Source organism: Nipponia nippon, unplaced genomic scaffold, assembly GCF_047370975.1.
Source record: "Nipponia nippon isolate SJK-2023a ecotype South Korea unplaced genomic scaffold, ASM4737097v1 scaffold_22, whole genome shotgun sequence".
In the NCBI taxonomy this organism is placed as follows: Eukaryota; Metazoa; Chordata; class Aves; order Pelecaniformes; family Threskiornithidae; genus Nipponia; species Nipponia nippon.
Genome location: NW_028262339.1, coordinates 6,448,146 through 6,520,234, shown reverse-complemented (window position 1 = coordinate 6,520,234; position 72,089 = coordinate 6,448,146). Strand labels below are relative to the sequence as shown.

Here is a 72,089-nt window from a genome sequence, read left to right as displayed (position 1 = left end):
ATAGTGAGGAGAAAGTGACCAAGCCAAAAATGACTCAAAGGGAAATGAAACCTCCAGAGAAAAGACTGCTTTGACAGCCTGCTAACACACTTAACTCTAGCAACAGCTGTACAGCTGTCAGTACAGTCAGTGATTTGGCTAACTTCATAATCACTGGGAAAGCAAATCTAAATATAGCAATAAATCTGGGACAATGGAGTCCTAAATAAAGCAGCTTCTACAACTTGCTGTCCAGCAGTTTTGTTGTAGAAATTTGAATGGTCAATGGTAAATCTTGCATGACTGGATATAGAGAATTTTAATAGGAGCTTAAAACACTAAAATTTCTGGTTGGGAAATGCATCTTTTAGGATGATGAGGTGCTGAGAAGGAGAAATCAGAGCACAAAGCTTTCTGAGTTCTTACATTTTTAATGGAAGTCTGCTGAGATGAACTGAGGACTCAACACTTCGAAAAAAATACACGAGAATACATGCAAAAAAAGCATGAGAAACCTGCTCAGCACTTTCACCTTGATGATGTATCTTAAAAGAAAGATGTCCCTAACTGCTGTGACTTCTTGAAGTATTCAGGAACTGGTTTAATCATAGAATCATAGAATCGTTAAGGTTGGAAAAGACCCTTAAGATCATCGAGTCCAACCATAACACTGCCAAGTTCACCACTAAACCATGTCCTCGAGCACCACGTGTACCCGTCTTTTAAATACCTCCAGGGATGGAGACTCAACCACTTCCCTGGGCAGCCTGTTCCAATGCCTGACCACCCTTTCGGTGAAGAAGTTTTTCCTAATATCCAACCTAAACCTCCCCTGGCACAGCTTGAGGCCATTTTCTCTCGTCCTATCACTCGTTACTAGGGAGAAGAGACCAACCCCCACCTAGCTACAACCTCCTTTCAGGGAGTTGTAGAGAGTGATAAGGTCTCCCCTCAGCCTCCTCTTCTCCAGACTAAACGACCCCAGCTCCCTCAGCCGCTCCTCATAAGACTTGTTCTCTAGACCCTTCACCAGCTTTGTTGCCCTCCTCTGGACACTCTCCAGCCCCTCGATATCCTTTTTGTAGTGAGGGGCCCAAAACTGAACACAGTACTCGAGGTGCGGCCTCACCAGTGCCGAGTACAGGGGCACTATCACCTCCCTGGTCCTGCTGGCCACACTATTGCTGATACAAGCCAGGATGCCATTGGCCCTCTTGGCCACCTGAGCACACTGCTGGCTCATGTTCAGGTGGCTGTCAAAGTGTCTTGGCGAGCTCCTTTGACAGCTCCCTCAGTATCCTCGGGTGGATCCCGTCTGGCCCCATAGGATGGAGATTCTCCTTGGTCCTCCTTTTTTCACTGATATATTTGTAAAAACATTTTTTGTTATCCTTCAGGGGGACTACAAGGATGTTGTGAAGTTATGCAGGGAGAAGATTAGAAAGGCGAAGGCTCAGCTGGAACTTAAATTGGCCACCGCTGTTAAAGATAACAAAAAGTGTTTTTATATCAGTGACAAAAGGAGGGTGTCCTGGTTTCAGCTGGGATAGAGTTAGTTTTCTTCTTAGTAGCTGGTAGAGCGCTGTGTTTTGGATTTAGGATGAGAATAATGTTGATAACGCACTGATGTTTTGGTTCTTGCTGAGCAGAGTTTACACTAGTCAAGGACTTTTCAGCTTCTTGTGCTCTGCCAGGTGCACAAGAAGCTGGGAGGGAGCATAGCTAGGACAGCTGACCCAGACTGGCCAAAGGGCTATTCCATACCATATGACGTCATGCTCAGTATATAAGCTGGGGGAAGAAGAAGGAAGGGGGGGACGTTCGGCATGATGGCGTTTGTCTTCCCAAGTAACCGTTACGCGTGATGGAGCCCTGCTTTCCTGAGGATGGCTGAACACCTGCCTGCCGATGGGAAGTAGTGAATGAATTCCTTGCTTTGCTTTGTTTGCGCGCGCGGCTTTTGCTTTACCCATTAAACTGTCTTTATCTCAACCCATGAGTTTTCTCCCTTTTACTCTTCCGATTCTCTCCCCCATCCCATTGTGGGGGAGTGAGCGAGCAGCTCTGTGGTGCTTAGTTGCTGGCTGGGGTTAAACCACAACAGTCCTTTTTGGCGCCCAACGTGGGGCTCGAAGGGTTCAAGACAACAACAGATTTAATTGGAATGTGCTAGATCGAAGTTATAGCAGGTATTGCTGTTTAGGTGTTAATCGGCAGGCTTCTTTACTTGCCACGGGGCTTTCTTGCCTTACTGTATATTAGAGTCTAGTGCTCGTTAGTGGCTGCTTTTTGCTTTTGCTGCTTGCTGAACTGCTTATCATCTTACTCTGCTGTGCCTGGGAACATTTTGATAACAACAGCAGCCATGCGCCTGGGCTGGTAGATGGCCAGGGCATCGCTGCTGTTTCTGTGCTGCTGTACTGAAGAGGCTGGAACTCCAGAGTGAACTCGAGTCGAAGGGACTGTGACCTGTGGATGAGTCCATGCGGGAGCAGGACACCCCGAAGCGTCTGTGGACGTGGATAAGCCCATGCCAGAGCAGGTATGTCTCGAAGCATCTGTGGCCATGGTTATGTCTGTGCCGCAGCAGATATAACTCTTGAAGGGATTGTGGCCCAAGGATAAGTCCATGCTGGAGAAGGTACACCTCGAAGCATCTGTGGCTGTGGATAAGTCCATGCTGCAGCAGGTACACCTTGAGGCATCAGTGGCTGTGCATGAGGTCATGCTGGAGCACCTCAAAGCGTGTGGCCATGTTTAAGGCCACGGTGGAGCAAGTTTACTTCTGAAGAGACTGTGGCTGTGGGCAAGGCCACGCTGGAGCAGGTATATCTCTGAAAGCATTGTGGCCCATGGAGAAGGCCATGTGGGAACAGGTGCACCTCAAAGCGACTGTGGCTGTGGATAAGTCTATGCTGCAGCAGGTATACCCCTGGAGAGACTGTGGCTCACAGAGAAGGCTCCACTTGGAGCAGGTAAACCCCTAAGGGACTGCAGTCTGTGGATAAGTCCAAGCCGGAGCAGGAGCAAGGGGAGGAGTCCATTGCAGTGTTAAGCCCAATGGTCTGGTCCAAAGGGGCCAGGGGTGGAGACTGTAATGGAAATACCTTTAAATTGTTGTAACCCAGGATCTGAGTTGCATGTTATGGGAATTACTATAGCAAGAACCCCTTATTGCTAGCCAGGCTAGGAGCAAGGGGAGGAGTTCCTTGCAATGTTAATCCTGGCCCAAAGGGGCCAGGGGTGGAGATTGTAATGGAAATACCTTTAAATTGTTGTAACCCATGATCTGAGTTGCATGTTATAGGAATTACCATACCAGGAACCACCTGAACCAATGGAGAAGAAGCCTTACAAGAAGCAGTGCAAGTGCAGCAGTGACCCAACCTGAGCTGGCTTTGGTGCCCAATAACTCCACGCAACACACCAGCTCTCCTGTCCTGAGCGACCACCATCACAGATGGAGCCCAAAGTCACGGACTAAATGAACTCAATGGGCGTTTTGTGGACATTTGTGGATGTTTATGGACATTTTACAGACATTTTACAGGGGTGGTCCATAAAATAAGTGGGGTGGTGGTTAATGAGGATGTATTGGATAATGTGGGACCTGAGCATGATGTAAATGGTATGGAATAAGGGGTGGATACTGTCCTGGTTTCAGCTGGGATAGAGTTAGTTTTCTTCTTAGTAGCTGGTAGAGCGCTGTGTTTTGGATTTAGGATGAGAATAATGTTGATAACACACTGATGTTTTGGTTCTTGCTGAGCAGAGTTTACACTAGTCAAGGACTTTTCAGCTTCTTGTGCTCTGCCAGGTGCATAAGAAGCTGGGAGGGAGCATAGCTAGGACAGCTGACCCAGACTGGCCAAAGGGCTATTCCATACCATATGACGTCATGCTCAGTATATAAGCTGGGGGAAGAAGAAGGAAGGGGGGGACGTTCGGCGTGATGGCGTTTGTCTTCCCAAGTAACCGTTACGCGTGATGGAGCCCTGCTTTCCTGAGGATGGCTGAACACCTGCCTGCCGATGGGAAGTAGTGAATGAATTCCTTGCTTTGCTTTGCTTGCGCGCGCGGCTTTTGCTTTACCCATTAAACTGTCTTTATCTCAACCCATGAGTTTTCTCACTTTTACTCTTCCGATTCTCTCCCCCATCCCACCAGGGGGGAGTGAGCGAGCGGCTGTGTGGTGCTTAGTTGCTGGCTGGGGTTAAACCGCAACAGAGGGCCAGGGAGAATCTCCCTCCTTTGTTGGATGCAGAAGGTAACTTTGCCACGAAGGATGAAGAGAAGGCTGAGGTACTTAATGCTTTCTTTGCCTCAGTCTTTAATAGTCAGACTGGTCATCCTCGGGGTTTTCAGGCCCCTGAGCTGGGAGATGGAGATGATAGGATGCAGAATGAAGCCCCAGTTATCGAAGAGGTAACAGTCAGCAACCTGCTCCTCCACCTGAATGCTCAGAAGTCTATGGGGCCAGATGGGATCCACCCGAAGATACTGAGGGAGCTGGCAGCGGAGCTTGCCACGCCACTCTCCATCATTTCTCAGCAGTCCTGGTCAACCGGGGAGGTCCCAGATGACTGGAAGCTAGCAAACGTGATGCCCCTCTACAAGAAGGGTCGGAAGGAGGATCTGGGGAACTACAGGCCTGTCAGCCTGACCTCAGTGCCAGGAAAGGTCACGGAGCAGATCATCTTGAGTGCCATTACGTGTCACGTGCGGGACAACTGGGGGGCTGGGCCCAGCCAGAATGGGTTTATGAAAGGGAGAGCCTGTTTCACTAACCTGGTCTCCTTCTATGACAAGGTGACCCGCTTGGTGGATGAGGGGAAGGCTGTGAATGTTGTCTACTTGGACTTTAGTAAGGCCTTTGACACTGTCTCCCACAGCATTTTCCTGGAGAAGCTGGCTGCTCACGGCTTGGATAAGGGCACTCTGTTCTGGATTAAAAACTGGCTGGACAGCCGAGCCCAGAGAGTGGTGGTGAATGGAGTCAAATCCAGTTGGCAGCCAGTCATGAGTGGTGTTCCCCAGGGCTCAGTACTGGGGCCGGTCCTGTTCAACATCTTCATTGATGATCTGGATGAGGGGATCGAGTGCACCCTCAGGAAGTTTGCAGATGACACCAAGCTGGGTGGAAGTGTCGATCTGCTGGAGGGTAGGAAGGCCCTACAGAGGGATCTGGACAGGCTGGATCGTTGGGCCGGGGTCAACTGTATGAGATTCAACAAGGCTAAGTGCTGGGTCCTGCACTTGGGTCACAACAACCCCATGCAATGCTACAGGCTTGGGGAAGAGTAGCTGGAGAGCTGCCTGGCAGAAAAGGACCTGGGGGTGTTGGTTGGCAGCTGCCTAAACATGAGCCAGCAGTGTGCTCAGGTGGCCAAGAGGGCCAATGGCATCCTGGCTTGTATCAAGAATAGTGTGGCCAGCAGGACCAGGGAGGTGATAGTGCCCCTGTACTCGGCACTGGTGAGGCCGCACCTCAAGTACTGTGTTCAGTTTTGGGCCCCTCACTACAAAAAGGATATCGAGGGGGTGGAGCGTGTCCAGAGGAGGGCAACGAAGTTGGTGAAGGGTCTAGAGCACAAGTCTTATGAGGAGAGGCTGAGGGAGCTGGGGTTGTTTAGTCTGGAGAAGAGGAGGCTGAGGGGAGACCTTATTGCTCTCTACAACTACCTGAAAGGAGGATGTAGTGAGGTGGGGGTCAGTCTCTTCTCCCTAGTAACGAGTGATAGGACGAGAGGAAACGGCCTCAAGCTGCACCAGGGAAGGTTTCGGTTGGACACTAGGAAAAACTTCTTCACCGAAAGGGTAGTCAGGCACTGGAACAGGCTGCCCAGAGAAGTGGTTGAGTCTCCATCCCTGGAGGTATTTAAAAGAAGGGTAGACATGGTGCTCGAGGACATGGTTTAGTGGTGGACTTGGCAGTGTTAGGTTAATGGTTGGACTCGATGATCTTAAGGGTCTTTTCCAACCTTAATGATTCTATGATTCTATGATTCACTGCAGTGACCAGTTGAAATTCTAGCTGGGCCCTTACTTCTCTAATTTTCTCCCTGCATAACCTAACAACATCCTTGTAATCCCCCTGAGTCGCCTGCCCCTTCTTCCAAAGGTCATAAACTCTCTTATTTTTTCCTGAGTTTCAGTCAAAGAGCTCTGTTCCTCCAGGCCGGTCTTCTTCCCCTCCTGCCCGTCTTTTGGCACATAGGGACAGTCTGCTCCTGCACCTTTAAGACTTCCTTCTTGAATAACATCCAGCCTTCCTGGACTCCTTTGCCCTTCAGGACTGCCTCCCAAGGGACTCTGCTAACCAGGCTCCTAAACAGGCCAAAGTCTGCCTTTCTAAAGTCCAGGGTAGTGGTTATGCTGACCCCCCTCCTTACTTCGCCAAGAATCGAAAACTCTATCATTTCATGGTCGCTGTGCCCAAGACAGCCTCTGACCACCACATCACCCACCAGGCCTTCTCTGTTCGTAAACAGCAGATCCAGCGGGGCACCTCCCCTGGTTGGCTCGCCTACCAGCTGCGTCAGGAAGTTATCTCCCACACACTCCAGGAACCTCCTAGACTGCTTCCTCTCTGCTGTGTTGTATTTCCAGCAGATATCTGGTAAGTTGAAGTCTCCCACGAGAACAAGGGCTAGAGATTGTGAGACTTCAGCCAACCGCTTGTAGAATACTTCATCTGTTTCCTCATCCTCGTTGGGTGGTCTATAACAGACTCCCACCAGGATATCTGCCTTATTAGCCTTCCCCCTGATCTTTACCCATAAGCACTCAACCTTATCGTCACCATCATTAAGCTCTAGACAGTCAAAACAGTCCCTAATGTACAAGGCTACCCCACCACCTCTCCTTCCTTGCCTATCCCTTCTGAAGAGTTTATAGCCGTCCATTGCAGCACTCCAGTTGTGTGAGTCATCCCACCATGTTTCCGTGATGGCAACTATATCATAGTTTTCCTGCTGCATAACAGCTTCCAGCTCCTCCTGTTTGTTGCCCATGCTGCATGCATTGGCGTAGATGCACTTCAGTTGGGCTATTGATCCTGCCACCTTTTTTGGGGGAGAAGCCCTAATTCCTACATGACCATTCTCAGGCGCTTCTGTGGTTTCTGACACATCCATAGCCCTTGCATCTTTGCTGCTGCATGGATCTCCATCTTCTATCCCCACTGAGATGGCAGACCAAAAGGCCTCGCTAGCACACTGTCCCTCAAACATTGGCATGCCGCACCCAGGCTTATCTCTAGCAAGCCTGGTTTTACCCCTTTCCCCCTTCAAATCTAGTTTAAAGCTCTTTTTCAATGAGCCCTGCTAACTCCTGTGCTAGGATCCCTTTCCCCCTTTGAGACAGGTGTACCCCATCTGTCACCAGCAGGCCTGCTGTTGTGTAAACTGACCCATGATCAAAAAACCCGAAATCTTGCCAGTGACACCAGGCTCAGAGACAGATATTGATCTGCTGGCTCTTCCTGCATCTTCCCTCGTCATTCCCTGCAGCTGGAAGGATAGAGGAGAACACTACTTGTGCTCCTGATCCCTTAACCAGTCATCCCAAGGCCCTGAAGCCTCTCTTGATTGCCCTTGGACTTCTAGTTGCAACTCACTGCCTGCCTGAAAAATCAATAATGGATAGTAATCTGAGGGCCGTACCAGGGTAGGAAGCTTTCTCTTCATATCTTTAACCCAGGCCCCAGGGAGGCAGCAGACTTCCCTAAGAAGTGGGTCTGGTCTGCATATTGGGCCTTCTGTTCCCCTCAGGAGAGAGTCTCCTATGACAATGACCCATCTTTTTTTCTTTGTGGAAGCAGTTTTGATGCAGGGCACAGGCCAACTTAACCTCAGCAACACCTCCGAGCTAGATGAACCATCGTCCTCGTCATTGTTCGGTTCCACTTGCAGAGCCTCATACCTGTTTTGCAAGGGCACCTGGGAAGGTGGGGTAGTCACAGAGGAGACGTGCCTGCTGCACTGGGTGGGAACTTGTCGCCATTGCCCCCTATCCCTTAAGTCACTGTGTTCAGCCTCTTCTGTGTCATGGGTCCTGTCTTAAGTTACATAAAGTAAATTTCCCAAGAATACAGTCATCTGTCTGGATAGATTCATGGGTTCAGCTTTGAACATATGCAATACAAATCTGAAACAGTGCTGTGCAAGCAGGATACTCTTTATATAAAACATCAGCTGTTGGGTCATATCTCTTCCTCTGGAATCAGCAGCTGGAAAATATTAGATGAGTCACAAGGAGTGAGAACTTTGAAAAGCAGCATGCACCAAGTGATACCTTTAAACTTACAAGGAAAACCACCAAATTGGAGCCTTCGGAGCAGGAATAGGGTTACAGACAGTGTCAAGTTGGTGTCACTAACATGCTCGGGCAATATCAGAAAAGGCAAGGTAGAAATGAATGCACAAAGAGTATGAGCACCCTTTTGCATTTTTTTTTAAGCAGCCCTGATTTTGCACTTATGCTACTTTCTGAGATAATTTACACCCGCCTACACAGAACTTTGAGCTATGGTCATACCCTGACAGACAGATAGCAGCTCAAAACTCTGAATACACTTACAAAACTGTTCAGATCACTCAGCGTAGGCAATAGGAATTGTCAGTATTTTAGTAGGTTACCTGAGGATTTTAGGTTATGTTTACACAGCAATCAAACTGTAAATGCAGGATGTAGCTTCTGCTTTATTTTGCAGCATATATAGGCTGTATTTGAGTATCCAAGTATTGGAGACTTTTTCTTCAGGAGGATGCAAACTACAGTATGTCTGTTCTAGAACTAAAGGCACAGGGTCATACAGTGACTGGCCATTGTGTGAATGTTGCCAGCCAGGTACATCTGTGGCCACAGGCAAAGACAGCATCATGAGGCCCAATCTGGTCTAAGCAGCACAGCTAAGGCAAGGTGTGCCCTTCCTCTTTCACACACAGCTAGTGAAGAGTCTCATGCTACACCTTCTCCCAGTGGGACTGCAGTACTCCAGCCCACCTCCCCTCCTGCAGCTCCCTGCTCCCTGGAAGAAAAGCTATCAGTGACTGTCCTCTAAGGTCAGGTTTGCTTTCTGGGTGTTTTCAGCAAGGTATTTCAGAGATCAGTGTCCAAAAAGGAAAGCATCTATTGTAAATTGCAGTGTAATACACTTTGGCTATGTTTCTGTCTCTACAAACCTTCCCTCTCTTGAGCTCTAACTCAGACAGGCACAATGTCTTCTGAATTCCTTGTTTCCCCTTAATTGTTTGCTACATTCTTTTCTCTCTTTTTTTTTTTTTCCTCATGGTCTTTCCTTTCTCTCAACTGGAGTGTAAGTTACATGCGTTTTCATCGCTGTAGCAGCAAAGCCCATCTAAGTTTCTATATTGCCTTATTTTACTTCACCAAAACTTGAATGAATCTTAGAAAATAAGGATGTGAGGGGACTACAAGAAGGGGTCTATGCTTTAGCACATAACTCGCAGCCCACTTAGACTCGGTCTACAGAATTTGCCAAAGGTGAGTGGGGAAAGTAAATCTTGTGTGGATGAGTTTAGTTATGTATGGGGCCACACATAAGGATAATTTTTAGAAAGTCATAAAGAGGCAGACATTCCTGCTTCTAGTCTATTATTACTTCATGATAGGATGTTAATATTTCAAGATGTGGCTCTGAGTAAAAGGTAATACAAATAATAACATATATTTGCCCATCTGTTCTGAAAGATCTCAAAAGATGAACATGCCACAGCCTCTTCCTTAGCAATCCACTCCACATTCCTATCCTTTCCCCTTAGAAAGTATTTCCCAAATTTCTAAGTATTACCTAAACAACTTTCATGACACTGAAGGCTACTTTATCTTGTTCTACCCCCATAAAGAGCAGCTCATTTTCTTCACTGAACAACCTCAATTCTTTCAGTCATTCCCTACCAAACATGTTTTCTGCAGTCGTTGTTTGCATCATATTTGTATCTTTTTTGAACTGGGATGCTCAAATAGGATGTCTTACACCAGCTGTAGTCTTGCCAATGCTGAGTATCACTAAACTATTACTTCACTTTGCTTCCTGGCCATATTTCATGTTATTACAGTATCATGTTTGCTTTTTTTTCCCCCCAAGAACATCAAGCTGTTGAGATAGATATGGGCTCATTTTCATTCTATTTAAATTAGCTTTTTGAGTTTGAACTTCTGATCTGGAATATTGATTTTTTTCTTTTTGTTGCTATTGACCAACTTGATAACTTTCTATGATGAAGTGACTGGCCTGGTAGATGAGAGGTGAACAGTGGCTATTGTCTACCTAGAGTTAAGTAAGGACATTGTCACTGTCTCCCATAAGATCCTCATAAAGGAGCTGTTGAAGTACAGGCTGGATGAGCAGATAGTGAGGTGGACTGAAAACTGGCTGCACGTCCAGGACCAGAAGGTGGTAATCAGTAGCATGAAGTCTAATTGCAGGCCAGTAACTAGCGGTGTACCCCAGGGGTCAAGGGTCAATACTGGGTCCAGTCCTGTTTAACATCTTCATTAATCATCTGGATGATGGGGCAGAGTGTACCCTCAGTAAGTTTGCTGACGACACAAAACGGGGAAGAGTGACTGATATACCAGAGGGTCATGCTTGCCATCCAGAGGGACGTCGATGGGCTGGAGAAATGGGCTGACAGGAACTTTATGCAGTTCAACAAGGGGAAGTGCAAAGTCCTGCACCTGGGGAGGAACAACCCCATGCACCAATATATTCTGGGGGCTGACTGGCTGTGTATTGGTTTAGGCTGGGATAGAGTTAATTTTCTTCTTAGTAGCTTGTATGGGGCTATGTTTTGGATTTAGGATGAGAATAATGTTGATAACACACTGATGTTTTAGTTGTTGCTAAGTAGTGCTTACACCAGTCAAGGACTTTTCAGCTTCCCATGCTCTGCCCGGCGCACAAGAAGCTGGGAGGGGGCACAGCCAGGACAGCTGACCCAGACTGGCCAAAGGGCTATTCCATACCATTTGACATCATGCTCAGTATATAACTGGGGCAAGTTGGCCAGGGGGAGAGCGATTGCTGCTCAGGAATGGGCTGGGCATTGGTCAGTGGGTGGTGAGCAATTGTGTCGTGTATCACTTGCTTTGTATATTATTATTGTATATTATTATTACTACTACTACTACTACTACTACTACTACTACTGCCACCATTCTATTTCATTTTACTTCAGTTATTAAACTGTTCTTGTCTCAACCCATGAGTTTTCTGACTTTCACCCTTCCAATTCTCTCCCCCACCCCACTGGGGGGGGAGTGAGCGAGCAGCTGTGTAGTGCATAGTTGCTGGCTGGGGTTAAACCACAACAGTCGTTTTTGGTGCCCAACGTGGGGCACAAAGGGTTTGAGATAATAACAGATTAATCAGAGTGTATCTGTTAACAGTTGCTGGTCATAATATTGATTCATCTGCTCTCGGTATTAGTCTACCTGATCTGCACCATGCTCTTGTTTTTGCAGTACGTGTTAAAGATTGGTGTTGGGTGTTGCAGTTTTCTGTGCTCTGCCGTGATTAGTGATGTTTTGCCTGGGAGATTTGTTATTAAAACACTGCCCTTGAGCGTTATCTGGTATTTGGGTTCTGTAGTGAAGCCATTACTGTACTTCGGGTACCACCTCATGGAGACAATTAGCAATTATACCTCTTCCTCTGAGAGGCTTTTTATGGAGGAAATACAGAATGGCACCTTTGCTGCCTTCTTCTATGATGGTTCCTCCTTCATTACAACAACTTTTCAGTATCTTGAACATCCTTGGGTAGTTAAAATACATCTATTGGTATTTCTTGGGTATATTGTTTCGGTTTTGTCTAGAGTTAATAAGCATTTTAAGAATATCATCCAGAGATCTGCCCCAAGGCTGGATACTTATGAGTGGCAGGGTGTGTGGGAGAGTATGGGCAAATGCCTAGGACGGTGGGCCCCTCCAGCGTTTTGGAATTTCACCCCTGAACAAGTGCATAATCCTGAAAAATTAGTAGAACATTTGGAAAAAGTATGCTGTCATCCTGACCATTCTAGGGAGACACAAATCACTGCAATGTGCTGGGGCCTGGCCCATGCCTACCGAGCCATATTATACACTATTCAGAACCCTCAAGGGGAAGAGAAGGTCTCTGGATCTGACAACAAAACAACTGGCGCTGCAGCTATGCCAGCCCCGGCAACAGACACTACGGCTACGCCAGCCCCTGTGACGAGCGCTGCCGATACGCCAGCCCCTGTAACAGGTGCTGTGGCTACACCAGAGAACCAACCCGTGCCAGTATCAGTCGCCCCTATACAGAAGAAAAAATACCCAAGGAAATCAACTCGTTTAGTAAGGGCTGATGAGGAACCAGGGCCATCACAAGAACAGGCGGAGGAAAAGGCGGAACCCATAAATGAGATGGTAACCACCTGATCCCTATCCCTGAGTGAGCTGCGAGATATGCGAAAAGATTTCAGCCGTCGTCCAGGTGAGCACATCATCACCTGGCTGCACCGATGCTGGGATAATGGGGCCAGTAGCCTGGAATTAGAGGGTAGGGAAGCCAAGCAGCTGGGATCCCTTTCTAGGGAAGGGGGCATTGACAAAGCGATTGGAAAAGGGGCAAAATTCCTCAGCCTCTGGAGGCGACTCCTGTCAGGTGTGAAGGAAAGATATCCCTTCAAGGAAGATGTTCTATGTCACCCAGGCAAGTGGACCACCATGGACAGAGGTATCCAGTACCTGAGGGAATTAGCTGTGCTGGAGGTGATGCATAATGACTTGAACAATGAGCAGTTATCCAAAGATCCAGATGAAGTCCAGTGCACATGACCCATGTGGTGGAAGTTTGTGCGGAGCGCACCATCATTGTATGCAAACTCTTTGGCAATAATGACCTGGAAAGATGAAGAGGGACCAACGTTGGATGAATTGGATGGCCAACTCCGACAATACGAAGAAAGTCTCTCTTCCTCCCGACGGGCCTGCATCTCGGCTGTGGAGAAACTGCCTGACGTGCTAGCTGAGAAATTATCCCGGGAGTTCCAGCGATTCAAAGAGGACATGTCCTACTCCTCACCTGTACGGACCAGTATCTCAGCCATCAGGAGTAAGCATCCCTCTCTTCAAGAGAGAAGATACAGTGAATACACACCATGGGCCACCCTGTGGTTTTATCTGCGTGACCATGGAGAAGACATGAGGAAGTGGGATGGAAAATCTACCTCGACCCTAGAGGCACGAGTACGTGAGTTGCAAGGAAAAACAACTACAAAAGGGGGTTCTCCCAGGAAAATTGCTGCACCAGTTTCCAGTGAGCAGTTCCCCAGAGAGAGCAGAAGGGCTGAATTTGCTTCCGATCTCAATAAAGGGGTTTTTGATTCACATTTACAAGTAGTGAGTAACGAATGCTATGACCAGGACTAGAGGGGCCCTGCGTCCAGCCAGGTGGAGGAAAGGGACACCCAGGTATACTGGACTGTGTGGATTCGATGGCCTGGCACATCAGACCCACAGGAGTATAAGGCTCTAGTGGACACTGGTGCACAGTGTACCCTAATGCCATCAAGCTATGAAGGGGCAGAACCCATCTGTATTTCTGGAGTGACAGGGGGATCCCAACAGCTGACTGTATTGGAGGCTGAAGTAAGCTTAACTGGGAAGGAGTGGCAGAAGCACCCCATTGTGACTGGCCCAGAGGCTCCATGCATCCTTGGCATAGACTGTCTCAGAAAAGGGTATTTCAAGGACCCAAAAGGGTACTGGTGGGCTTTTGGTATAGCTGCCTTGGAGACGGAGGAAATTAAACAGCTGTCTACCCTGCCTGGTCTCTTGAAGGACCCTTCTATTGTGGGGTTGCTGAGGGTCAAAGAACAACAGGTGCCAATTCCCACCACGACGGTGCACTGGTGGCAATATCGCACCAAGAGAGACTCCCTGATTCCCATCCATAAGTTGATTCGTCAACTGGAGAGCCAAGGAGTGATCAGCAAGACTCGCTCACCTTTCAACAGTCCCATATGGCCAGTGCGAAAGCCTAATGGAGAGTGGAGACTAACAGTAGACTACCGGGGCCTCAATGAAGTCACGCCACCACTGAGTGCTGCTGTGCCAGACATGCTAGAGCTTCAATACGAACTGGAGTCAAAGGCAGCCAAGTGGTATACCACCACTGACATCGCTAATGTGTTTTTCTGAATCCCTTTGGCAGCAGAGTGCAGGCCACAGTTTGCTTTCACTTGGAGGGGCATCCAGTACACCTGGAATCGACTGCCCCAGGGGTGGAAACACAGCCCCACCATTTGCCATGGACTGATCCAGATTGCACTGGAACAGGGTGGGGCTCCTGAACACCTGCAATACATTGATGACATCACCATGTGGGGCAACACAGCAGCAGAAGTTTTTGAGAAAGGGAAACAAATAGTCCAAATCCTTCTGGAGGCCGGCTTTGCCATAAAACAAAGTAAGGTCAAGGGACCTGCACAGGAGATCCAGTTTTTAGGAATACAATGGCAAGATGGATGTCGTCAGATCCCAATGGATGTGATCAACAAAATAACAGCTATGTCTCCACCAACCAGCAAAAAGGAAGCACAAGCTTTCTTGGGTGTTGTGGGTTTTTGGAGAATGCATATCCCAAATTACAGTCTGATTGTAAGCCCTCTCTATCAAGTGACCTGGAAGAAGAAGAATTTCAAATGGGGCCCTGACCAAGGACAAGCCTTTGAACAAATTAAACAAGAGATAGTCCATGCAGTAGCCCTTGGGCCAGTCCGGGCAGGACAAGATGTAAAAAATGTGCTCTACACTGCAGCCAGGGAGAATGGCCCTACGTGGAGCCTCTGGCAGAAAGCACCAGGGGAGACTCGAGGTCGACCCCTAGCGTTTTGGAGTTGGGGATACAGAGGATCCGAGGCTGGCTATACTCCAACTGAAAAAGAGATATTGGCAGCATATGAAGGGGTTCGAGCTGCTTCGGAAGTGGTTGGTACTGAAGCACAGCTCCTCCTGGCACCCCAAGTGTTGGGCTGGATGTTCAAAGGGAGGGTCCCCTGTACACATCATGCAACTGATGCTCCATGGAGTAAGTGGGTCGCACTAATCACACAACAGGCTCGAATAGGAAACCCCAGTTGCCCAGGAATCTTGGAAGGGATCATGGACTGGCCAGAAGGCAAAGATTTCGGAATATCGCCAGAAGAGGAGGTGACGCATGCTGAGGAGGCCCCACCATATAATAAACTATCAGAAAATGAGAAGCAATACGCCCTGTTCACTGATGGGTCCTGTCGTCTTGTGGGGAAGCATCGGAGGTGGAAGGCTGCTGTATGGAGTCCTGTACAACAAGTTGCAGAAACTGCTGAAGGAGAAGGTGAATTGAGTCAGTTTGCAGAGGTGAAAGACATCCAGCTGGCTTTAGATATTGCTGAATGAGAAAAGTGGCCAATGCTCTATCTCTATACTGACTCATGGATGGTGGCAAATGCTCTGTGGGGGTGGTTACAGCAATGGAAGCAGAGCAACTGGCAGCACAGAGGCAAACCCATCTGGGCTGCCGCATTGTGGCAAGATATTGCTGCCCGGATAGAGAACCTGGTTGTAAAAGTACGTCACATAGATGCTCATGTACCCAAGAGTCAGGCCACTGAAGAACATCAAAACCACCAGCAGGTGGACCAGGCTGCTAAGATTGAAGTGGCTCAGGTGGATCTGGACTGGCAACAGAAGGGTGAATTATTTCTAGCTCAGTGGGCCCATGACACCTCAGGCCACCAAGGAAGAGATGCAACATCTAGATGGGCTCGTGATCGAGGGGTGGACCTGACCATGGACACTATTGCACAGGTTATCCATGAATGTGAAACATGCGCTGCAATCAAGCAAGCCAAGCGTTTCAAGCCTCTCTGGTATGGAGGACAATGGCTGAAATATAAATATGGGGAGGCCTGGCAGATTGATTATATCACACTCCCACAAACCCGCCAAGGCAAGCGCCATGTGCTTACAATGGTGGAAGCAACCACCGGATGGCTGGAAACATATCCCGTGACCCATGCCACCGCCTGGAACACTATCCTGGGTCTTGAAAACCAAGTCCTGTGGCGACATGGCACCCCAGAAAGAATTGAGTCAGACAATGGGACTCATTTCCAAAACAGCCTCATAGACACCTGGGCCAAAGAGCATGGCATTGAGTGAGTATATCACATCCCCTATCATGCACCAGCCTCTGGGAAAATCGAACGATACAATGGACTGTTAAAGACTACACTAAAAGCAATGGGTGGTGGGACATTCAAACACTGGGATACACATTTAGCAAAGGCCACCTGCTTAGTCAACACTAGGGGATCTGCCAATCGAGCTGGCCCTGCCCAATCAGGACTTTTACGTACTGCAGAGGGGGATAAAGTCCCTGTAGTGCACCTAAAAAATATGATGGGGAAGACAGTCTGGGTTACTCCTGCCTCAGGCAGAAGTAAACCCATTTGTGGGATTGCTTTTGCTCAAGGACCGGGGTGCACTTGGTGGGTGATGCGGGAGGATGGGGAAGTCCGATGTGTACCTCAAGGAGATTTGATTTTGGGTGAAAATAGCCAATGAACTGAATTGTATAATGTTAGTTGCTATATAATACTGGATGTTATCACTTCAATGATTACTATGTGCCATATCAACAGTACACAGTAAGAATCACCCAAATTAATGAAGAACGAACTTTGAGGAAACTGAACAAAGTGCAGTGGTGATGGAACCAGAACTGGCTTCATCATGCAACAATCCAACACCACACACCATCTCTCCTGCCCTGAAAGACTGTTATGACAGATGAAGCCCAAAGTCATGGACTAAATGAACTCAACAAACATTTTAGAGGGATAGCCTATAGACTAGGGAAATTATATCTATATGTGTGTGTGTATATATATATATAAAAATATATCAAAAGACTGGAAAAGTGGTAGTGATTAATTGGAATGTATTTGAAAGACCTGGGCATGACGTAAATAGTATGGAATAAGGGGTGGATACTGTCCTGGTTTAAGCTGGGATAGAGTTAATTTTCTTCTTAGTAGCTGGTATAGTGCTGTGTTTTGGATTTAGGATGAGAATAATGTTGATAACACACTGATGTTTTAGTTGTTGCTAAGTAGTGCTTATACTAGTCAAGGACTTTTCAGCTTCCCATGCTCTGCCAGGTGCACAAGAAGCTGGGAGGGGGCACAGCCAGGACAGCTGACCCAGTCTGGCCAAAGGGCTATTCTATACCATTTGACATCATGCTCAGTATATAACTGGGGTGAGTTGGCCAGGGTGGGAGCGATCGCTGCTCAGGAATGGGCTGGGCATTGGTCAGTGGGTGGTGAGCAATTGTGTCGTGTATCACTTGCTTTGTATATTATTATTGTATATTATTATTATTATTATTATTATTATTATTATTATTATTACTACTACTACTACTACTACTACTACTACTACTACTACTACTACTACTACCACCACCACCACCACCACCATTCTATTTCATTTTACTTCAATTATTAAACTGTTCTTATCTCAACCCATGAGTTTTCTGACTTTCACCCTTCCAGTTCTCTCCCCCACCCCACTGGGGGGGGAGTGAGCAAGCGTCTGTGTGGTGCATAGTTGCTGGCTGGGGTTAAACCATGACACACAGGGATGTTTTAGTTATTGCTGAACAGTGCTTACACAGCATTGAGGCCTTCTCTGCTTCTCAGACTGCCCCGCCAACAAGTAGGCTGGGGATGCATGAGAAGTTGGGAGGGGACACAGCCAGGACAGATGACCCCAACTGACCAAAGGGATATTCTATACCATATGACATCATGCTCAGCAATAAAAGCTGGTGGAAGACGGAGGAAGGGGGGACATTTGGAGTGATGGTGTTTGTCTTCCCAAGTAACTGTTATGCATGATGAAGGCCTGCTTTCCTGGAAATGGCTAAACACCTGCCTGCCGATGGGAAGTAGTGAATGGATTCCTTATTTGACTTTGCTTGTGTGTGCAGCATTTCCTTTCCTTATTTAATTTTTGTTATCTCAATTTTTGTTATTTCTCACTTTTACCTTTCCGATTCTCTTCCCCATCTTGCTCCATGGGGAGTGAGCAAGTGGCTGTGTGGTGCTCAGCTGCCTACCAGGGGTAGGCAGGCTGGAAAGCAGGGTGGAAGGTAGCTTTGCAGAAAAGGACCTGGGGGTCCTGGTGGACATCAAGTGGAACATGAGCCAGCAATGTGCCCTTGCTGCAAAGAAGGTGAATGGTACCCTGGGCTGCATTAGACAAAGTATTGCCAGCAGGTCTCCTTGGAGACATTCAAAAGCCATCTGGACATGGTCCTGGGCAGTTGGCTCTAGGTAGCCCTGCTTGAGCAGAGGGGTTTATCAAGATGACTTCCAGAGGTCCCTTCCAACCTCAGCCATTCTGTGACTCTGTGATTCTGTGATATGGTAGTACAGCTTTAATATTGGAAGTTTTTTGTGAATAAACTTGTCTACTTTAATTGGAGTCTAACTTTTGATTTAAAGCTGCTACTCTTCTTTTGTACAGGTTTTATATCCACACAGACATAATTTAGCTAACTTCCACTGAACAAGCTGATGAATATCAATCTTTTTTTTTTAAACCCATCTCCTTTTGATGTCCTTGGTGGTATAATTCCAATGTGTAATGGTTAGTCCTTGGTGGCATTATTCCAAGGTGTAATGGTTAATGTTTTCTTCATGCAGTAGTTAACCATGTTGTTTTTTCAGTACTGGAATTTAACTGATAATACTTGCAGTTCTGTCCTCCTTTTTACTTAAAATGTGGTGCTCAGTGCTAACAATAACTAGTTCCTAATTAGTGAGACACATTCACTGCCTTTTTTCAATTGTTTTCATCAGTTTTCCACCCATAGGAAGCCTCCTTGACAATCAGAGGAGCACTAATCTGCTCTGTTCCCCTCCCTTGCCCTACCACCACCTCCCTAGATCAACTTTTATACTTTGATTCTCAGATCCAGCTCAAGGTCTCTTTTTGGCATAGGGAAAAATAAATGTTACTATCCCAAGGATGAGAATAATATAACTTCTTTTGCCCTCATTCTTGATGCCACAAAGTTCAGTTGTGCTGTAGCTGCACTGGGCATACAGCTGGGAGAGATCAGTGGCATTTTGGGTTGCAGGGAGTGGGGAGATGATTGGGGCAGGCTTTTGGGAAAGCTATGAGATGGGCAAGTTTTGCATATGGAGATCTCCCTTCTCCACTAAACCTCCAACCCCTCAACCCATCTGATTTTACTCAACAGTAAGGGCCTGTCCCTTGGGACTTAATTTGCAGTATCTGCAAAGAAGGTGCCATTGGCCCAGGCCCCATGCCAGAGCACAGACTACTTGCCCCCTGCAATAAAGGGCAGCTAGGACTTCAGGATGCTTTTGAGCCCAGAGTCAGTTTTATACAACAGACAGGAGCAAACATGATTCACGTAGATAATATCGCAGACAATCCAAACTGGACAGTTTCTTTGCAACCATGTCTAATAATTATTTCATAGATCATTACAAGGAAGAAGACATATATGAAATTCTACGTGCATTCCTTTAAATGACCATACTGTGGGGTTTTTTTTAAGGTATGGTCCCTCTGTAACCCTTTTTTTTTTTTTTCCCCAAATCTTATGAAGCTGATGGTTCATACATGCTACAGCCACTATTGGTGATGCAATAGTATAGGTGACCTTTGAATGGTTAGGAGGCCTCTATCAATCATAATCAATCATTCTTGGCAAATTTCAGTGTCTGTAATTGTCGTGGTTTAACCCTGGCCAACAACTAAGCACCACACAGCCGCTCGCTCACTTCCCCCCTGGTGGGATGGGGAAGAGAATTGGAAGTGAGAAAACTTGCGGGTTGAGATAAAGACAGTTTAATAGGTAAAGCAAAAGCTGCGCATGCAAGCAAAGCAAAGCAAGGAATTCATTCACTACCCCCCATCGGCAGGTAGGTGTTTAGAGCCATCCTCAGGAAAGCAGGGCTCCATCACATGTAACGGTTACTTGGGAAGACAAATGCCATCACTCCGAACGTCCCCCCCTTCCTTCTTCTTCCCCACAGCTTTTATTGCTGAGCATGATGTCATATGGTATGGACTATCCCTTTGGTCAGTTGGGGTCAGCTGTCCCCGCTGTGTCCCCTCCCAACTTCTTGTGCACCCCCAGCCTACTTGCTGGTGGGGCAGTGTGAGAAACAGAAAAGGCCTTGATGCTGTGTAAGCACTGCTCAGCAATAACTAAAACATCATTGTGTTATCATCAACACCGTTTTCATCACAAATCCAAAACATAGCACCATACCAGCTAGTATGAAGAAAATTTAACTCTATCCCAGCCAAAACCAGTACAGACACAACCAAAGTCATCAAGCTAAACTCAATCGTGTGTAAATTCACTTAGTGGGATAAACACTCATGGCGTACGTAATTGCATTCATTTGGTCTCATGAATGGAAAACTTCAGCGGCAGATCTACATCTGCTGTTAATTGGCAGATCTCTGCCTGTGTTTTAAAAAAATGCTGCTAAATTTGTGTTCTATGCTAAAATGAAACCAATATGCATTCTAAACCTAACAAATGCAGATATTACTGATAAAATTGCTTTTGAGAGAGATGCGTATGTCAACATTCTCTAAAACTTACACATAATAGAAAAAAGACCTGTTAATTCAGTTTCTCTTATCAGGGATGGGAAATGAAATGTATTGTACTTGCCATGCATACAACCCCACAGTCTCCTCCTAGGATTACTAAAAGTGGCATCAAGTATCACATCTGACCCAGCTACTCAGAAATCTTAAAAGAGATAGCTCTGGCAGCTATCATTCCCCAGATCCAGATCTGGTATTTAGGTTATCTGAATAGCTATTGTTTAGCAGACAACAATTCAAAAGGAATCACCTTTGACATTACCAGATATTTCTGAAATAAATTCAGAAGTCATGTAAAGAACAGGTGCAAAGATATAGTAAAGAAGCCCTCCTTTTACAGTAAGAAAACAGAGACATCATAGCTACCTTTAGAGCTTGCATATTTATTGAACAAATCCTACTAAAATAGCTAAAATACATTGGGTACTTGTAGTGCATTATTAAAGACCACATTGTTACAAAAGCCTGCATTTTCAGTGGTATACAACTGCAACTATACATAAATGCTACAAATGCTGAATATTATTTTTTGTCCTATATACAGCACAGTAGATGTATCTAAAGTATTGGAAAATAAAATATACAAGAAGAGAGATATAGAAAGTGGGGAAAGGAAAGAAATCTAGGAAGTGCAGTGCATGCACTGGTATTTAACAGTCAGAAGCTAAACCAGAACAAAGCTTGCCCTGTAAAAGGAAGAGATAAAAGACAAGAGTTATCTAAAAAATTAAGGCAGGCTTTCAGACTGTGTCTAGCACAACAACATTCCATGAGTAGATGATACTATTTAGCTTTGTGTTTTGTATTGTTAGTTCTCTGGGAGCAAGAACAAAAAAGTAAAATCCACATGTTGACAGTACTTTGGAAATGTACCCTTTCCCCCTATTATCCTCTATTTTATGGATTTGAAGAAGACATTAAAACTTGTTCTTTCTTTCAAAAAGGCTTTAAAAACAGACAAAAAAAAACTAAAAGAAATTTTGAAAGTTATGAAAAATTATTGCTTGTCTTTCTCCAAGTTAGGTGGATAGGAATGAGAAAGGAAATTTTAAGTAAATTACAGTTTTGTGATTGCTCCCACTATAACTGCATGTTTGTGAGTGTACCCTGATAGGGAATCAGTTCCTTGCTTGTTCACTTTTAGTTACTCACCTACAGTACTGAATAAGAAAGCCACACTGAAGACACAAGTAAACAAATCAGTCCCATCTAAAGAACAACATTCAGAAAAACAAAGTACCAACACCTTCTCAGAACATGGAAATAAAAAAATAATACCATCAGAGCTACCTTGCCAAGGAGCATATTTAAAGTCCAAAATAGCACCATTCATCAGTGTCTCAAATCCCGTGGCAGCATCACAGTCACTTACCACAAGGAAACCATGAGTTTCATGCTACTTCTATACATCAAAAGAGTACATGGATAAAATATAGAGATATACAGACAATTGATGAAAATAAACTACTAGGATTGTTACATCTAAATGAAAAAAAAAGGGGGGGGGACTCTCAGCCTCTGCAAGAAGCAGTTAGGGATGGTGGAAACAGAGGGCAAGCAGTTTACCAGTTGCATGTGAGCCGTGGAGTTTGAATAGTGGAAGACGTTGCTGTGGTAGAACCAGGCCTGAAGGCCCACCTGTAATGTTTGTAAACATGGATTCACAGTGTGAAATTCTGAGAGCTTTCACTTGAGTCAGAATGTTAAAAACTATTTTTATGATACACATTTATTCCACTATTATTCTCTAAAGCAAGGCTCAGAGTCCCATAGTTTCTTCTTACGCTTGATGATTTACACAGAAACAATTCTTGATATATGACACCATGACCTCATCATACCCATAGAACCAAATGGAAGAGTTATGACTGAAAAGAGTAACGGTAATTGATTTTGGTGAAATCGTGTCCATAGCCATTTACTGGAGTCAGGAATGCCACTTTAGCCTCACTTTTCTTCTTGCGATTTACTTCCTTTGAGATAGGAAGATATCCCTGCAGAGAGGAAAAACAATATTAACTGTGCTTCTACAAAATCTGTCTGATGGGCTCCTCCTTCCTTTTTAACATCCTAAGGTTTTTATAGGCCTCTAACTGTAGTTTAGAAGTAAACACTTACTAAACATCATAGCTTTATCAACTGTAAATATTAGTGGCACAGGAAGGAAAACATTGTTTAGAAACTTGGCAAGCCTTGGAACATCTGAGGAAATGTCTTTACTTTGAGCTGAACAAGTGTGCCCTGGCAGCCAAAATACAAAAGACTTAAGACAACAAGCCCCCTCCACAGCTGAGCTGGGGAATTCGGCCATTTGTTGCAGCTGGGGAAGACCCCAACAATCCTATCAAAGCTACAGGGGAAGAAGCTATGGAGTGACAACCCTTTCCACAGCTCACCATCAGTTGTGCATGCTACGCTATTCCTCAAAATGATGTTTCTTGCTACCACCAAACCAAGCAATTTCTGTGCCCTTCACAAGAGCTGGGACAGCTCAGGCCTAAAACTGCACCTGCACATGTTGCACGTGCAGTTATTTTGGCATACAAATATGGACGATAACTAGCAATTATCCATTTTGCACAAATGAAGCACAAAACACAGTCACAGTGTCTCAATATCATGAATGCAAAACTCATGGCCACAAATCTACAGATGGCATTGAGCCCTTTAAAAATATAACTCAGTACTAATGTGAGTAGCCAAAAAATTAATGTTAATGGTATTATCTACCGATGAATTACTTTGCTTAATTGCTTTTTTTATATCCCAAGGTCCATTTTATGACTCCACTTGGCCTCCAACATGGAAAGTGTGTCTTAGTTATGAAAGATCGCCTCATTATTAAGAGAACCTTTCAGAGCTTAGACCTCTCACCTTTTAAACACCTTACTTCTTAAGCAGCTAGCATACACTAATAAGTGACTTTCCTACAATACTTCATTGAAAAGAGCAAGCATTTATCCTTTTCCTATTGGCACTCTAAAGGTACTGTAGTGTATTATCACAGTCTCTGGACAAGTAAAGAAATGGTGCCATGTTAGTTAGCTATCTCAGCTTTTGGTTAACCATACTTAAACATTCTGCCCCACTGGCTGAAGTCTATGCTTATTTAGCAAAGCACTTAAATATATGTTTTGGTTTAAGCATCAGTAGGAGGACTAAAGGCTAAGTGTGTGATCAAAATACTTTGTTGATGATATATCACAATGGGATCTTAAAAAAATTGTGTTTAACTAGTAATATGTTGGAAGTTGTTGAAAAAAATTTTAGTGACTGCACAAAGCATGTTCCCTCACAGAACTCCAGAAAATTCCATCCTTGTGATAATATCTTTTGCTTTTTTGTTGACTAAATTTGCTACTTGTGTATCATTACAGGATATGAAAAAAACCCCAGAAACTTACACATGCAAACAGGCACACCACACAGACCAAAGATCTGAGCAAATTTCCAAAAGCAGTGTTGGGCAGTTCATTTTCAGCTGTGAAAACAATCTCAGTCCTGAAATTCTGCCATACGATCAAAAAGTCCCATATGACCCTTCTAGGTCTGGAAATAAGTTGTCTTTAATAAATATATCATTTTATACTTGTTGGTTGCATCTTTTATATGAAATTAAGAGTTTTAAAAAATCTATTCTTTTATTTTATTCTTTCAGTAGTTCAACCTGTTTAACAATGAGTACATAAAACTGTTGAACTGAAGGACTGAGTACTTTTTGAAGTCTTCTTCAGCAGTTTACCCTGATTAATTTTATAAGCTTGGTGAAAAAACAGACACTCAGTTTCTGTTAAAGCTGGAAGCTGGATTGTGTGCAACTAATATTCAAGTTGCTTTTGAAACTCAATTATGAAAGAAAATTTGGAGCTAGTTCTAAAAACTGGTCCTCCTAAGCATATCTTTTGAAAAATTACCTAAAACCTAGAACAAATGCATGGAATTTAAAAAGCAGGAATCCAATCACTTTAAAGAAAAACATATAATATTTTTCTGACTAGTTCAGAAACCATTATCCCTTTTGATATACTTTTTCAAAGCTATGTACAACACTAAAACCATGGCTATTCATAAATCTGATATAATGCAGCATTGTTACTAACTATGCTGCACAGTTCACAGATTTATAGGAATAAATGTTTCAGGAGCAACTGTGTATAATGATGAATGACAACTCAGGAAAAACTGCTAACTTAAAAAGCGTGAATAAAAATCAACTAGTTAACACACAGTTGATTAGGAAATCCATTTAATATAAGTGTGACCATATATAGCACATTCATCTTAATCTAGCATTGCTATCAACCTATTTAGCTGAACTTCTGAAATATTTTAAATGTCAAGAATGACAGTTAATTTAAAACTAAGCATGCTCACATGACTCTGCAAATCTGGTACACACAAATGTAGCCTAGCTATGAATTTTAGGACTTTGTTTATAAAGAAAAAGTGTGGAAATTATAGTGTTATCCAGATCAAATAGCAAAATTTTGTTAACAGGGTTCTGCAGTCTAGAGAGTAAATGAAATTTAATCAAAACAGTTTTCCATGTACTCTTTCCTTTGCTTACCTGTCAATTTTTTTGCCAGATTTTGAGTCATTAATCAACAAGAATATGAGAATAAAACACACATGTTCTGTGGTTCTGAGTAACGGTTTTATTTTCCTATTCAAATTTCATGTCCAATTGGGGGTTTATGAAACCAGTTATGGTAACAGAACAAAACCTTATCAGTCTTGCCTGATATGCCACATCTTCTGCATTTATGTTAACAGGGTACTTACTCCTTGTCAAACTCAAATGAAGACTGCCATCTTTGTATGCTTGCTACTCAAGCAGAAACAAAAAACTTAACAAAAGAAAATAAAGAACAAATCACCCCTTCCCTCCTCCTGCATTATCATTGACTTTTTCCTCTATATTGCTACATGAGAATTACTAAAATCAAGCATTCAAAACTCAGATGTCAAGCTATTTAAAATCATGAGACAGGCTTAAGAAACATGAGCTTTTGAAAATTAGTATTTTTCTTTTTGGTATGTAAGCCAGAAAGAGTCCATGTTTTCTGCAAGCCTGAAGGCTAAAAACATCATTTTAAAATGAAAGCTGAAATCCTCACTTAATTGTCAAGGCTTTAAGAAAAACATAATATCATGAAACTTGTGATGGAATCATGAGAGCTGGCTACTCTCTTGAAGCAGTTATAAAATCTAATGAACTTTCACAGTGGGTTTTTTTAGAGAAAACTTTCATCTTAATAAACTGTTTGTTAGATGAAAGAAATTACATAAATAACTTTACCTTTGGAAATTCACCATTCCCCAGGCTGGTTGGAAAGAGTTTCTGGCTAACCCAAATCATTAACCTTGGTTGATAAACCTGTAGTGACATAAATACATATAATTTCTTACTAACAAAAAGATATCCATTAAATGCAATCAAATGGTATTCACATGACAGATCACATTACTAAAACTGAAAGTCTAATGTCAGTTGAGTTTGGCCCAGAGACCTAGAGCTGTGTTTTATGCTTAGTATACATTTTTTGAGTACCCATGACAACAAGATCTGTCTCTAGAGTATTTCAACTATACTGTATATGGCAATCATCTGCATTCAACAGGCTTTTTAAAAGAGTATAGGATGTATCTTTTTGTAATATGGCTTTTAGAATCTCTTTAAGAAAAATCTGTAATATGGCAGGATTTACACATATAAAAGGATGTCTGTTACTATTAAACTTATTTAGAACTTTGTGAGACCACATACACAACTACTCTCTTCTGCCTCCAACTCCTGTTATACAACATCCCTGGTAAAGGACATTACGGACTACTGTCTTATTGAGGGTCTGGAGGAAGAAAAACCAGGATGAACAACTCCCACAATACACTCCTGAATTACAGCTGTGCACAGCACCACTAGCAGCCATAATTCACTGGCAAGACTAATGAAGATTATTAACTTTGCTGACGACTGCAAGAGACAAGGGGAACACACCTTTTATAATCCTTTCACAGTGAACTACAAACTGAAACTTACTACTTTCTGAGGTCATTGAACATAGTTATAATCCTATGTTAGTACCTTATTTTTTTAGACATTAAAGGAATTCCAAAACAATATAAAGGACATGATAAAATAGCTGGCAGCAGGATTTAATGGTTATGGCACTGGCCTACAACTGCTCTGTGACAAAACGTACTATGCAACCACAGGAAAGATGATCTGGGCTGATACATTCTACCTGAGACACTAAGGAAAGAGCCCACTTTCCCTAGGTCTGCTCTGCAACCAAGAGACACTTACCCATCAGAAAAATGGGTAAGAAAGATCCAAAGCAGGCCACTGACTACAGTGGGAACCTAGAGTGAATAAATGCCAATTATGATGAATCTGAGCTGCAGATCTCCTGTGCTTCAGTTTCTCAGCTTCAGGATGGGGACTGGATTTCTCCATCTCACTCTCATTAAACACTGAAGTTCTCAGGTACAAGTTGCATATGACACTGAAGATTTTAAATTTATTTTCCTGCTGGGTCTGCCTACTGGGCCTTTGATTTGTGAATTAAACTCTTTCTGCGCAGTGGCTAAATGTCAAACTGTTTCAAGCTGAACTACTTTATAAGTTACACCCTTCAAACTTGTTTGTACTTTGGGACTCAGAATTTACCTTGTCACTTAAATTCCTGGTGAACTGGCTTTTATTCACCTGCTTGCCATTGTATCTACATTGAAACCAGAGAAATGTTTTCATTTTTGTGGAGTTGCATGTTGACGATTACTAGTCACAACTGGACTAGATGCATCTTGGAGAAATTATTAGAGGATTATTTAAATCATCTTTCCAAAGAAAATCCTGAACTCTACTGTAAATTAGGAAACAGAGGAGAGAAATTTAAAACACAGAGCCTAAGGTAGTGCCTATTCTGATAAACTCTCCTATGATTTTCCACAGTACAAAATGCAGAGCTGTCTACTGATTAAAGCATCAAATTTTATTTTATATTTTAGCTTACTATATGATCTCAAGCAAGTCAGTTAAGCTCTCTGGGTATGGCTGATATAGGGATAACTACTACACAGCACACGGTACTCTGTGAATTCATCAGTTAATGTTCACATTGAATCTTTGAGACACTCAAATGAAAGATACCAAGTAACCCCTAAACTCTCCTGTTATTTATAATCACTGATTACCCATCCTGCAATTATGCCTTCATTTTGTTGTTTAGTCATACCCTTTGTATGAAAATGCATGATATGAATCAGCAATAATGGTTCAGCTCTACCACAGGACATGCTCAAACCTGTGAGTATACAAAAATGCATATTTTCCTATAGAAGGAACAAATTAGCAACAGAATACAGTATTACTCATTATAATGAATATGAGCTTCTATATTTTCTGTGAAGTCTGAGATGGATTCAGGTTACCCTATAGACCTTGTCACCCCTATTAATAATTCAGTAGGAATAAAATAGGCACCTGGAGTTAAATGACAAAAAGGAGCATCTAGACTTGAATTCATCATAAGAACTTAGAGGGACTACAGTTTGAGAATGGGTTTTTGGGGTGGGGCAAGGAAAAGGTGTAAACTGTAAGATATACTAACAACTATGCTCCAGGGTTAAACAAAACAAACAAAAGAAAAAAAAAACCTAAATTATCTTTCACATTAATTTCCTCTATGGACAAAATATTCAGTTAATGTCCTACTTTTTTTAATAAGTTCTTCAAAAACATCTACTGTGGCCACCATTGGGAGATAATAATCACATGGACCTACTCCATGTGTAGTAACTGCTGTGCTATAACTGTATCTAAGTAAGTCCTTAACCAGGCAGCCAAAAGACTGTAATTACCTGCCTTTTGTACAATACTGAAAGGCTGGGTAATCATAGCTTGGATTTTGTCTAAATGAAGGAAGATTCTGTAATAGAAAAAAGATGCCAGTGCAGAAAAGTCCACTCAGGACTTACTACAGTCCACAAGGAAAAATAATTTAAAAAAGACATGTCTTGCCATGCCATGTCCTCTTTAAAATGAAGAAACTACTTAAATGTTCAGATATGCTGGTTACTAGGGTGTTCTAAAGACACAGTGAGGACTTTTAGTCAATTACAGCAGCTCAAAACAACTGATATTAATGTTTCATGATGAGCTATAATGAGCAAAAAATTGCAAAGCAATGTTCCATTACAGAGTAGGATGCAAGGCTTAAAATATTCCAGCTGTTAGCATGAAGCAAACACTTCTAGATAAATGCTTTCATTGATACACACCATATTTTCATTTTTTAGTATTTCCTGCATGATTATTATGAGAGCACAGGCTTGGATAAAAACAATTAACAAAAATAACAATATTGGAAAATAACAATAAATAACAAAAATAATCAGGATTCAAAAAAGAATTGGACAGATGGACTGAAAACTAAAGTACCTGCAAGTCTAGATAATGTATAAGAGCAGTATGCTGACTCAAACTGATAGCCTCAGTGTTTGATAATCATTAGTAAAAAAACAAGTTAGTAAACTTCATCCATAAGCTATTGGAGTGGATCACTCCTAAACATCTGACTAACAACATTATATGCCTTGGAAGCATTATTTTCTGGCAGAACATGTGATGTGATACACAAAAACATTCACTCCCATTTTAATAAGTCAGGGGAAAAGAAACCCACTGATCTGGTAAGTGCTGTGTGAGACTGTTCTGCAACAACAAAGCAGTTCTGCCTGAGAAATTGAGGCCAACTTCAAATAGGGAAGATGGTTTTAACTTTTTTAGCCTCCGTTTTCTTAAAAGTCTAAAAAAAAATCAAAATTAAGAATAAAAATCAGAAAAAGCAAAGGTAGAGGAAAATAAATGCCCAATTGATTTACCAGCTATTACAGCATCAGGACTGCAAAACTACTTACTGCTACTTTGTTCAAAATCGGAAGGATTTCTGAGAGTAGAGTCATCTTTTCTCTGTTCAACAAACCGAGAATCCTCTTTTTGCTATTGCAAGGGCTCTGTTTAACCAGCATTTCAAAACCCTAACACCTATCACAGTCTACAACTTCCTCAAGGGGGGCAGAGGAGGGGGAGGTGCTGATCTCCTCTCTCTGGTGACCAGCGATAGGATACGAGGAAATGGAATGAAGCTGCATCAGGGGAAGTTCAGATTGGACATTAGGAAAAGGTTCTTCATTGAGAGGGTGGTCGGTCACTGGAACAGGCTCCCCAGGGAAGTGGTCACGGCACCAAGCCTGTCAGAGTTCAAGGAGCATCTGGACTACGCTCTTAGTCATATGATTTAGTTTTAGGTAGTCCTGCGAGTTGGACTCGATGATCCTCATGGGTCCCTTCCAACTTGAGATATTCTATGATTCTATTCTTCCATTTTGAGCTACTGGTCCTCTCATAAAGATTCTTCCACTTTATGAGCAATAGAAAGAGAGCACAAAGTTTTGCCCTTCTTCAAAACTGATACGTAAAATAATTGTAAAAGAGCTGAACTAAATCTACTGTATCAGTCACAACAAAATGCTAAAGTTAATTTCTTGCTCCCCGTTCTTCATTCGTACACATCAAGAGCATCTTTCAAACAGTCAGATACATCCATCAGGAAAAAGAACAGACTTAAGATATCACAAATGTAGGTTTTTAGTACAATGAGCACACTCCTGTTAAGCATTTCCAAGGTTTTTATATTTAAGAAACAAAGAAAGCCCCCACAGTTACTTTTTCTATCTTTTTTTCTTTTCTTTTTACCATGACTGAATTCCTGTTCATCAAGTCTCATTCTGATATGCAGGAGTTCAATTGCACTGTAGTCTGGAATTCTGACCTACGAGCTTGACAAAGAAAACCAACTGCTCCAATTACAACAGAAACCACCTTTTGACAAGTTTCAGATAAGTTGTTTATCATGTAAACCAGTTCTTTGGAAAACGAAGGAACAAAAAACTGATGAAAAGTTCTCAAGAAATTCCTAGTTGCAAAGAAAAGGTCACCAACTCTAGTAATTCTTCACTAGCCTACTTAGAAAAAAAGCAAAAAAAAAGACAAGCTTTACTAGATGGATTAGTAGCTTAACAGCAGACACAAATGGCCATGTGCTGAGGAACAGATGAGTAAAATGATACATGTATGTGTTGAAGAGAAGGAAAGAAAGTGGCAGCACACTTCTTTCATGGCATGCTCTTCCCCTCTGCAGTGCACTAAAACTTCACTGATGCAGTTCTGAGGACTGATGACCCTGCGCTTCTGTAGCAGAACATAATCCAGAATGGAGAGATGTCTTCATACCATGCTCCTGTGGGGAAAAACCATATAGCTGGAAAAGAACACTGCTCCTCATTTCCATATCTACATTCATTTCAAGTAGTTAAGAGATTTTTTCATCACTGTTCCTCTGTTTCAGTGACGCAAATCAATGGTATTAAAGCTCCTAGAGAAAAGGTTGTAGATTTTTTCCTTTTTGGCTAGTCTCAGCATCACTGAAATTGTCTAGCAGATTTTCTTTCCCAGTTAAGTTGAGTCCTGATTCATTTTCTTGTTGCCTGCTAAGTGGAAACAGCTATTTCTTTGCAGTATCTTAAGTTTCTCAGTTACCGGCTGGTTTGAGCTGCAATGACTTTTCCCAGCATATAGTACTATCCACTTTTCAATCCTCCAAATGTGTCCTACTACAATAAAAAGTTCTATTTAAAACCAAGAGCCCACCATCACCATCCAGATGCACAAACAGAGCCTTCACTAAAAATCTTGTTTCACTGCTACTTGAATATCAGATAAATCATTCTGTTAAAAAACTAATTCATTTTAAACAAAATATTGGAAGAAAAACTTGTGCTAGAATCAATGCATGTTTTATCATTAACTTCAGTGCAAGAGGTAAAGTAGTGCTCCCATCTACAGTAGTTTATTTTTAACATTGTGAGAGGAACATTATGAAAGCACATTATTAACATCCACCATGTTCCAAACCTAGTGTGCAAGATTTAATACATATAGCAACTGTCAGCTGAATAGTTGCTGCTTCTCAGAGTTTAGTTAGATGGCAGTCTGCTCTCAATCAACTTTTGCCTTCTGAATCTTCTGGAGAGAGAAACACCAGTATAACATCAAGAGTGTTCATCATTACTCCGTATTTCAAAGACTAAGTCACAGAAGTTTTGATTCTTTATTATATTTAAGAAGCTGTAGTCACAATCAAGTGGGATGTTGCTATCTTGAAAGGCTATTTAGAAACAGGCTCAGTGAGGAGGCTTTCCCTATTAAACTAACAGAAACCACATGTTTCCCAAGTTAAAATGCAAACGTAATTAACCATTTAAAAACAATATGAACAACTGGTTTAGCAGGTGTGAGGTCTCCCGACTTTGCCAACTTGATTGCTTTTTTTGTGTGACTCTGCATCACAAGTCTGAGCCTCTGCTTGAGGTACAGCAAGTTATTTCAAAATAACCTGTCTTCACATTTTAAATATACTGTCAGGGTCGCTCTAGCAATCCTACTTTCCAGATTAGTGCCAGGAACATTAAAAAATTAGTGGAGAAAATAATTTAGCACTTGGTTTCTTCCACACAGCAGATAGATGTAGATAAATGGTTTGAGAGAATTGATGAAAAATAATACAATTGTTCTCTTCCTTTCTGGGATTGTTCTAAGTAGCCTACCTTTTTGGCTAGACTATACCTGCCATTACAGTAAGAATTAGTGCATGGCAGTATATTGGCAGGACATGGCAGAACAATTGCACACCTGAACTTCCACAGAATCAAAGAATCACAAAGAATGGTTGAGGCTGGAAGGGACCTCTGGAAGTCATCTGGTCCACCCCCCCACTCAAGCAGGGCCACGTAGAGCCAGTTGCCCAGGAATACGTCCAGACAGTTATGAGTATCTCCAAGGAGGGAGACTCCACAACCTCTCTGGACAACCTGTTTATGTTCAGACTGAACCTCCTGTGTTTCCGTTTGTGCCCATTGCCTCTTGTCCTGTCATCAGACACCACTGAAAACAGCCTGGCTCCATCTTCTTTGTACCCTCCCTTCAAGTATTTATATGCATTGATGAGATGCCCCCCGAGCCTTCTTTAGGCTAAACAGTCCCAGCTCTCTCAGCCTTTCCTCATAGGAGAGATGTTCCAGTCCCTTAATCATCTTCGTGGCCCTTTATTGGACTCTCTCCAGTATGTCCATGTCTTTCTTGTATTGGGGAGCTCAGAACTGGACACAGTACTCCCTTTGACTTCTGTGCATCAGCATGATTTGTTGGTTCTGCCTTTTCCTGGGCAAGATATTACTGTTGCTTTTTATTCCTCCCCATCTGATGACCCAGACTCACAACCACAAAGACATGAAAAAGCCTAAATGAGACAAGTAAGCTTTTTCTTGCATTCCCCTCTCCACACTCTAGATGAATTAGCAAGTTTATTCATTAGGGTTTTTTTGCAGTCCTTGTTCATCACATCCTCAATTTCTGTCAATTTCACAGAATAGGATGTCATCTGCTTCTTCTCTACATGACATAAGTAACTTCAGAAGTAATTTTCTTAGGTTTAAAATACAAATTGTTTCATATAAATCCATCTTCTTCCACAGTTTCTTTCTCCCTTCTTAAAGCTTGTATTCTTCAGGTGAAATTGAAGTGTCTGCTTCCATGTAGTCTCCTACCTTGGCTCATGTACATCAGCTTCTTCAAAGTACTCACTCCTGTTTTAATCCATAATATAATTTATAGTTTGCATCTTTTATATATGTATTTACAGCTTCCTATGACACGTATAAGAAAGTTATCTGAGTAACTGTACAAAATTGACTAAAAATACAGTTTTAAGACATGCGCTTTAATGTTGCAGAGCCCCTTGCTGCAGGAAAGGATACTGGTAGAGACTTAAGTGCTCAGAGTAGGCATGCTTTTCCACCAAGAGGTGTCTTAAGTGACTACTGGCCTCCAAAAGTGAGCAAGTATGGTATTGAGGAGGGCAAATACACAACCTAATCTAGCTTGAGTATAGTCAGCACATTCCTGCCAAATTCTTCAGCTGGTAAGAACTCCTCAACAGAAACTTCAGTTGTCTTCTGGCATACATGACTGAATGAGGATAGTTATAGATAACACTTTGTTCTTCCCTGGAGAGAAATCCTCCCTCCCCACACCACCTGAGTGTAATGCAATTTTCTGGCAGAGATCAATTTGCATTTTTCTGTACTAGTCAGGATGAATGTAGCTTGTGTGCTACAAGTGGTCTCAAGCTACTCATTTTCTACATTAAGCATGCAAAAACCATTGCAAAGCATTGTTAATATTTAACATGCATATGAAGAAAAAGAAATCAAGTGGTACATTGTGAACAGTCATAAATGCTCATCCAACTTCTGACTGAATTCATGAATTTAGCAAAGATACCCATTACTAGAGTATCGCACTCCTTGGAAGGAAAAGAATTGCAAATATTTTTCCAAAATAATAAGAAGATAGAAATGTATATTATATGAAAAGTTCCATTAACCAATAAAACAAACACAGAATCGCAGAATAGATGAGGTTGGAAGGGACCTCTGGAGGTCATCTTGACAAACCCCTCTGCTCAAGCAGGGCAACCTAGAGCCAGTTGCCCAGGACCGTGTCTAGACAGTTTCTGAATATCTCCAAGAAGGGAGACTCCACAACCTCCCTGGGCAACCTGTTCCAGTGCTCAGTCACCCTCACAGTAAAAAAGGGTTTCCTGATGCTAAGATGGAACCTCCTGTGTTTCAGTTTGTGCCCATTACCTCTTGTCCTGTCATCAGACACCACTGAAAACAGCCTGGCGCCGTCTTCTTTGTACCCTCCCTTCAGGTATTTATATGCATTGATGAGATGCCCCCTGAGCCTTCTCTAGGCTAAACAGTCCCAGCTCTCTCAGCCTTTCCTCATATGTGAGGTGCTCCAGTCCCTTAATTATCTTTGTGGCCCTTTGCTGGACTCTCTCCAGTATGTCCACATCTCTCCTCTACTGGGGACCCCAGAACTGGACACAGTCCTCCAGGTGTGGCCTCACCAGTGCTGAATAAAAGGGAATGATCACTTCCCTCGACCTGCTGGCAATACTTTGTCTAATGCAGCCAACTGTCTAATGCAAACAACTGTGAACTACTTTATTCCACCAATAAATTTCAGTGTATGGACTCTAAAACTATAAAATATTACAAAAATCAAAATACAAATAAGCCAAATTCAAAACCCAGTGTGACCCAACACCTTTTTGTCTTAATTTCATTTGCCTGTGTACTACAATGGCAACTTATTTTACTTAAGATATTAACATATACACACAGAAAAACAATTATAACAGGCCTGAGTATTAAAACAATATTTAAGTTTTCAGTCAATTACTTGTGAGTTCATCATTCGCTCTTCAAGCACAATCAGGTAATGAAATGTTTAATTAGTAACTATTTGCATTTACACTTAATGGTAACTGCAGAAGCAGATGCAGAACCAAGTCTCTTGTGACAAAGTCAGGTGAACACAGAGTATGGCAGCAAAATTCAGGACCAAAGGCTGCATGCTCAAGTTCTTAGGTAGTTTCATACTCAAGACCGACAAATTACTGGGTGCAACAGAGGAGGAAGAAAAAGCACTGTCAAAGTAGCCATAGGCTGACCAAAAGTCTATTTAGCTCAGTATCCTCACTCCATTAAGTTTTGTTCCTAAAACTGGCAAGAACAGTGGCCAGTAGTAGAATCCCAAAGAAAAAGTAAGAACAGAGAAAACCCAGACTAACACTTCTCCTGTATGCTCTCCCAGTTCTGTACTTCCAGTCTTGGGGTATACAAAACATATACACCAAGCTAAATTGCAAAGTATGTTTCATTTTTTTCTGTTTTATTTCCTATAAATTTTCTAAATTAATAGCCTGAATAGTGTAACTTGCATAAGGATTAATACACTGTTTTTGATTAAAACTTTTGTGTTTTTTTTAAATTTTGTTTAAATTTCTCACACATACCAAAGACGACTAGAAATCCACACTGATGATGTTCTCTAAGTGGCAGCAAGCACACTGCCTCTGATGACTACTTTCCTGCAGAGCCCAGCAGTTAGTCTTACCCCTCATGGGATACCAACCTCTTGCCCAATCAGCATATTTCAGGCAAGTATTAAAGGCCCCAGTGGTACTCTTGGAAATGAGAGATGGAACCACAGCCAGTACTTACCACACTAAAAGAGATGTAATGGCCACAGCTGATGATATTATAATGGGTGCTTGAAAGCATTATGGTACATTTACCTGCACAGTCACCATATTACCATTATCTACCATCATTTAATGCATACTGCTTTACTGTTACTCAAAATATAAAAGCACAATCTAAATGGTATCATATATATTATGCATGTTGTAAATAATAAAATACTTACGGATTCTGGAATTTATCTAATCAGGTGACATAAAGGAAAATAACTTTGCCTAGCAAGTATTATTTTGTTTCTGTTCTTGTTGCTTTATTTAACTACTTAGCTGAGAAATTAATGGTAAGAAAATTTACCAATATTTCCAGAGGATTTTTTCTGCCAGCAATAATAGAGTTATTTACTTGTACCCTTTAATGTTGGAAGATTTGTCACAGATATATTCTTGTCAAAATAAAGAAAGATTTATTCCTCTCTAACTTAATCTTTTTGAGTAGCTGTATGATGGCAATGTGTGCTTTCTGAACATCAATGTTTTAAGAATTTAAGAATTCTTTCTGATAATGTGCATATTAAGCCAAGGCTTATACTACCTTAAGTGAGAATATACAAATTTCTTTGAACTCTTTTTTAACATATATCCCACAAGTGTGTGCTATGCAAGTAGACATCAAGAAGGTTACATTTCGCAAAATTAATCCAGAAACATTTCTTCTTGCAGGATGAAAAAAATGTTACATATTTTGAAGGTGGTTTTTTTAATGCAGTATTTACAGAAGGAAACATCAGCAACCCACACAGGAACATCTACATAGGGATTCGTTCAGTAGCGCTACAGTGAATTTGCCAGATCAGAAGCCTAAATTGAATGTCATGTAATATTCAAACAATGATTCATAGTATCATTCCACATTAAACATTTGAAAAGAACATTTTTGCACCTTTACAGATTGCACCCTCAACCAATAGGGTTTAATAAAGTATCAGAGTGAAAAAATCTTTGAAATAAAAGGAAAATACAAACATTTAAAAATATTTTATTAAAATATCCTGTCCCAGTCAATGATACTAACTGAATTATTTTTATGAGGTTGTTCTAGGACTGTTAGGTGTAGTCTTTCTTTCTTCAGGCATACACACAATGCTCAGAGCTCAGGTGCGGGGCAGCAGTATTATGATGCAAAAAATTTGTTTATTGGTGAAAGCTTTTGCTCCCAACACTTGAAAAGCAGTGTCATGACTGCGTACTATTACAAGTTGTATATGAATTCTTATTTCTGATTTTTCAAGATTTCAGCCTTTGTGAAAAAGGTTCAATAAAGATTTGTCCTGGAAAAAGACAAAGTATTATTTAAATCTCCAATTCCATGTGTCAACACTGTCCTGTTCAGATACAGTATGCTGGTGCACAATTCTAAAATGTTAGCATCTGGAGTGTGCATGTTTGTGACTGTGTAGACTCTTGTATATATAGCTACTTTGCTTTTAAATGTGCATATGAATTCTACCACAGAAATACCCACAGTATCTGCTTTGGACAATGACCTTTTTTTTAAACTCTACTTCAAATTGTTCTAGCCATAATCGGTGCTTTTTCTACACAATTGAACAGCTGAATTAGCAAAAGTATTGCAAAAAGTGAGCTTTTATTTCTGCTTATTTATTTTGTAAGTTGGGAAGGCCTTAATTCTCCCTAAGTTTTCAGTAATCAAGTATTGTAGGACAAATTGCATCAAATATATTCTTCACGTACAATACATAAGCACACTAAAAAAGCACAATATACACCTTCAGATGGCCAAAACTGCTTAACTGTCATACCTCTCAGTAACTTCTCTTGACCAAATTCTGCCCATGGCTACGTATAAACAGAAAAGCATCTGATATATTCCTAAAGCTCCTATACAGTTTTGAACTACCATAAAGGAGAATTCAATTCCAGTTCCGGACTCAGTAATAATCAACAAAGTAGTATAAGTTTTCGCATGCCAGAACCAGGAGTTACATTTGTCCGGTGTTTTATCTAGTATTAGGTTGGACTTAATGCCTCATCCTAGTATCGCATTCTTCTTATTCCTCAGACCATATAAAAGGTACGTAACAATGTTTGCCTCTGTCAGACCAATCCCAGACTCCGGTTTCCATAGATTATCCTAAAGCTATGAACAGTTGTTCCAACTAAAATGAAGTCATTTTATAGACACAGAAAATTACAGAATGTGTAAAAGTATTTGCAGATAACCCACTGGAAAAAGGATCTTAAATGGGTAAGTTGGGATGAAATCTTAAATATAAGCTCTCTCATATACATATCTTCAATTAACTTAAATGATGTTATACGTTTCCTTATGAACTGCAAAAAAGAAATGGGATGATGATTTTTTCCCTTTATCCAAATGCAGGTTGTCATTTCTTTCTCTGACTTAATGAAAAAAAAAAAACCAACAACTTTCCCCCAATTGTCTTTCTTTCCAAGAGGCCACCATCCCATTTTTCTCTTTTTTTTCAATTATAAAATGCAGAGAATGCAAATGATAAAATAACCTCATAACTGATCCAGTTCAGACAAGGATACACTACAGGAAATGTTCAACCCAAATGACCTCCCTTTAGGGTCTTCTGCTTTGGGATGATGTAGCTATACTGTACAATACCTAGCCTCTGAGATTCCACAGCACTAGTGCTTTAGAAGGAAGCCATCTAATCATGGTAAGTCAGAAGTAAAATAATGAGCTGCTCTAGAATATTTTTTTCTTTATTTTCAGGTAGGTCAAAATTAAATTGTAAGGGATGTATCTGTTTACTGATACATGCTTTTATTAGTTAGTGATAAACCTGCCATTTAAAGTCCTTAGCACCTGTACTGCAAACTCTTAGTATTAAACTTGAAGTCCAGAAATGAACTGCAATGGGAACAGGGGGAAAAGGACACACTGGAGTGCTTTAAAAGAAAACAAACATCACTTTGTTTTTAAAGAAAGAAATCAAACAGGCCTTTTATACAGTTCACAAAGCGTTTACCTTAAAAAAAAAAGTCTTTCCTGATTTTGCTAAAAGTCGTCTTGGAGGTCACAGAAAACTTTGTACATTATGACATAGAGCACTTTCCAGGAAGGTGGTATACTGAAATTCTAACATTTTAAATAACTAAAAAAAAATGTTTTAAAAAAAATCATCTCAGGACTTTATAGATTGAAAAGAAATATAAAAGTTTCCTTCTTTCTTCAGGGGTCACTCTGTAAGCAAATAAATTTTACACAATTAAGGACAGATCCTTAAATGTCAGATGTTCTTGTGTAAGATGGCTCAAAATGTCCATGAGTTAAAATTGTCAGAACAATACAAAGTACACCCTTTTCCCTTTTTATTTGTCTTTAAAATATTGATTATGTTAATACTATACAGCTCCAAGAAAGATTTATTAACCAGGTATGAGTAAATCATAATTCTAAATCTAGGAAAAAGAAAAGCAGCACTGAAAACTAACCTTCTATGGTGCTCATTTTTACTTGTAAGGATTTTAAGAAATACTTTATGGAATAAAAACATTAAGAAACTGAGAAGTTAAAACAGTGGAGTTAAACCAAGTATTAATTTGTTCTCACTCAACAAGCTTATTCTAGCCACTTTAAATTTTACTGTAAGTGTAACTAAATAATTAATGTACCTTCAGTTTAGCAAAGGAAATAGTTTGATTTTTTCCCTTTATAAAGTTTAGTTCAGCCTGGTGAAATGTAACAGCTAAATTCTCAATGACCAGTGAAAGCAGAATACAGCCTTTGCATATGTTATATTTTAAAAAAGTAAAAACTTTGGCAATTATGTATTTCAGTGTACAAAGTGTTGATTACTTAAATATACAAAGAAGAATTTTTCCTGCAAATTAGAATGGCCAAGGAGACACTTGGAATAAATACAAGAACTATGCCAAAGAAAGACAAGTGTGTCCACTACTGCAAAGAAAGTATGTCAGTAGTCTGACTTCATTATATTTAGTATTATTGTGCCAAAAATGGTGGTAGGGGAAGAGAATCTGCCAAGTCTCATATTTTAAGCAACCTTGTAAACTGGGGCAAAATCTAGTCTTTCTTAGATTGAAATTCTGATCAACAATCACATTTGGATACTTTTAAGTTGTATTTTATGTTCTGGCCTGGAGGCTGGCTTTTCAAAAGCAAGGTTCCTGTAGCAGTCAGTGAAATCAGTTTTGTAAAGTCAGCCTCCAGGCCAGAACATAAAATACAACTTAAAAGTATCCAAATGCAGAAAATCAAATGTAATTACCCATTTATTTAGTTTTCCTGTTGTTAGTTCTGCAGTGTAACATAAATTAAAATTTCATTTGGTTGTTTTTGAAAAGTTTTCTATTTGTTGTGAAAATCCCTAATTCCACTTTTTTTGTGATTGTTGATCAGATTATCAATCTAAGAACCATCTGCTGGTAAAAATCGATGTCTATTTTATGCCTAACAAAACCTGAAATAATATTTAATTCCATAGATTGTCATATATTGCACATAACAGCCTGCATACCATCTCAAAATGTGGGCTCATTGTCACTTTGGTGTTGGTAGGAAAAGTTTCCTTATCCAATATTCCACAGTTGTGTGAACAAAATATATTTTAACATGATTTCTATTCACAGTGAATAGAAAAACAGAATCAAAAAATCAGAATAGAAAATTTAAGTGAATCGTTTCCCTTTTAATACCCCACCCCCAACTATTCATTTATATATGGATGAGCAAAGCATTTTGGTAAAAGTAGATTCCAAAATAGACTAAAACTCCAGAATTTGCAAGTTTATTTTTGCAGATAGGAATGCTATAAAACAAGGAGCCAAACAGAAAAAAAGCTATATAATAGATTACATATTTTTTTATTTTAAACATTCTTTGCTTCATCCCCCTCCCCCAAGTCAAAACAACTCCAAAGACTGAGAAAATTATAATAATTTATGCAATTAATTTAACCCCACCTTTATAAGACTATGTCCTTGAGAGCCTCACACTTTGGAAAATATTTTGTGCTAATGCACACCCTATGCAATGCTACTTCAGACAAACTGTTGCCCCTGTAGAAATTAGCAGATTTTTGACTATGAAAGTAGTATGATGTAGCACCCAAAATATATCACATTTATGTGAATATATGTATTCAGACATACTACAGTAATAGTTACATCTTCAATCAAGAACGTTATATGACTACAGAGCATCTAATCTACCTAATTCTGCTTACCTTACATACCCTTTTCATAAAAAAATATTTTCTTTGTTCTGCTGACTAAGACATAACCATTCTCGGAGAATACCATATATAGAGAATGTTTAGATGTATAATATGTTTCATTGTTAAAATTAGGTATTCATCAGCAGTAGAAGCTCATAGTATAAAAAATGGGCCAGCAAACCAGTAAAAATATAAACATAATTAGTAGTGAAGGAAATTAATAACTGCTGCAATACTGTTCAATAAATACATTCCAACTAAGTGTTTATAAGTTCAGTTAGGCTGAGGCCTATCCTTTTTTTCTGGAACAGATTCCTACCACAAAGAAAGGCTATCCTTCTGAAAAATGTATTAAATAATAAGAAAAATTAATTGGCATCTTATTTACTTCCCTGACAGAATAACATTAAATCTGTTTCATTTACTAAATGCAATGACTTATTTCTTCTTTTTTTGGGGGAAGGTGGAGGTGAAATTATTGGATATTGCTTTGTCTGTATGTATTCCTACATGTGTTATGTGTATTTTTCATACTTTGCTAAATACTTTTCATTTTTTAAATAAGCTAATTAAATAAGCTTTACTGCACAAAGAAGGATTTCAGTTTTTTATTCAAAAAACTCAGGAAAATAAAAGATCCAACATATGGAGGTTTCCAGAGTACATCAATCATTGTATGGCAAATCCCTGTAATCTCAAAAAGTATGTTTTATGTGGGTCATATTTATAAATGGTCATATTTATAAACTCTTACCATTTTTAGATTCTGTTAAGTCTTTGGATTGCAGTTTCTCTCAAGTAGCACAAGGAGAACAATCTGAAAGTAATTAAAAACAAAAAGAAAAAAACATGTAATTCCAAGCGTCACAACATTTTAAAGGCTTTTTGCCAGTATAATAGTGAATGAGCCAAGTATAAGCTTCAGTGATTAAGATTAAAGTCATGCAAATTATTCTAACCAGATCTTCTGTCATGCTTATCTGCACTTCAGTGGTCTGTAGGCTTAAATACAGGACAAAGGAATCCCTGGTACCTGGATTTGCAAACCCCTATGCTATTCTTAGCAGTTCGTACCTCTCTTAAGAACGCTATACCTAATGGTTAACAGACTTAAAAATCACCCAAGTGGACAAAAATCCATCATCCTATACTTACCGTAAAGGTGGTCCATTGTTCCCAGGCATACTACAAAGTGTTGGGGGTTTTGCAATTAAGAAACAAGTATAATAGTGTCAGGCTTTCACAATGCAATGGCCCAGAGAGTAGGCATTTTTGGAAATGACACTGCATTACATAACATACAGTTTTCTCTCCCTTTATTCCACACATACACACTCCGACTTTAAATAGGGAGGGGAACAAAAAAAAAGAGTAGGTGCTATCTCATTTAAATGGCACCTTAAATTACTACTCTCTTAATTGACTGTATTTGTAGCATAACTCCTTTATTAATTTTTGTCACTATATGAAAACTAAAGTTCTCTTCTACTGATTATATATTTCTTACCTATAGTGTGTATGTATGAAATGTAATTAGGTATGAGTCATATATTTACATACAAACACATACAGATTGTATATAAAATTGCAAACATATCTATAGATGTACACAGAAACATTTGGAAGAAAGCACATCACTAAATGTACACCAAAATGCATTTGTTTTGTTTTTTTCAAAAGAACCACCCAAAATTTAACTGCTGCATATGCAAAAATGCAGAAAGCTTTCTAAAAATAAGCCCCAGCAGCCTGAGAGGAATCCAGTGACAGGGCAGAGAAGAGGGAGATTTGTTTTACAAGGGAGAAGAAGAGATGGAAAACCAATCTGAGAACCTTTCATGCATGCTAAGAAAGCAAAGTGCATTATGTTCAAAAATGCGTTTTGGTGTTTTTGAATTGCGAGAGTGGAAAAAAAATCCCAACAGATTTAGAAAACCACTTCGCATCTTCCCTTGAATGCGCGCAGAAAACCACCCAGCCTAGAAATCCAGCCTTAAAGGATAAAGACAAACAGTTAAATATATATACTGCACGTTTCTCATCTTCTTTAAGAAAGCCTATTTGAAAATGTGCACTGAAGGGCGGGGGGTGGGGGGAAGTCTAGCTGCAGCAAAGTCGATCTAAGAGTGAAAGGAAAGGAAAAGAAACAAAGAAAAAGAATTAATTAAAAAAAAACATACACACAAAAACCGCTCAAACACAAATGTGGATTGGAATTGCATATACTTACAGAAAAAAGCCCCAGCTCCCTGCTCACTTTCTGTCCTTTCTATATGATCTGAAACACCAATGTGGATTAAAAAAAGGGCAGCATGCTACAGAATAGAATTTATAGTTGGGGGAGTGGAGAGAGGGTAGGGGGTGTGGGAACAATGACTGCACCTCTTCCAAAGCGCAGCCTTCAAGAAAAAAAGAAAAAGGGGTGGAGGTGACTGGAGGAAAGTCTCTCTCCCTCTCTCTCAGGATGGGTTTTGGCTGCCAGTGCTGGTTATATTGAACAATGAGCTAATTCTGATGGTAGCTGGCTGGCTGTCAGCTCACCCCCCCCTCTCCTCCCATCCCCTCCTTACACATACACACTCCCCCTACTTGCCCGCCCGCCTGCTTTCCCCCGCCCGCTGCTGCTGAGCCAGACTGCTTAGTCTGCAATAATCCGCAGCCACACGTTCCCCAGCTGTCTGGGAGCCAGGGCAGCGCCCGCTCCGCTGCGGGCCGCGCTCCGCCGGCCGCCGCAGCCGCGGGCAGGGCCGAGGCCGGGCGGCGTTAGCGCCCCCCAAGGCGCAGAGCTGCCACCGCCCGCAGCGCTGAGGGGCGGAGGGGAAGTCGTTGGCGTGCCCGTCCGTTGGTGTGTCGGCCGTTAGTGTCCCCCCGCGCGGGCTGGGCCTGGTGCTCCCCTCACAGCAGGGACTTGGGCGGCGGCCAGGCGCGGAGCGGGGCCAAGGCGCTGCACAGCCGCGGAGCAGTGAGCGGCGCGAGGGGAGGTAGCAGCCATATACTATAATAATTAACCCGGCAGCAAAGGGCATCTGAGGAGAAGGGGAAGGAGACAAAAGCAGCTGCCCACCGCTTCGCCTCACGACTCCTTACCTCACCTCACCTGAGAGAAGAGAAAATGGTGGGCGGGAAGGGCGGGATGCCGCGCCATGGCACAGACACGCGGGGGCTGCGGCGGGGACCGGCCTCCTAGCCCCCTTCAGCAGCATGTGCAGACGCTGAGGAGGCTGCCCAGGGAATCGGGGTAGCGGGGCAGGCAGGGTGCTGGGTCCCCTGGCAAGCTGCTCCCTGGGGAGGCGGGTGCCACAGGGAACCTGAGACCACTGGGCACAGTCAGCCTGGAAAGGAAGGTGCACACCCATGGAAAAAGCCTGGCTGCGATGCCAGCCAGGGAAAGGCACACATCCAAGTGCAGAGAAGTTCAACAAAACCAAGGAGAGAGACCAGAGAGGCCTGCAGCCACCCAAAAGCGCAGGTCCAGTGCACACAGAGGTGAGCAGAAAGTGCGCATGCAGCAGTGCCTGCAGCCCTGAAGAGCTCAGAGGGATGCACAGTGCAATCACACAGGTACACTGAGCCCCAGGCAAAACGGCCTAAAAGCTGGGAACTGGGAGAGATATCTAGGGGCCTGATGGGATCCACCTGTCCCGATGGGGGAAACACTTTGCTCGTAAACTGGCAGGATTGATTGAGAGGGCTTTAAACTATGGTCGATGGGGGAAGGGGATACCAACAGGAGAGCTGAAGGTAAGCCAAGGGTTGGTATGGCATTGCCTGAGGGTGGCAATGCTAATAACGGGAACATTTATGCTGCTCCAGGGAGCACTGAGGGTTTAGGAATACATTGGAAATGCTTGTACACCAACACACGCAGTATGAGAAACAAACAGGATGAACTGGAAGCATTGGTCAGCTCCCAGAGCTATGATATCTTTGGTATTAGTGAGACTTGGTGGAATGTCCCACGACTGGAGTGCTGGGATGGAGGGCTACAGGCTGTTCAGGAGGGATAGGCAGGGCAGTCAAGGTGGAGGAGTTGCACTATATGTAAGGGAGAGGTGTGACTGTATGGCCCTTACAGTTAGGGATGATGTGGTTGAGAGCCTCTGGGTGACGATTAGGGGGATTGTCCTGGTTTCAGCTGGGATAGAGTTAATTTTCTTCTTAGTAGCTGGTATAGTGCTGCGTTTTGGATTTAGGATGAGAATAATGTTGATAACACACTGATGTTTTGGTTCTTGCTGAGTAGAGTTTACACTAGCCAAGGACTTTTCAGCTTCCCATGCTCTGCCAGGTGCACAAGAAGCTGGGAGGAAGCATAGCCAGGACAGCTGACCCAGACTGGCCAAAGGGCTATGCCATACCATATGACGTCATGCTCAGTATATAAAGCTGGGGAAAGAAGAAGGAAGGGGGGGACGTTCGGAGTGATGGCGTTTGTCTTCCCAAGTAACCGTTACATGTGATGGAGCCCTGCTTTCCTGGGGATGGCTGAATACCTGCCTGCCAATGGGAAGTAGTGAATGAATTCCTTGTTTTGCTTTGCTTGCGCGCACGGCTTTTGCTTTGCCCATTAAACTGTCTTTATCTCAACCCATGAGTTTTCTCACTTTTACTCTTTCGATTCTCTCCCCTATCCCACTGCAGGGGGAGTGAGCGAGCGGCTGTGTGGTGCGTAGTTGCTGGCTGGGGTTAAACCACGACAGGGATGGAAAACAAAGGAGATGTAGTGGGTGTCTACTACCAATCACCCAGCCAGGATGTTAGCACTGATGAGTTATTCTATAGGCAATTAGGAGAAATCGCTTGATCGGTAGCCCTTGTCCTTATGGGAGATTTCAACTTCCCAGACATCAGTCTTTTTAGTAAGGCTTTTGATACTGTCCCCCACCGTATCCTTCTGGACAAGTTGTCCAACTGTGAGATGAACAGATACACGGTGTGCTGGGTGAAGAATTGGCTGAACGGCAGGGCTCAAAGGGTTGTGGTGAATGGGGCTACATCTGACTGGTGACCGGTCACCAGTGGTGTTCCTCAGGGCTCAATTCTAGGGCCAGTCCTGTAAAATATTTTTATCAATGATCTGGATGCAGGAGTTGAATGCACCATTAGCAAGTCTGCTGAGGGTACTAAACTGGGAGGTGCTGCTGACTCTCTCGAGGGACAAGAGGCCTTGCAGAGGGATCTAGATAGATTGGAGCATTAGACGATCATCAGTGGCATAAAATTTAGCAAGAACAAATGTCGGATTCTGCACCTGGGATGCAGTAATGCTGGGCGCAAGTATAAACTGAGAGAGGAGTAGCTGGAGAGCAGCCCTGCAGAAAGGGATCTGGGGGTGCTGGTCGACAGCAGGCTCAACAGGAGTCAGCAGTGGGCCCTGGCAGCCAAGAGGGCAAACCGCATCCTGGGGTGAGAGAAATTTGGAGAAATAGTCTTGTAACAAAAGCTGCCATCCTTTCACTTCCATTCTGAATCTACAATGCAGATATTTAAATGAGCCTTCCCATGCATTCCCTCTGTAAACTTTTCTGGTTAATCTTCAAGTCTTTTTATGGATTGAAAAGAATTTTTTTTTCTTGTAGTCAAAAAAATCCTCATCTTTGCTTAGCTGCGATATCTCCGTGGATGACAAATACATTGTCACTGGCTCTGGGGACAAGAAGGCTACAGTCTATGAAGTTATTTATTAGAGACAAATCTGAATGCAGACAGGACCCCTTCTCATAGTGCTTTGCTGTATATATATTGTAGTGAATGAATTCCTCTTTTTGCTTTGCTTGCTTGTGTGGCTTTTGCTTTCCCTATTAAGACGTCATTATCTCAGTCCATGAGTCTTCTTACCTTCCTTCTATTTTCTCCCTGTCTCATGGGAGAGGTGAGTGAGCGAGAGGCAGGGTGGGTGTTTGGCTGCTAGCCAGGGTCAACCCACCACAATTAGAAATTTTCCTTTGGCTAAGCATTAAGAAAACGCCTAATCTAGAAGACAAGGCTGCAAAAATTTAGCCTGGTGTTGTGGTTTAACCCTGGCCAGCAACTAAGCACCACACAACCGCTCACTCACCCCCCCCACCACGGTGGGAGGGGGAGAGAATTGGAAGGGTAAAAGTGAGAAAGAAACTCATGGGTGGAGATAAAAACAGTTTAATAATTAAAAAGAGATAATAATAATTTTAAAATTGTAAGGAAAAGAGAAAAAAATAACAAAGAGAGAGGAAAATAAAACCCAAGAAAGACAAGTGATGCAAATGAAAACAATTGCTCACCACCAACCGACCAATGCCCAGCCAGTCCCTGAGCAGTGGCCCTCCCGCCAACCTTCCCCCCAGTTTTATTGCTGAGCGTGATGTCATATGGTATGGAATATCCCTTTGGCCAGTTGGGGTCAGCTGTCCCACTTTTTGTGCACCTCCAACCTACTCGCTGGCAGGGCAGTGTGAGGAGCAGAAAAAGCCTTGATGCTGTGTCAGCACTGCTCAGCAGTAACTAAAACAGCAGTGTGTTATCAACACTATTTTAATCACACATCCAAAACATAGCCCCACACAAACTACTATGAAGAAATTTAACCCCATCCCAGCCAAACCCAGTACATTCTCCACCCATTATTCCATACCATTTATGTCATGTTCGGGTCCCACACTATCCAATACATCCTCATTAACTACCCCTTCCCCCATAAAATGTTTGTAAAATTTCCATAAATTTCCTTAAAATGTTCATTGAGTTCATTTGGTCTATGACTTTGGGCTCCATCTGTAATGGTATTCACTCAGGACAGGAGAGGTGGTGTGTTGCGTGGAGTTTTTGGGCACCAAAACCAGCTCAAGTGAGGTCACTGCTGCACTTGCACTGCTGCTTGTGAGGTTCATCCTTCATTGGTTCAGGTGGTTTCTGCTGTAGTACTTCTGATAACATGCAACTCAGATCACAGGTTACAACAATTTAAAGGTATTTCCGTTACAATCTCCACCCCTGGTCCCTTTGGACTAGGCCATAAGGTTTAACATTGCAATGAATTCCTCGTCTTGCCTCTAGCCTGGCTAGCAGCAAGAGGTTTCTGCTATAATACCTTTGACATATGGCGGCCACAGCAGTGATGACATACAGCATCATGTAATACTGCCATCATACAACTCAAATCACAGGTTATTTTCACTCAGGATTAAATCACCTTGAGGTACACATTGGACTTCCCCATCCTCCAGCATTACCCACCAAGTGCACCCAGGTCCTTGAGCAAAAAAAATCCCATGAGTAGGTTTGCCCTTTCTTGAGGAAGGAATAACCCAGACTGTTTTTCCCAGCCAGTTCCTTATATGTACTACAGGGACCTTATCTCCTTCCACAGTGCACAGGGGTTTTGATTGTTAACTAGCCAAGTGGCTTTTGCTAAATTTGTATCCCACTGCTTGAATGTCCCAGCACCTGTTGCTCTCAGTGTGGTCTTTAACAGTCCATTGTATCGTTCAGTTCTCCCAGAGGCTGGTGCATGATAGGGGATGTGATACACCCAGTCGATGCCATGCTCCTTGGCCCAGGTGTTTATGAGGTAGTTGCAGAAATTAGTCCCATTGTCTGATTCAGTTCCTTCAGGGGTGCCGTGTTGCCATAAAACTTGCTTTTCAAGGCCCAAGACTGTATTCTGGGCAGTGGCATAGGTCACAGGGTATGTTTCCAACCATCCGGTAGTTGCTTCCATCATTGTAAGTACATGGTGCTTGCCATGGCGGGTTTGTGGTAGTGTGATAAAATCAATCTGCCAGGCTTCCCCATATTGATATTTCAGCCATCGTCCTCTATACCAAAAAGGCTTTAGCCGCTTCGCTTGTTTGATTATGGTGCACACTTTACATCAATGGATAACCTGTGCAATGGCGTCAATGGTCAAGTCCACCTCTCGATCACGAGCCCATTTGTATGTTGCATCCCTTCCTAGATGTGCTGATGTGTCATGGGCCCATCGAGCTATAAATAGCTCACCCTTATGTTCCCAGTCCAGATCCTGGCTGCATCAAAAGAAGCATGGCCAGCAGGTTGAGGGAGGTGATTCTGCCCATCTACTCTGCTCTGGTGAGACCCCACCTGGAGTACTGTATTCAGCTCTGGAGTCCCCAGCACAAGAAAGACATAGACCTGTTGGAGCAGATCCAGAGGAGGGCCACAAAAATGATCAGAGGGATGGAACACCTCTCCTATGAGGACAGGCTGAGAGAGTTGGGGTTGTTTAGCCTGGACAAGAGAAGGCTCTGGGGAGTCTTTGTTGCAGCCTTTCAATACTTAAACGGGGCTTATAAGAAAGATGAAGAGAGACTTTTTACCAGGGCCTGTGGTGACAGGACAAGGCGTAATGGTTTTAAACTAAAAGAGGGCAGATATAAGACTAGATATAAGGAAGAAATTTTTTATGATGAGGGTGGTGAAACACTGAACAGGTTGCCCCAAGAGGTTGTAGATGCCCCATTGTCCTGGTTTCAGCTGGGATAGAGTTAATTTTCTTCCTAGTAGCTGGTATAGTGCTGTGTTTTGGATTTAGGATGAGAATAATGTTGATAACACACTGATGTTTTAGTTGTTGCTGAGTAGTGCTTACACCAGTCAAGGACTTTTCAGCTTCCCATGCTCTGCCAGGTGCACAAGAAGCTGGGAGGGGGCACAGCCAGGACAGCTGACCCAGACTGGCCAAAGGGCTATTCCATACCATATGACGTCATGCTCAGTATATAAACTGGGGGAGTTGACTGGGGGGCAGCGGTCACTGCTCGGGGACGGGCTGGGCATCGGTCAGCGGGTGGTGAGCAATTACATTGTGTATCACTTGTTTTGTATATTCTTTTATCATTATTTTTTTTTCTTCCTCTACTGTCCTATTAAACTGTCTTTATCTCAACCCAGGGGTTTTACTTTTTTTTTTTCCTCGACTTTCTCCCCCATCCCACTGGGGGCGGGGGGAAGGGTGAGTGAGCAGCTGTGTGGTGCTTAGTTGCCGACTGGGGTTAAAGCATGACACCCATCCCTGGAAACATATAATGTCAGGCTAGATGTGGCTTTGAGCAACCTGATCTAGTTGAAGATGTCCCTGCTCATTGCAGGGGGGGGTTGGACTAGATGACCTTTAAAGGTCCCTTCCAACCCAAACCATTCTATGATTCTATGATCCACCTGAGCCACTTCAATCTTAGCAGCCTGATCCACCTGCTGGTGGTTTTGATGTCCTTCAGTGGCCTGACTCTTGGGTACGTGAGCATCTATGTGACGTACTTTTACAACCAGGTTCTCTATCCGGGCAGCAATATCTTGCCACAGTGCGGCAGCCCAGATGGGTTTGCCTCTGTGCTGCCAGTTGCTCTGCTTCCATTGCTGTAGCCACCCCCACAGGGCATTTGCCACCATCCATGAGTCAGTACAGAGATAGACCATTGGGCACTTTTCTTCTTCAGCAATCTTTAGGGCCAGCTGGATGTCTTTCACTTCTGCAAACTGACTTGATTCACCTTCTCCTTCAGCAATTTCTGTGACTTGTTGTGTAGGACTCCACACTCCACCTTTGATGTTTTCCCACAATATGACAGGATCCATCAGTGAACAGGGCATATTGCTTCTCATTTTCTGGTAATTTATTATACAGTGGGGCCTCCTCAGCACATGTCACCTCCTCTGTCGATACTCCAAAGTTTCAGCCCTCTGGCCAGTCCATTAGCACTTCCAGGATTCCTGGGCGACTGGGGTTTCCTATTCGAGCCCATTGTGTTATCAGTGCGATCCACTTACTCCACGTAGCATCAGTTGCATGATGTGTAGAGGGGATCGTCCCTTTGAACATCCAGCCCAGCACTGGCAGTCGGGGTGCCAGGAGGAGCTGTGCTTCAGTACCAACCACTTCCGAAGCAGCTCGAACCCCTTCATATGCTGCTAATATCTCTTTTTCAGTTGGAGTATAGCTAGCCTCAGATCCTCTGTATCCCTGACTCCAAAACCCTAGGGGTCGACCACAAGTCTCCCCTGGTGCTTTCTGCCAGAGGCTCCAGGTAGGACCATGGTCCCTGGCTGAGGTTTAAAGCACACTTTTCACATCTTGCCCTGCCCAGACTGGCCCAAGGGCTGCTGCATGAACTCTCTCTTGTTTAATTTGTTCAAAGGCTTGTCGTTGCTCAGGGCCCCATTTGAAATCATTCTTCTTCCCAATCACTCGATAGAGAGGGTTTACGATCAGATTATAACCTGGAATATACATTCTCCAAAAAACCACAACACCTAAGAATGCTTGTGTTTCTTTTCTGTTAGTTGGTGGAGACATAGCTGTTATTTTATTGATCACATCCATTGGTATATGATGACGCCCCTCTTGCTATTTTATTCCTAAAAACTGGATCTCCTGTGCAGGTCCCTTGACCTTACTTTGTTTTATAGAAAAATCAGCTTTCAAAGGAATCTGGATTATTCTTCTCCCCTTCTCAAACACGTCTTCTGCTTTGTTCCCCCACACAATGATGTCATCAATATAGTGAAGGTGTTCAGGAGCTTCACCTTGATCCAGTGCAGTCTGGATCAGTCCATGGCAAATGGTAGGGCTGTGTTTCCACCCCTGGGGCAGTCCATTCCAGGTATACTGGATGCCCCTCCAAGTGAAAGCAAACTGTGGCCTGCACTCTGCTGCCAAAGGGATTGAGAAAAACGTGTTAGCGATATCAGTTGTGGCATACCACTTGGCTGCCTTTGACTCCAGATCATATTGGAGTTCTAGCATGTCCGGTATGGCAGAACTCAGCGGCAGCGTGACTTTGTTCAGGCCCCAATAGTCTACTGTTAGCCTCCGCTCTCCATTAGATTTTTGCACTGGCCATATGGGACTAGTAAAGAGTGAATGAGTCTTGCTGATCACTCCTTGGCTCTCCAGTCACCAAATCATCTCATGGATGGGAACCAGGGAGTGTCAGTTGGTGCAATATTGTTGCCAGTGCACTGTCATGGTAGCAATTGGCACCTGCTGTTCTTTAACTTGCAGCAACCCCACTGCAGATGGATCCTCTGAGAGACCAGGCAAGCTAGACAGCTGTTTAATCTTCTCCATTCTCAAGGCAGCTATACCAAAAGCCCACCGGTACCCTTTTGGGTCCTTGAAATACCCTTTTCTGAGGCAGTCTATGCCAAGGATGCATGGAGCCTCCAGGCCAGTCACAATAGGATGCTTTTGCCACTCATTCCCAGTTAGGCTCACTTCGGCCTCCAATACAGTCAGCCTTTGGGATCCTCCCATCACTCCAGAAATACAGATGGATTCTGCCTCTTTGTAACCTGATGGCATTAGGGTACACTGTGCACCGGTGTCCACTAGAGCTTTATACTCCCATGGGGCTGATGTGCCAGGCCATTGAACCCACACAGTCCTGTAAACCCAGTTGTCCCTTTCCTCCACCTGGCCAAAGGCAGGGCCCCTCTATTCCTGGTCAGAGTATTCATTACTTGATTTTTGTAACTGCAAACCAGAAGTCCCTTCATCAGGGTTAAAAGTACGATCAGCCCTTCTACTCTGCCCAACAGACACTGGAGCAGTAATTCTCCTGTATGGATGCCTTTTGGCTGTTGTTTTTTTCTTGCAGTTCCTGTACTCGAGCTTCTAGTCTCCAGGTAGGTTCACCATCCCACTTCCTCATGTCCTCCCCCTGGTCACACAGGAAGAACCACAGGATGGCACATGGTGTGCACCACCGGTACGCCCTCCCTTGACCAGAAAAAGGCTGACTCTTAATAGCTGAGACATTGGTCAGTGTGGGTGAGGAAGACCTATCCTTGGATTGCTGGGACAATTGTTGGGACAGTTTCTCCACAGCCGAGACACAGGTCCGTAGGGAGGAAGTGAGATTATCTTCGTATTCTTGGAGTTGTCTGGCCAGTTCATCCATAGTTGGTGCCTCCGTGTCTGTCCGGCTCATTATCTCCAGGGTGTTGGTGTATGACGTTGGTGCATTTCATATAAACTTTCGCCACATGGACCACGTGCACCGGATTTCATCTGGGTCTTTGGATACCTGGTCATCATCCAGGTTGCTATAGATCACCTCCACCTCGGCTAATTCCCTCAGATACTGGATACCTCCCTCAATGGTGGTCCACTTGCTTCAGGAATTTGCAAGATCTTCTTTGAAGGGATACCTGTCCTTCACACTTGATAGGAGTCACCTCCAAAGACTGATGACTCCTGCCCTTTTTCCAATCTCTTTGTCAATGGCCTTATCCCTAGCTAGGGATCCCAGCTGCTGGGCTTCCTTACCCTCTAATTCCTGACTATTGGCCCCAATATCCCAGCATCAGAGTAATCAGCTGAGAATATGCTCACCTGGTTGACGGCTAAAATCTTTTCACATATCTCACAGCTCACTTAGGGATAGGCATCAGGTGGTTTCTGTCCCATTTATGATTTCAGTCCCTTCCTCCTCCTGTTCTTGTGACTGCTCTGCTGCAGAACAGGCTGCCTCTTCTGATTCTCTCTCCTTCTCCCTCTTAGGAGAAGCTTCTTCATTCCTTACTAAAGGAGATGACTTCCGCTTCGATTGTTTCTTTTTAATTATAGGGGCAACTGATATAGTTGAGGGCTGGGTCTCTGGTTTATCCATAGTGTCTGTTGGTATGTTTTCAGATCCAGAGACCCTCTTCTCCTTGAGGGTGCTGCATAATATTGAGCAGTGTTTGGTAGGTGCTGGCCAGGCCCCAGCACAGTGCGATAAGTCGTGCCTCTTTGGAATCGCCAAGGCATATTTTTTTCAAACATTCTATGACTTCATCAGGATGCTGCACTTGTTCGGGAGTAAAGTTCTAGACCATCGGAGGTGAGAAGATTTCTAGATACGTGCCCGTATTCTCCCACATGCCTTGCCACCCATAACCACACTGCCACGGGGCCTGGGTCATATTCCTAAATTGCTTGTTAACCTTAGAAAAAGCCGAAGCAATATTCCTGAGAAATACCAATAGAAGTATTTTAACTACCCAAGGATGTTCAAGATACTGAAGTGTTATTGTAACGAGAGAGAAAACATCACAGAAGAAAGTGGTGAAGGTGCCCTTCTGTATTTCCTCCACAGAAAACCTCTCAGAGGAAGAAGTACAATTGTTAGTTGTCTCCATGAGATGGTACCCGAAGTACAGTAATGGCATCAGTACAGAGCCCAAATACCAGATTAAGCTCAAGGCCAGTGTTTTAATAATAAATCTCCCAGTCAAAACATCACTAAGTGCTACAGAGCACAGCAAACTGCAAAAGCCAAAACCAGTCTTTACCATGTACAGCAAAAACGGGAGCATGGCACAGATCAGATAAACTAATATTGAGAACAGATAAATCAATATTGTGACATGCAACTGTTAACAGATATAAATCCCTTCTAATACACTCTGGTCAAATCTGTTATTTCAAACCCTTCGAGCCCCTTGTTGGGCACCAAAAAGGACTGTTGTGGTTTAACCCCAGCCAGCAACTAAGCACCACACAGCTGCTCACTCACTTCCCCCCCCCCCCCCGGTGGGATGGGGGAGAGAATTGGAAGGGTAAAAGTGAGAAAGAAACTCGTGGGTGGAGATAAAAACAGTTTAATAATTAAAAAAGATATAATAATAATAAGAAAAAAATTGTAAGGAAAAGAGAAAAAAAAAAAAACCAGAGAGGAAAATAAAACCCAAGAAAGACAAATGATGCAAATGAAAACAATTGCTCACCACCAACTGACTGATGCCCAGCCAGTCCCCAAGCAGCGGCCCCCCCCTGCCAACCTTCCCTCCCAGTTTTATTGCTGAGCACGATGTCATATGGTATGGAATATCCCTTTAGTCAGTTGGGGTCAGCTGTCCCACCTGTGTCCCCTTCCAACTTTTTGTGCACCTCCAACCTACTCGCTGGCAGGGCAGTGTGAGGAGCAGAAAAGGCCTTGATGCTGTGTAAGCACTGCTCAGCAGTAACTAAAACATCTCTGTATTATCAACACTATTTTAATCACGTATCCAAAACATAGCCCCATACAAACTAATATGAAGAAATTGAACTCTATCCCACCCAAAACCAGTACACCTGGTGTGGGAAGGCCATCTGTTTCACATAGAACACTTTGGCTGCTAATACCATTCTCCCCTACTCTTCCTGATATGGTAAGTGAAGGGATCCTCGGCAATCTCTGTCCTCAAGCCACATCTCTCACAGCAGTGCACAGTGCCAGTACAACTCACTACCTGGTGCTGTACTCATCTTGCCTCCCTTCTGTGCAGCAAAAAGAAATATCTTCCTTCTCTTCCCTTGCTCTTATTCTGAGCATCTTACAGCTATCATTCTGCATAGCTGCAGTCTGGGATACTCCACTGAACCCAAGTGCTTACGGACACAACCAGTGACAGACATGGAAGAGAAGCATCAGCAATATCTCCAAGCACAAAAAATCCAAGGACTTTGGCTCATAAAAGAAACCAGATCACCTGTCAGGGCTGATGGAGTTCAAAACCAGCGAGTTTAAGTAGGTTGGAACAAATTACATAAGAGCTTGAATGTGGCAATTAAACACGGACTCCGCATATGAGTTTAGGCGAAGACAAGCGAAGACAAGTGAAGACAAGCGAAGAAGACACTTTATTTTTACAATCTATCCCTTTTATAATATGATCTAGCGTTCACGAGCAAGCAAAACTTATTTCATTGGTTACTGTCTTGCGTCCACACGTCTCTTCAGCGTTACTTATTGGTTCTTCAAGTTGGTGCACGTGAATTCCTCTTTCAGGGATGTATCCAATCTCATCCTTATTTTTCTGCCTCTAAGTTTCACAAACTTGTTTGTAACAAGCCTCAAGGCCACAGCTGCATTCCTGCAAACCTGTTTGTAACAAGCCTCAAGGGCACAGCTGCATCTCGTCAAAGTAAAACACAATCTCACTTATTCCCACACTTGAATAATGTAGTTTTCTTCTTAATTATTGTTTTTTGATAAGCAGTATCATAATGAATAGACCTAGGGAGAAGCACTCATTTTTCAGCTGCAGAGGAACACTCCAAATGATTGTTTTCTGTTTGACAGCCCTTTTCTACCATCCTTTTCACCTACCCTCTCCTACCCTCACACCAAACTTTTTTTTGAAAATAAACATTCCTTCATTCCAGTACACACACTTTAATTATGCAGGTCAAACACATAGGAAGGACTGAAAGAGACCTCTGAGGCTATGGACTCCAGTACCCTACTGTCTATACACCCCTTTATAAATGTGTCATGCTCCACCTTAAAAGCAGTTTGCTTTTTTCTCCCCTGTATTTGGATTGGAAAGCTGCTCTAAAACCTCCGTGCTCTAACAGGAGCCTCTTCTAATTCCAGGCCATACTTTTTTCCTCACTTATTTTTGTGCCAGCATTATCTTTCAGTTTAAATACCTTTTCACCCTTGCTGATTAGACATTTGAAGCATTTTAATACAACATTCATATCTGTTCTCGGTCTTCACTTTGCTAGATTAAAAGCAAGTAAGCTCTTCTTAGATGACATGCTTTCCATCCCCTTGATTTTCCAGTCTGTCTGGTAGGCCCTTCTCCCCACCAGTCCCATTTTCAATTAAGTTTTCATGAACACAAGTGACCAGATTTGTACTCGCTATTCCAAACGAGGTCTCACCAGCGTCTTCTATAATGGCAGCAATACTTCGCCATCTCTGCTGCAAATGCTTCTCCTGACACGTCCTAGAGCACATTTGTCTTTTTCATGGCTGTATCACATTGGCATGCTGAGTTCAGCTAGGACTCCCAACTCCTTTTCCTCCCCTGTCATTTCCAGCTGATGAGCACCTGTGAAACTTGAGAAAGCAGAAGGGTCAGCTAGACAAGAGGACTGCTCTTCTCACATGTTTTTATTTAAGACTGCTCATAGGAAGGAGGCATAAATGAGTTTGTAACAGCTGTCACAGCAGTTATTACAGCCAGCCAGATCCTGTGAACACTTTCCACTACCATTTGTTGAGCAACCTGTAAGATCAAGGTCAAGCCACAAGCTACAGCATCCCTCTTGAGGGCTGAATACCAACTTCAGGAACTCAATGGGGGAGGAAGGAGTGGGAAAATAGCAGCAATGTTGCAGAAAAAAAAATATCTTTAAAATGGTATGATATAGAGAAGCTATTCTGATTATTTGTTAAAGGTCTGAATGAAATAAATAAACTAGTTTACAATGAAGGTGGGAACCTTAAATCAACAAAGAAGTGTGCATAGGGAAATGGGAGGATGGTGTTAATGATGCTTCGGAAAAAAATATTTTCATTGAAATATTAACATTGCTGTCCACACTTAGGAGGTCACACTGCAAAATGACTGTACAATTTTTTGTACAGTATTGCTTCACGTATTGGAGGGGAGAAAGGCTTCATTCTTTCAACTTCACTATTCTTTGTAAGATGAAAAATCTTGGCTACCCATGCCATAGTTAAAATCACAAGAGCATTCATGTTTGTTTGTTTTGAAAGGAATGTAGATTGGACTTCACACCTAATGTCTTAAAGCCATGTTTCCAAGGAATATATTAAATATTTTCATAGTCCCTTGTAACTGAAAAATTGCCACCAGAAACATATTTTCCTTTTCAAAGAAATGTGGCAAAAGCGTCCAGAAGTTATAAAGGTGATTCTTTGAGGCCTCTTATTGTACTTCTCTCTACAATATGACAAAGAGGGATGCTATATTAAAAAACTAGGTTGACACGAAAATGCTTTATGTTCATCAACAGAAGAGAACAAATCTGTTCACAAGATGCTATATTGACATTGGAAATATATAAATGAGCACATTTTTACTTAAAGTGTATTTAATTTAGATGTGAACTGAACTTGCCATTCATCACAGGCATGTAAATCACTGGCTACAGGTTGCAATTTCCTAAATTTCCAAGATTGTCTGAAATAGTTGAATTACAGAATCTTCCCACCAAGTAATTATATGGTAATAATGCTTAGAGGTTTCATCCAAGAATAGGACTAAAAAAATATAAGTTTATTTTTTAATTAGAAAGTATGAGTCTATTCAGTGCAACTTTTACTGTCTCCTGAACATCCTTCTCCCCAGTCCCTTTCATCCACCAGCAAAACCACAAAGTATACAACATACCTTTAAACCAAAGTTGGGCCAGACAGCTTTATTTAGTCAGTTCACTGTTAGAAAGCCTTCTTTAAACAAAATAAGTACATTACAGCTATAATACATAATTAAAGAGTCAAGTTCACTGTTAAGTATGCTTATTCCATCTTATTCCGAGTAGATATCTGGTGATTTGGTATCGCAAGTTCTAAATGAGCATTCACAATTTAATGGAAGGTTAAGAGAGGGGAAAAATTCTACAACTGTGATGAGCATTAAAGTTTTCAGTTTGGAAAAGGAAAAAAAGGAATATACAGCAAAGTGCTACGAGGAGTCCTGTCTGCATTCAGATTTGTCTCTAATAAATAACTTCATAGACTGTAGCCTTCTTGTCCCCAGAGCCAGTGACAATTTATTTGTCATCCACGGAGATATCGCAGCTAAGCATAGATGAGGATTCTTTGGACTACAAGAAAAAAAAAAAAATTCTTTTCAATCCATAAAAAGACTTGAAGATTAACCAGAAAAGTTTACAGAGGGAATGCATGGGAAGGCTCATTTAAATATCTGCATTGAAGATTCAGAGTGGAAGTGAAAGGATGGCAGCTTTTGTTACAAGACTATTTCTCCAAATTTGTCTCACCTAAAGCTTTATGGCAACAAAAAAGGGCAGTGAACGTTTTATTTAATGCTACGGAACTAGAAATCTATCAAACAAACAAAAGCAAGCAGACCCTTCTATACATTTTACAAATAACGAGTATTCAAATTTTATAAGTTAGTTCTTGCAAAAAAAGGAATCAAAAGCTGATGTCTTTCTCTTCCCTCCCTTTTTTGTTTTAAGCCAGAAATCCTTATGAAAAAGCACTACAAAGCCCAACCGACGCATATATATGAAAGAGAGTCCACAGAAGTAACTTTATCTCTTCTCAGTATTTCCCCAACACAGAAGACAAAGCCCTTGCACAAAACAATTTACATTACCAGGGAGGATGCACATATGAAAAGATACTATGGTGGACTTGGCATAAGCAACAGTGTACAGCAGGTGAATGGAAGACAGGACACAACAGGATATAGTACCTTTGTTTCTCCCAGCTTTTCTATCAACATGCAGATGGATCTTTTCTGAGATAATGTCTATGTATGCACATTGACACATTTTACTTCCTGTTTTAGTATATGTTTTCTCTATATAACATATATGTCTAAATTGTCTTTTCTGCCTGTCACTGCAAATGACATGATAAGTAATGCTAAGTTTTTGCAAAGAAACCTCTACTGCATGGTACAAAAGTTTCTTTCTCTACCCCTCATTAAGAAAGCTATACTGGGGAAGAACGTCAGTTTTAAGGGAGATGTGTTTTTGGAAGGATTATTCGGGCTTTCTGTGGGAAGTTGTTCCAGAGTTGAGTACTCTCCACTAAGAAAACTCAGACTTCAGATTTCTCATGCCAAGGCAAACAGCACTGTCCCAAAAGGCAGAGACATTGCAGGTATCAATATAGCTGAGACCTGACTATTTAACCCAGAACACCAGGATTAACTTAATTAAAAAAATTCCCAGCACAGAAGTACCTATAGGTCAAAGAAGAGAGGGATACACCAAAAATTCCACTCTTCAATGGCACTGAAGTTCCATTAAAATTGGGCACGGAGGTTATTAAATACTACAGAAAGGTTATGACTTCCAGTTTCAGTCCACAGGACTCCTATATAAGGATCAAGTCTTCAGCTCAGGAGTCTGCCTGTTTAATCCACTGACTTTTCAGTGTTAATACAAGATATGACACCTTAACATTATTTATCTACATACTATACACATGCAAGCTCTGAGAAAGCACTCCTTAGCCCTTATTCATCTCATCCAAGAAAAATACATGTGTTGAATATGGCTTTCATTATTTTAGATACATTTTGGACCTTCAGTGATTGCTAAGCTAACCGTGTGACTTGTGTTCTGTTATTGCAGCAATACTCACAAAAAGGCAAGAAAGTTTCAGAAAGAAGAGTATTAAAAACAATTTCAGATTAAAGGGTTACTTTATTGAAAGACCTAAATTACTAAAATGTTAGAAAGGACAGAAGTGTACACCTCTTTAATTACAAGTCTTAAAGGAACATATTAAGAAGACAAGAGTTTCCATTTTAAAATCCCTTAAGCTAATGGCAGACCCTAAGAAGTGCAACTCTACTGCTCCGTAATGTGGAAAACCGCTTTTAGGAGATTATTACCTGGAATATACTGGCTCCATAAGGTGTTCTCCAGGCATTAAGAAGATTATCTTTTCCAGTGCTTACAAACCATTTGCCTGCAAAAGATCATTTAGATGTTATAGTTGTGGTTTGTTTTCAAGAAACGCACCCCAAGAAACAGATTAGTCATAAAAACAATTCATTCATACATCAGTGAAAAACATATGCAAAGAACAGTCACATTTTACTCTTGTTACACTAAGATGTTTGATCACAACATAATCAGTTTGTATAAAAAAAAGCAGTCACACAGAAACATTTTAATAAATTTTAATATTTAAACTTAACATCTAATTTTTAAATATCCCTATTTTAATTCAAAGGTGATCTTGAATAAATTTCTCAGGAGGAAAAATACTGGCAGAGAAAGCTTTGCTTACCACAGTGAGTGAATTTGAGTGACAACACACAGCTCTCATGAAGATGCAGCTGATACTTGTCTGGTTTAGTAACATTCAGTACCTCAACGTTACTGTTCTCCATTTCCACTGCCAACCATTCACCAGTTGGACAATAGCCCAATGAAAAGATCTGGAAGTAGCACAGCACATGCTTCAATCAGCTTAAATGAGCTTGAGATATTCAAAATCGACTCCTGCTACACTGTTAACACTATGCAAAACCAAATTTTGGTCTGCTACGCAGTTTTAAAAACATGCTAATCCAATTACTATAGTAATCAAGATAAATTAGTTCATGTAAACAAAGTTCAATTAAAACTGCAATAATAAAGCACTGAATAAAGCTATAAAAGTTAATGTCCTAGCTTATATGACAGCATTTAAAAATATGTTTGTAAATTATTTTTGAACAAGGATCTACAGAAATGGTAACAGATTGTGCACAGGAACACTCTAATCTAGGAATTCTTTTATAAAAAAAATTCTCCATTGCTCTCATGGGAGAAGTACTAATCTATCAAACAGAGTCATAATCCAGAAAGATATTTAGCTAGCATATTAAAAAAAAAAAAAAAAAAAGTGAAAAATTCTTTTGGAATTCTCTTTGAATCTACTTTTTCTTTTCTTTTTTCTCTTCTTTTTTCTTTTCTTTTTTTTTCTCCTTTTTTTCTTTTTTAAGTGCTTGTTTTATAAAACCTCAACAGATTTTTTTCTTAACATGTCAAAGCTTCTGAGACTGAACCTGCGATGTAAAGTCATGTTGTTGTAGCTGTCTCCCTTCTCTGAGGTCCCAGGATCTGACTGTATTGACCAAGCCTCCTGTCCATAGTCTGGTGCCATCATTAGAAATGTCAATACAGCTGGCTCCATCTGTATGGCCTTGAAATTGCCTGAAAATACCGAAAGAAGATACATACATTCTTACAGTGGGAATAGTCAGTTCTGAGCATGTACTCAGAATATCTCCTTTTTGTTTCAGTCTCTTACACCCAGCTATTAAAGACAACAGTACCGTAGATTCTAATAGCAATCTAAGATTAATTTTAATTCTGGGATGACCATGTAAATTCTGTGATGAATTAATGAAGCAATCAGGCCAGACATGTGAGCACTAATTTGATTTCAAGCAGCACACTTTAAGAGTCAGATATATTGGGGATCTTTGTTGTTGACTGTGATACCACCATTTGACAGGAAATACCACATTCCCCCTGAAGGAATGTAGCATGATAGTAAAAATTCATTTTCTTTATGTCCTGGTTTCAGCTGGGATAGAGTTAATTTTCTTCTTAGTAGCTGGTATAGTGCTGCGTTTTGGATTTAGGATGAGAATAATGTTGATAACACACTGATGTTTTGGTTCTTGCTGAGCAGTGCTTACACTAGTCAAGGACTTTCCAGCTTCTCGTGCTCTGCCAGGTGCATAAGAAGTTGGGAGGGGGCATAGCCAGGACAGCTGACCCAGACTGGCCAAAGGGCTATTCCATACCATATGACATCATGCTCAGCATATAAAGCTGGGGGAAGAAGAAGGAAGGGGGGGGGGATGTTCAGAGTTAAGGCGCTTGTCTTCCCAAGTAACCGTTAATGCATGATGGAGCCCTGCTTTCCTGGGGATGGCTGAACACCTGCCTGACGATGGGAAGTAGTGAATTAATTTCTTGTTTTGCTTTGCTTGTGCGCGCGGCTTTTGCTTTACCTATTAAACTGTCTTTATCTCAACCCGTGAGTTTTCTCACTTTTACTCTTCCGATTCTCTCCCCCATCCCACCAGGGGGGAGTGAGTGAGTGGCTGTGTGGTGCATAGTTGCTGGCTGGGGTTAAACCACAACACTTTAAAAAGAATATGCAGGTCATTAAAAGGTTTAAAAACAGAGCATTCTAAATGGGAGCATCAGCTGGGAAAAGCCCACCTTTACATGCAATACTGATATACTATTTATAATAATATATACACAGTGCAACATATAGGTAAGCTTTGTACTACTGGTTCCTAGATAACTGTACATTAGTTTTGAATAGCAACCCATACTCTCAAGATGTTGAAGTGTGCAATGCAGGCATTTACACACATCTTTACCCAAGAGAAGCTTGCCAGAGCACTGATTAAAGAGATTGGAGTGTGAGCACAGTGGAAACAAAGAAATCCATCTGTTCAAAGAACGAACAACATTGGAACGCCAGCTCATCTTAGGCAATTAAAGTTCTGTGGCTGCTTGATAGGCCTGGAATTATGAAACTCTCAAAACCTACAAACAATTATATAGAACTACCAGGTGTTACCATGGTTATTGCCCAGTGATGAAATACTGAAAGCAGTTATGTTGAAACCATTAAGAAAAGAACATATTTAAGTAGAAGAGCATGTAAGTCTATGTCAAATTAATTCTTCACAACCTGACGATCCAGTTCTGTCAACCTACCTTACTAATGTCTGGTTATGTATGTAGATCCCACACTGCAACATTCCCATCGCTACAGCAAGAGAAGCAAATCTTGGAATTGGAGCTGATAGCTAGGGCATAGCAAGCTGGAGCAGAAGATGTTATATCTGCTTTAATACATTGAGTTGGAACTGCCAGGTCCCAAATGGATAACAGGCTGGCTTCCCCACCGACAATCAGGGTGCAGCCATCTGGAAGCAATCTGCAGGAATGGATGTAGTTATCTCTGTTCTGTGGAGACAGAAGCCATAAAGAGATTACTCATGGGGAAGGAAAGGAAAACAGCAATAACATGAGAGCAATCCATAAAAGTATTGTATTCCTTCCTGGTTTTAATGAGCTATTTGTACTTATGACAATGATAAAGTGTATTAATGCCAAAAAATTACATTAGGGAAGTACTTAAACTTGATCAACAAAATTCAGTAGTGAGAGATATTTTATCTTAATTAGCATCAAAATGAAAAAAAATGAACCCAACCCCAAACAATTCAAGAAACCTGTACTCCACAGCTTGTGTAGAAAGTTATGTTTGCATACTTTGTTTATTTCAGCAAATTAACCCCTCAGTATGGGGAACTCCCAAATTCCCTGAACACCTCCTCCTCCTCCTCCCCCTGTGTTCCAGTGAGACTTGCTGTCACTTTCTAGAAGATGTCAGAGAAAAAATATTTGGCCAATTTTCTTCATTTGTGTAGCACTTCCTGTAGCAATTTATTATATCTCTACACATGCTGCACAGTTCTCATTTAACAGCCTCTGTAACAAGAAGCAACATCTACCAAGAACCGGTAAATGACATGAGAAAAGCTGCTAACAATGGTTCATTTGTTAGCACATTCAAATAATTTGTGAATAACACTCAGAGATATTTCTAATTGTCATGTTAAGACAGGGCAATGCATTCACACTGTTGTGGTGCCCCCCGGCCAACTCCCTCCAGTTTATATACTGAGCATGATGTCATATGGTATGGAATAGCCCTTTGGCCAGTCTGGGTCAGCTGTCCTGGCTGTGCCCCCTCCCAGCTTCTTGTGCACCTGGCAGGACAGGAGAAGCTGAAAAGTCCTTGACTAGTGTAAACTCTGCTCAGCAAGAACCAAAACATCAGTGTGTTATCAGTCAACATTATTCTCATCCTAAATCCAAAACACAGCACTATACCAGCTACTAAGAAGAAAATTAACTCTATCCCAGCTGAAACCAGGACAGTATCCAGCCCTTATTCCATACCATATACGTCATGCCCAGGTCCTACCCTTTCCAATACATTCCAATTAATCACCACAACTTTCCCTGTCTTTTGATATATACACACAGATATCATTCCCTTACTCTATGGGCCATCCCTCTAAAATGTCCGCTAAATTCATTCAGTCCATGACTTTGGGTTCCATCTGTCATAAGGGTCTTTCAGGGCAGGAGAGATGGTGTGTGGTGTTGGATTGTTGCATGATGAAGCCAGTTCTGGTTCCATCACCGCTGCACTTTGTTCAGTTTCCTCAAAGTTCGTTCTGCATTAATTTGGGTGATTCTTACTGTATACTGTTGATATGGCACATAGTAATCATTGAAGTGATGACATTCAGTATTATATAGCAACTAACATCATACAGTTCAGTTCATTGGCTATTTTCACCCAAAATCAAATCCCCTTGAGGTACACATCGGACTTCCCCATCCTCCCACATCACCCACCAAGTGCACCCAGGTCCTTGAGCAAAAGCAATCCCATAAATGGGTTTGCCTTTGCCTGAGGCAGGAGTAACCCAGACTGTCTTCCCCATCATATTTTTCAGGTGCACTACAGGGACTTTATCCCCTTCTACAGTATGTAAAAGTCTTGATTGGGCAGGGCCAGCTCAACTGGCAGATCCCTTAGTGTTGACTAAGCAGGTGGCTTTTCCTAAATGTGTATCCCAGTGTTTCAATGTCCCACCACCCATTGCTCTCAGTGTAGTCTTTAACAGTCCATTGTATCGTTCTATTTTCCCGGAGGCTCGTGCATGATAGGGGATGTGATATACCCACTCAATGCCATGCCCTTTGGCCCAGGTGTCTATGAGGCTGTTTCAGAAATGAGTCCCGTTATCTGACTCAATTCTTTCTGGGGTGCCATGTCACCACAGGACTTGCTTTTCAAAGCCCAGGATAGTGTTCCGGGCAGTGGCATGGGTCACGGGATATGTTTCCAGCCATCCGGTGGTTGCTTCCACCATTGTAAGCACATGGCGCTTGCCTTGGCGGGTTTGTGGGAGTGTAATATAATCAATCTGCCAGCCCCCCCCATATTTATATTTCAGCCATCGTCCTCCGTACCAGAGTGAGCAAGCGGCTGTGTGGTGCATAGTTGCTGGCTGGGGTTAAACCACAACAATGGCTCTCAGACAACCTGGCCATCCTTTGCTGGTATGGTCCAATTGCTTGGAGAAATAGGCCACAGCGTGTCTGTTGCCTCCTAGCATCTGAGAGCGCGCTCCCAGAGCTATAGCTTGTCGCTCGTGAACGAACAATTCAAAAGTTTTAGTTGGACCAGGAAGTCCTAAAGATGGTGCTTTCATCAGAGTTCTTTTTATTCGTTTGAAAGCATTTCTGGTGCTGTCGTCCCATTCCAACCATCCAGGCGGTGAAGTTTTCAGTAGCTCATATAAAGGTTTCACAATCAGTCCATAGTCTGCAATCCACAGCCTGCACCACCCCACCATTCCCAGGAAGGTCCGCAGCTCACGTGCATTCTGGGGCTCCGGAAGTTGACAGATAGCTTCCTTTCTTTCTGTGCCCAGTCTTCTTTGTCCTTTCAAAAGTTCAAATCCCAGATACTTGACAGATTCTCGAACGACTTGGGCCTTTTCTTTTGAAACTCGGTAACCATTCATTCCCAGAAAAATCAAAAGATCAATTGTTAATTGTAAGCATTCTTCTCGGGTTACAGCTGCAATTAGAATATCATCGACATACTGCAACACAGTCCCTGTCTTGTATCCTCTTTTCCAGGTTTCCATTTCTTTGGCTAATTGATTTCCAAATATTGTAGGACTACTTTTGAATCCCTGTGGCAACACTGTCCAAGTGTACTGTGATTTACGACCAGTTTCTGGATTTTCCCACTCAAAGGCAAATATATTTTGACTTTCTTGATCGAGAGGTATGCAGAAAAAGGCATCTTTCAAATCTATAACTGTGAACCATTCTTGGTTTTCATTTATCGTTGTCAGTAAATGGGTTTGCAACTACTGGATGAATATCCTGAGAAATTTGGTTAATAGCTCTTAAATCTTGGACCAGTCAGTAACTTTTCCCATCTGCCTTTTTTACTGGCAAGATAGGGGTGTTGTATTCTGATTCACGTTCCCTCAGCAGACCATATTTTATAAATTTCTCAGTAATGGGCTTTAACCCGATTCTAGCTTCTAGTTTCAAAGGGTATTGTTTTTGCCTTACCGGTTTTGCTCCTGCTTTGAGTTCAATTTTTACTGGTTCAGCGTTCTTAGCTTTACCAGGGACTTCTCCGGCCCATATGAGGGGTATCACTGCATTTTCCACTTCTGCTGGGATGCCGGTTCCTAAAGTTTTATCTTCCTGCAATAGGAACACAGTCGCTTGTACAAGTTTAGATTCAGGAATTAACACATCGACTTCCCCATCTTTAAATCGTATTTCCGCTTCCAATTTTTCTAGCAAGTCTCGCCCTAGTAAAGGTTTCGGAGCTCCCGGTAAATACAGGAATTGATGTGTTACCCATTGTTTTCCAATTTTAAATGTTAAAGGCTTGAAGAATGGCCTAGTTTCAGCATTACCAGTCGCACCAACAACTTTGATTCTCTTATTACTAAATTCAAAACCTTTTTCATTCAAAACTGAATAGGCTGCTCCAGTATCTACCAGGAATTCTATTTCAGTTTGATCTTCCCCCAGCTGTATTTTAACCAGAGGTTCTGCTGAGGAAGATTCCTCCGGTCCCCTTCATTCCTCAGTGTTAACTGCATTTATTGTTCTCAAAACGGAACCGGTTCCTTCCATTCCCTGTCGGGAAGGGCAGTTCGCTTTCCAGCGTCCCTCCTGTCTACAATAAGCACATTGATTTCTCCCCACTGTAGGATTAGGAAGTCCTCTAACCCGTCCTCTTCCTCGGACTCCATTTCTACCTCCTCGAAATCCTCCTCTACTTACTTGCAATCCTTCTAAAGCCGCTATCAACCGAGCATCATATTTTTCTTTCACCTGATCCCTGTTTCTGAAAGCTATCCATGCAACTTCCAACAATTTCTCTAAGTCTCTGGCATCTGTGCCCTGCAACTTCTGCAATTTCCTCCGAATATCATCTATTGACTGTCCTATAAAGAGGGACACTAACTGATTTTTCCCTTCTTCCAATTCCAGGTCCATAGTGGTGTATTTTTGTGCAGTTTCTTTTAGTCTATCTAAAAATTCAGTCGGCGACTCCTCCTTATTCTGCTTAATCTGATACAACTTTGACCAATTTACTGCTTTGGGAATAGCATTCCTAACTCCAAACAAAATCAGTTTCTGGTATCGTTTTATTAATTCCCTTTCCGTTCTGTCATTAGGATCCCAATCCAGATCTGTAGGAGGTAAATGTTGCTCCCACTGACCCTGCAATTGTCCTGTAGCAATTTGTCCCTCTATTTGAGTTCTTGCCATTCTAAAGATCATTTCTCTTTCTGTGCTGTCAAACAATACCAACATAATAGCATCAATATCCTTCCAATCAGGGTCTGTAGTTCTGATCATTGTATCAAAGGCTTTAGCCACCTTATCAGGATTATCTCTATAATTGCCTGCCACCTGCTTCCAATTATTTAAATCAGCAATTGAAAATGGCACCCTCACAGTCACCGGTCCTTCATTTCTAACAGCCTATCTCAATGGAGCTGGCAGCACTGCTCCCTGCCGACTACGAGTTCTCTCAGCTACCGGAGTTGCTTCTGTCTTTCTGTTCTCAGAGTTGCCTGCTTCAAGGGGCTCAGGTTTATCATTCTGCAATCTCTGTCTCAACCTGGGAGCAACCAACGTTTCTGGGTCATCCTCTGGCTCATCCTGAACTAATTTTAAACACCTCTGTCCAATACTACAAGCAGAACATCTTTTCAGACCTTTCCTTTTTCCATTGCTCTTACTATCTTTTTCCAGTGCTAGCACCAAAGGATCTGAAGGAGCCAAATTTATCCCGCACTTCTTCTGCCATTCAGGGTGTGAACGTAAAGTGAAAAACACATCCGCATACAATACTTCATCCTGCTTTCCTTCCCATCTTAAAAATAACATCAATTGCAACAAAGTATCATAATTCAAATTTCCATTAACCAGCCACTTTTCTCCATCCTCCAGCTTATACAATGGCCACCACTGATTACAATATTTTATTAGATCAGCTTTCTTTGCGACTCCTCCCCGGAGGTCCTGCTATTTGCTTCCAATTGTGTAAAATGCACCCGAGAGGAGATTTCTTCAAGATCGCCTTCCCCTTTAGAAGTTCCAGTTCCCATTTTAAAAACAAGGCACAAAACAATTTCAACCAAGCTTTTACAACAACACCAACACACAATTACGAACACTTAGGGCAACAAACACACAAAAGCACCCAATTACAGTCGCAACCCTATTCAGCATTCAAATTCGCAGATCAGACAAACTCCCTCTGTTTCAGGAAGGAGACCTATCCTTCAATTTTGATCAAAGGGTACTTTCCCTTTGCCCCAGGGATACAGCCCAACCCTGCGCAGCTTTCGCCATGACTGACGGGCAGGCAACAGAAAATAATACTGAAAGAATGCCTTTACCTTATTGATGGTCCTTGCTCAGAACTCTTCGGTCCGGGGATCGGAGGTTCTCCCCGAGAATCCCTCGGTGCCGGCCAGAGGTCCTACGATCCCTCGGATCTGTCGATGTTCAAGAGCAGTGTCCCACCTGGGTCGCCAAAATCTGTTACCGGAAAGCGGCAAAATAATTCACTCTCTAAAACTTAATTTTGGAGTTTTAGAAAGGAGACATTCTTTATTGCGGCACCAGGCAGCACTGGGGATAATTCCACCATAAGTGCTCCAAAGGCTTAATAGACTTTCAGTAATTATATACTATGAAAATATACATATTCATAGGATTTCTGAGAATTCGTCTACATAAACATGAGATTTCCTGGAACTTATTAACATATGTAAATGTCCGATCCACGTGCGCAATCATCTTCCGTGGTGGTCTTCAGGTGGTCTTTGGGGGTCTTCAGATGAAGGCTCGTAGTCTTCTTCACTGTGTTCGCTGACTGACCTTTACTTCTGCGCAAACTCAGTTCTGGGATCACGTACACTATGTCCTTCAAGGTCGGTTTGTTCTGGTCTAATGGTCATCTTGCAACTTTCTTATCCTCATGGTTCCGCATATCTGCTCTCCCAAGGCCTAGCTGTCTAAAGGGGAGTATTCAGGAGCTTCTTATCTTACAAGTGTCTTAACTATTCACAAAGATTTGCTTTTTTTTTTATAAAGGGGAGTATTCAGGAGCTTCTACCTATATTCGCAGGTATCAGGAACATAAACGGTATAGAACAAATGTTATTCATGATTCTACGTGACACGCTCCGATTCACTGCCTTCTTTCTAACAGGCACTTCAGAAGAAATAAAGTTTACTCTTTTCCATTTATATCTTCTAATTGACTATGAGCATTTTCTTGTGGTCAGAGGGATACAAAATAGAGTTAGAAACAGCCTATTAAATACAAGCTACAGTCACACCACTGCTCTACACTACTGTCAGCAATGATCAGAGTCCTGATTTCCTTGTTAAAAGACAGAGGCATAATTGAAGCAATATCTTATTTGGTGACCCTTATTCACTCATCAATTTGAATTTTAATGAAAGCAAATGGATTAATTAGAATTTTAAAGTGTGGTTGATACTGAAGGGGAAATTCAAATTGTAACTGCTCAGCAGTGGTAATTTGTGACCAAGGAATGATCTGGCATGGAGGGCAAGAAGGCCTAAATGCAGAATGGGTTCAACTGGCTGGAAGCAGGGATGGCAGAGACAGAACAACTCCCTGTAAGGGAATGAAGTTTCCTTTGGTGATGAGATAAGAAACAGCCCCAGCATTGTTTTGTAGCCATCCTGGAACACGAGCGCTCAGGGGCCACCTTTGGGCAGCAGCACTGGCTTGGGCAGCAGTGCTGGCTTGGGGGATGGACCCAAGGCCGGTCTGAGGCGCCCCATACCGCTCACAGGATTGGTGCTGCTGCAAGTGTATATAAGGAATTGGCTCGTGACGCATCTTTGCAGATTCCTTGTAGAACCGTTTATGGCAGTAGGACTCAGTGCATTTGTCATTAATTTTTTTTTTAATATATTTAAGCACAAACGTGTGTTTAATTTGCCTCAAGGGGAAAACACAAAATCCCCAACAATACACTGAATAAAAAAGGAGAAAACATGTAGAATCTATACGCAAGATAAAAAGCATTTAGGAGGAGGCAGAATAAGGGCAGTACAGTTGTAGTGTCTTCATTAGAAGAACTTAAACAACTGCTTGCACCAGCTGCATAATTATACATGTGAATAATGTGCTATTAAGCTATGACTTTTCACCTTTATTTTATGTAGTGTGAACAGCCAAGGCTTCATTGTTGTTTCTTTCCTCTCCAGTCATAAAATGTAAACACTGTGGCTGCCCTATAAATCTTGCAGGACTTCTATACTGAGCTAATACTACTTGTAGTAAAACTTTTACAAGAGGGGCTCCACACACCCATATTTTTAGATAACTGGGAGCAGGACACCTATGACTGCACTGCTGAAGGGTTAACTTTGTTTAAAAAAAAAAAGGGGCAAGTAATTTTTTTTTAATGTAAAAAGAAAAAAGAGAGTGGCGAATATTCGCAGTTCCTGGCCACCAGACAGAAAAAATACATGGGCAGCAGTGAGAGAAAACCCCCTCATTAAAGCACAGTGTCATTTGAAGGCTATCTGTTAAAATGACTGCAGAAGTAGACTAGTATGCAGTATGCAAAGGAAGCAATGTTACTTAAAAAGCACAACAAAAAACAGGTATCCATTCAGCTTAGGGGAATGGATACAACACAGACATTATTACCCTGTTAGTCATCTTGGCACAGTGCAAGCAAATGTTTTCAGGTAGTAACCAGCTTTTATGAAGATTAAGCTACTGAACATCACCACTGCCCACAACTTTTGTCCACTCAATGTAAACAAGTTCATAGAAAAAAGAAAAAGAAAGCTAATTGCAAACACTATTAGAGTTAAAATGGAAGACCACATACCCCAATGATTGCATTCAGTTCTGCCACAGTCACTTGGCACATTCCACAGCCTGCACCACTTGTTGCTGATGCTATAAATGAAGATCAGAAACAGAATAAAATTTTTTTTTCTAAATTATTAAGCTTTTTTTCCCTTTTCAGTCATGTGGGGCTTGAAATAACTGTTCTCTAACAGTCAAACTCTATATTGAAGTGCAAGAGTAACAGATGAGGGGAAGATTTCATTTATGCCATTACTTGCCAGGAATTATAGCCTTGTTCCCAAAAAGAACTATTTTACAACCTGGCTATATGGAGGAACTGCCTTCATTTGTTCACCAGCACAGCATGCTCTTGAATTTATATGCCGCCTTAAAATGCAAGTGACTTTCCTTACAGACACAGAAACTTTTTGGTTAAAAAAAGCATAATGAAGAAGAAAGGTATGACTTTTCAACAGTCACATAGTGTCCACGTTATTGAAGGTTATGTAGATTGTCCTTGATACATTTCAAAGCAGCTCAACCACAAGAAGGAAATTTTAAAT

The 72,089-nt window shown here is 42.1% G+C and overlaps 1 protein-coding gene and 1 pseudogene across 2 annotated transcripts; both read right to left on the bottom strand.

Annotated features, from left to right (window-relative positions):
- Positions 1-21,048: 21,048 nt before the first annotated feature.
- Positions 21,049-43,613, bottom strand: LOC148055455 (neuronal regeneration-related protein-like). The gene is made up of 5 exons (XM_087760447.1): positions 43,475-43,613; positions 43,323-43,370; positions 41,847-41,909; positions 25,985-26,062; positions 21,049-22,679 (listed from the first exon to the last, which is right to left on the bottom strand). The coding sequence occupies exons 3-5, from the start codon at positions 41,847-41,849 to the stop codon at positions 22,548-22,550; spliced, it is 213 nt and encodes a 70-aa protein (XP_087616573.1). The 5' UTR covers positions 41,850-41,909; positions 43,323-43,370; positions 43,475-43,613; the 3' UTR covers positions 21,049-22,547.
- A 14,590-nt stretch (positions 43,614-58,203) lies between these two features.
- On the bottom strand, positions 58,204-68,027 carry LOC104022975 (transducin-like enhancer protein 4; annotated as a pseudogene). The gene is made up of 7 exons (XR_015705338.1): positions 67,446-68,027; positions 66,717-66,854; positions 63,255-63,506; positions 61,574-61,721; positions 60,811-60,961; positions 60,410-60,486; positions 58,204-58,640 (listed from the first exon to the last, which is right to left on the bottom strand). The product of XR_015705338.1 is annotated as a transducin-like enhancer protein 4 (transcript).
- Positions 68,028-72,089: the final 4,062 nt, after the last annotated feature.

Bases quoted from the DNA above. Each gene is read 5' to 3' on its own strand.
- LOC148055455 (XM_087760447.1), bottom strand. The intron at 22,680-25,984 runs GTAAAGTTATTT...TCCTCTCTGCAG, and splicing joins GGAATGGTGAATTTCCAAAG to GGATATCTTCCTATCTCAAA.